Genomic DNA, 72,089 nt, shown 5'->3' on the forward strand with positions numbered 1-72,089 from the left:
GTAGTAGCTCAAACTGTATTGCACCTACCAACAATTTTATATGTATGAAAAGATTAGGAGGTATACTCCAGTATTAGTTGCTGCAAAAATTAGAATGACCAGAAACACATCGGGTGTACAGAATTCGATATCCTAAGCAAAAAAAGCAATTAAAATTGTTTGCAGAGAACATGCAACATGGCTGCGAAGTCAGAAATGTCCATTTAAACCATTAACGGATGTGTGTTATTAAGAATGGTATGCAGTTTAAAACCTCCAATGTATATATTTACTTAGAGGATGAATTGCATATTCAACAGATCGTCCGTGTTTACATTTAACTCAGTGGATAGCTGCGCTTGGAGACACAGATATTTCAAACATCCAAGTAAATATTACCTAATTGGACTCATTCAGTGATTTCTCACGCGTCATATAGACGATTAGTCTGAATAGCATCTAACCAGTTTTAGGTGGTAGAGAGATTGTCCAAGAGTTTTAGATTTTAAAAAAATGCACAGTTTACTTGAAAATACTGTAAAGCACCTATGATTAAAACTTACAGTTTCTTGCTTAGATTATTAATTTCCGAACACCCGTCTGTTCACAAAAAGCACCCGAAATGTCCATTGTATTTACGTCAATCGTAGCCACCATTTTAAAACGAATAACTCATCGTACACGTTCTTAAGAGTATGTTGGTAAATAACCACAATTTTACGTCTGTTTCGAGGTGGTGTGGTATATACGTAAGGACCAAATGATTATCCAACAGTCTTTAGTTTAGAAGTTCAACACAATCTCTTGAGGTGATAGTTCGGCGAGCATTAGAATTTTGAAATACTTAAATTTTGTCTTTCTTTTCTAAAGTTCTTTTAAAATATACACCATTGAGAAGGATCGGAATGCGTATAACTTCAAAATATTTCAAATGAATACAAAGATGAACATTTAGCCTACTCGTCTCCAGGTAAGATTTTAAAATTATAAATGTAGACATCCAAACTACTTTGTATGCCACACTGATTATATACTTACAAAGAAATTTCGGATGAGTATACGTAAACATTGACTATTTGTAGCAAAAACACACACAAAAAAGAAGAAACATTTAAAAACCCCCCAGAAATACACCATTTTGTAAGACGATTAAAGAGACGGACCCTAGTATTTAAACACTATAGGCATATTTTTCACTAGTAGCGCCGTTATGATAACTGAAATCAAACACCACTTATATTTTATTGTTTAGATAACCATTTCTGTACAACCGAAGTGTTTCTGGTCATCCTGGTGTTTCTAATACCACAAAATGCATTTTTCATAGTTTTAAAAACGCACGTGCGTCTAAGAAATAACAGTTATGGAGTCTATTTATAACGATATTTCACCATTTCAGCGTCACAGACTCTTGTTCCAATCTCTGGTAATGTTATCCCAATGTGTTAGAGGTTTGTAATTTAACCAAACTTAGTTTCCATTTTTGCCGAGTTGAAACTAGGGTCTGCGTCTTTAAATAAACCTGCCATTAAATTCCCTTGGTATGGGGTTAGTGGATGGGGACAATGACAGTAGCTGAATATGTCCCAGAAGATCCAGAGGAGCTGAACACGGAGTGTGGACGCACTCATATTTTGAATTAGAAGTTTGAAACAAACTACTTCTTAAATATAGCTAATATAATAATAATAATTATGATTAATTATGTCACAAAAGGACAATAATTTCAACACGAGGGTGGCACAAGGCAAGACGACAGTGCTGATGAGGATTGACTATTACATATATCTTGCGCTCGGTCACCCACGAATCACGTTGTGACCGCTGATCATAGACTCGCGTGTTCATTACTGTTTATCGGCTTCACCGGGAGATGATCCAGCGCTCCGCTAACCCGGGTCGACATAAAACGCGTTATGTCGCAGGTCCGCACTTCTTTGCGTAGGTAGGTCCCGACCCGGGAACGTTCCGTCCGATTATAGCTCTTTATCCAGGCCTCTCGGGTGCCGTTAAAGCCCGATCATGTCCCCGAAGCGTCCGTCGTCGCCGAGCATGAGAATGAGCTCATCTAGCAGCCACCTTCGGTTCTTGTCGTGTTATCCCGGCGGTGGAAACAAAATCATCATTTACTGCCATGCAATATTTCACTCTCGGTAATATGTACTGCAGTAAAAGGTGTTAGCTGTGAGCTGAGACCAGTGTTATTTCCTTAGAGGGAAAGTCTGTCCCAAAAAGGAAAATTCTTGTTCACTAACTAGTCTGCTTGGTACCATATTTGTGTAAATAATTTCATGTAATGATGAAAATGACAGAAATACACCCATTTAACACTATATATATATATATATATATATATATATATATATATATATATATATATATATATATATATATATATATACCAAATTTGTTTCTGTGGATGTCCTTCTCTTTATATTTTCTTCTGTCTCCGTCTTTCTCTCTGTCTGTCCGTGTGTTTGTCTGTCTGTCTGTCTCTCTGTCTCTGTCTCGTCCCCCCCCCCCCCCCCTTACTGAACAACATATTAGTATGTGCAATACCGTAGATGTGTCAATATATATGATGGAAATTGTTTTATTAATTTTTAAAATAATTATTTAAAACTCACATTCTAAAATACAAACAAATACATGTAGATACAGGATTCTAGAACACTGTCCTTTTTCAGTTTAAAATTGCTGTGTTATTTAAAACTTTTATTTCTTGAAAGTAATATACGGCCATGTGTTGGAAGCGTCTCAAAATAGTATGTTTCTTCTTTTTCTGTGGGAAAATCCCCCCTCCCCCAGAAATTGTTTATAAAAGTTCAGATCAACACATTTGTTTCCTTGCAAGTAAAAATATGGCTTATTTCGCTGAAACGTGTACGTACATTCGGTATTTTTAATTTATCAACTACAGAAGCAGGAACACAACTTTCTGGGCTATTGACATCATGATGGAAGCGGAAATTTATCTTGACGTTAGATACATCACGTGACAGTAACCCTCGGTTTCACCCTGTGATCCAAAACAGGTAGTCACGTGATTATTATTTTTTTCTTCTAAACAATTAACTTTCAAAATTACTGGTCGAAATATAGCTCATTGGTAGATCGTTCGAGTAAGGTTTGATGGGTTGTAGGATCAATCCCCTCAATTGTACCATGTTTTTTTCCCTGTCCGAACCAGTGTCCTATAACTCGTACGTAAACGACGGTGGTATATGCTGTCCTGTCTCAAATAACCATGGTTTAAAATGTGGTGCACTACACATTCTGTTCTCAAGTTTATTTTATGGTGATAATATAGAGCAGCGAGTTAGTTACTTAAGGGAAAGAAAGAAGGGGGAAAATAAGGAATGAAAGAAAGATGTTTGTTAAAATAAAAAATTAACATGTTTATAAAGCCATAAAATTACATCGATTTTGTTTTGTCGACGTGTTTGACACAGATTCGGTATACATTTGGCCTGATTTTGCGTTACGTAATTGCTGAACGGCGTACAGATCACTGATTTGTTCTGAGACGAAATTCCCCAAATCGTTTACCGACATGAATCGATCTCTATCCTCTTGTTCGTTCGGCAAACCTTTCTACTGCCCATTTAAATCGCATAGATAATAATATTGGGGGTGTTCATTAATAATACACTTTACATCCTATAAAAATAATCTTTACGAAACGACGGCTGTTGTTAATGAACTATTACAATACGCTAAAACGAACATAGTAAGCAAAGAAAAAAAAAGACTAATATAATTGCTGATTTCGGTCATGCTGATGTTACAAAATAGTTAAAATGAATACATTCCATACGTATATATAATCCATAATAGGCTACTATTGAAAACGTTTGAAATCCGAGACTCCATTGACTTCGCTTCCATTGATCGATGAAATACAAAACAAAAAGAGTTTAAGAGTTTGAATAGCGTATTTTCAATGTCTGTGTTTTCAAAGCCGCAAGCAGGAAGTCCGCCTATCGCTAATGATATATCCTAGCCACGATTTGAGAAATTATAGATTTTAGACACAGCGATGTCAAAATCATCACTCATTCACTGAGTTAATTCCTGATGTCAAGAATATTTTACGCTGGCATGCAAATCGGATAAGTTTCAACGAATTATATTGGTTACTAAATATCAATAACCTGAGTTCATCAGCTCTTTCGTTTGTAAAGACGTAAATTCTACGTCCCAGACCGACACCACTAAGGCCGTATTTAGGGAAGGTAGGGGAGGGCAGGGCCGTAACTAGGAGTTTTTGTTTGGGGGGGGGGGGGGGGGGAGACAACTGAGTAATTAATAGTCTAAAACTCCTTGAACGGTTAAGAAGAGAATTTTGTTTAAGTTTCTATAAATTTTTTCCGGATAGCTACGGCCCGGGAAGGGGACAAGGGGGCTGTTGCCACACCTAAAATACGATAAATGCCATTTGTTTTCTTTAAAAGACTTCTTTTTTAAGGAATACTTTTCTGTTAATTATATTGGGGCCTATTGCAACATTTGTAGTACATATATAATTTTACTAAGTCCTATTTTCTGCACATTTGCCTGTTTGGCTTTTGCTGTTTTGTATTTTTGTATACTGCTGTTACCATATATAATTATTATTGTTTGTAAAATATTTGTATATGTACGTGTATATGTATATGTGTGTATGCCAATACACAAATACAAATAAAGAATAAAAAGGCCTATTTTCGTGCTTAAATTCTATTTTTACGTCTCGTTATTTATTTTTCTTCATACCCAATCACCTATACGTGTGGCCAACATTACCTAATCCAAAATTGTGAAATCTTATCTATAAAGGAGCAAACGTTTATGTTTCCGGTCAGTTGAAGAGTTCTGAATGGTAAAAAATTTTGATGATATAGTTGAATGTACTTCTGAAAACTCAATAACATCAAAACTGTGGAGCACTATTGGAAGAAAGAACTGTACGTTTCAGCATTAGGTACTGTACAGTCACTGTGGGCCTTTGAAAAGTGAACAATAAGTATACTTGCAACTGTATGTAGGGTTATAGTGAATGAAAACCTATCTACACAGGAAATATATACACACACATATATAAATGAATTAATGGAATATGTTAAATTGTTGGTATGTGTTGGTGGTCAATATATAACGTTTAATCAGCGGGTGTTGGATGTCAAATAGGTGCTAATTGCGACGTGGCCTATAGAATGAAAAAAGAGCATCACATTGGTTACTCTCTCAGATTAGCAGCAAGTGATATTTTATATCACAAAAAGAAGACATTATATCTTTGAAACGATACTTTTGTAGCACCATTTGGAATATATATATTCAATATAATAACTTCTACTTTTTTAAAGCTTAAATGTTTATCAATTCGCTTAGAAAAAGACTTCAAGAAAAGTATAGACTGCCAAAAATATGAACGAAACCAAAAATGCTGTTTACGATCTTTTTTCCGGTCCGTTGAATTGGCGTTTCAACACCAAAACCGAATATAGCCGACACGGCATACCTTCCCCATCAAAAAGAGCTTAAAGTAATGGCTTCTTTCAAAAGAAACTTCATCATAAAAACATTATTTATGTTGTGAACGGCAAAAGACGTCATCGGATCTTTTTCGCTCGAATAAATGATATGTTCATAAAATGCCCCCTTTTGCCGACCCTTGTCTGTTACTAGCCATATAATATAAAGTAAAATATTCACAAGAGTGCCAGAGGTTAACGTAAACACTGATTTCACATGGTTATTTTTCTTGTTTTTTCGTCTGTTTCCGCTACATGCGTAATTTATCCAAGAAGAATAAGTACATTTCCATTCTCACCGTGTCAAAGCCGACCACAAAAAACCTCACAATTTATGGTGGAAAATGTGATAGCTTGGTTGACATGACAGAAGACAATGATTTATGATTTTCAATAACCGTGAAAGAAAGTCTATGACTTGTTACACAACACGTCATATATTATTCAGTAAGTTAACCGGCTACAGTATATTTCATAGCCAAAGAGCATAAATGATTAAATATTGCTTAGAGAAAAAAAAAAATATATATAACAGGCCCTTCTCCCACAAAAAAAAGAAGCCCAAACAGCAACAACAAAACATCGTCATCTTCATCATCATCAACAATATCATCAACAACAACCAGGAGCGGACCCAGGAAATATTTCGGGGTGGGGAGGGGGGACAATGGGCAAAGAGGCACATAGACTGACTCCTGAAAAGGGCACCTTAATAAACGTTTGGCATTCGTGAAATGTTAATTGTAAACAAATTGTTAAAAGGGCCACTTTTTTCTTCTTGTTTAGGGGGGGGGGGGGGGAGAGCAGGTCATCCGGTGTATCCGCCACAGAACAACAACAACATATAAACACAAACATATATGCCTCAGTTTTTAGAACTAGTCCATTTTCCTGTATAATTGGTTATGATTACATTATTAAAAACGAAAACATTCTGCTAATTTGGATAACGAAAAGGAGGTAGCCTTCGACCAACCAATCCCCCACGCATCATACCCACACTCTGTTGGTGAAATCACACACCAACTAGTCTTTCACGATTGCTAAATCAAATGTCAACATATGTTCTGTCTTGCCTGAGAGAGTGCTTGTAATGAATACCTTCGTGCATATAAAATACCTCTTGCATAATATGTACATCTGTTGTCCCACACGAATGCACTACACGTCACAATTATCGATATGCGTAACTATTACACCTAATAACTTGCTAGCTGCTACAATGATATGTACAGTGAATTGCTTCAGTGCATTGATATATAGTTAAATGAACAGCGGGTTTCCTCTCTCAATATTTGTGTGGTCCTTAACCATATGTCTGACGTCATATAACCGTAAATAAAATGTGTTGAGTGTGTCGTTAAATAAAACATTTCCTTCCTTCCAAAATACATATCGACTATTGGGTGTCAAACAAAGGTGTATATATATGAATATAATTATTTACACCATGAATAGTAATTATATAATTATTAAAACAAATACCCTTCTCTTTGCTACTGATTAAACAAAGTTCTTAGGAATTATTTTTATGCAAAAGAAATATTGAATGAATGTTTAACGAGATTCGGCACAAAAATATATATCGACTATTGGGTGTCAAACAAAGGTAACAGTATATAAATATGATTAGTTACATCATGAATAGAAATTATATACATGTGTAATTATGTTCATTTAAAACAAATACCCTTTCCTTTTGCTATTCATTAAACATGTTCTGAGGATTTTAAAAATATATATTAAAGAAATATTCCTTCTTCATTTAAAATAAATACCCTTTCCGTTTGATACTGATTAAACAAACTTTTGAGGAATTTATATATATATATATATATATATATATATATATATATATATGCCACACTGACTTTAGGTTACCTAGAACAAATATTACAAACTAAAATTACACATATATTTGGATCAGACTTTCAGCTATATTTCAAGAAGAACTGGAAACGTTTTCTAGATGATTGTTTCATACTGTGGCCTTTGTCCAAAAACTGTTTGGAATTATTTCACGAGTTACTTAACACACTGAATAATAACATAAACTTTACTATGGAAACAGACGCAAAGAAAATTCCTTTTCTAGACACTTTAGTAATCAAGTGTGGACGCACAATAGAAACTGATATATTTTACAAACCAACTGATAGCAAACAGTACCTTTCTTTCTCATCCTGTCATCCGAGTCATACGAGAAGAAGTATACCATATAACCTAACACGGCGTATCTGTATGATTGTGTCAAATATACAAACACGTGACCAACGTCTCCGGGAACTCAACATGTATCTTAAAACTCGAGGATATCCAAAACAGCTAATATCAGATAGTATCGAAAAGGCGGTAGTATTAGATAGAAAATATCTTTTAAAACCAAAACAAATCGTTTCAGCGAAAAGGCCGCTCGCATTTGTATCCACCCATAACCCGCAGAACCCCGATATATATAAAACGATATTGTCAGAATTGCGCATTTTAAAACAAAATGAAAACATGTCATCCATACTAGACTCTATTTCAATTATAAATAGTAAGAGACAAAGCAAAAACTTGAAACAGATACTGACAAAAGCACGATTTGAATCTACAACAGTAGAACATAAATGCAGTCAAAAAGTGTAACCGAAGTAACTGTGGTACATGCCAAGATATTTTAGAAGGCACACATATAGAATTCAACCACAAAGGTTTATTTTGGGTACACATGGATATGGATTGTTCGGTTAACAATGTTATTTATGTAATCACATGCCAAGGTTGCAAAGAACAATACATTGGTCATACCACTCAGCTGAGAGCCAGAGTACGCGTACACAAACAGCAAATAAAACAACCCGAAACAAGATGCATACCCTTGAGTTCACATTTAAATACATATGCGGCACAAAAAGACATTAAATTCACCATTTTCCCATTTTATCACATAGATACCAATGATGAAATGAAAAGAAAGACAAAGGAAATTTACTTTATTAGAAAGTTTTGTCCAATTCTTAATGCTCTTCGTTAGATAAAAGCAACAATGATGTAATTAAATCAATCCCCTTCTACTGCATTAACGTCATAATATGTATGACGTCATATTTAGCAGTTATTTAGCAGTTCCTTTCTGAAGATAAAATTGAAACATGTAAAAGGATAGTTATTTCTTAAAATTGTTTTTTAAATACATATATACTGTACAGTTGTTTTCTTTTATCATATATATATATATATATATATATATATGTATGTATCTATGTATGTATATGTGTATATGTATACGTATACGTATACGTATACGTATACGTATACGTATACGTGTGTGTGTGTGTGTGTGTGTGTGTGTGTGTATTCCTTCTTCGTTCAAAACAAATAACCTGTTCTTTTGATATTGATTAAACAAAGTTTTGAGGAAAATGTTGCTTTATATTAAAGAAATATTCCTTCTTCGTTTAAAACAAATACGCTTTCCTTTTGATATTATATATATATATTTTTTTTTAAGTACTCCTTCGTTTAAAATGAATACCCTTTCGTTTTGCTTAAACAAGGTGCTGGGGTTTCGTTGAACACTATCTGCTCGCGTACCACATGCTGCTACAGCTAATGTAGAGTTAGGAAACGCTGGAGATATAAATTATGATGTGTTTGGCGATCGAGTACAGCGGAACCCAGCCCGGCTTCGTCACTTTACACTTGTGAAGGAATCACAGCGGCTCGCTCACTTTGATCTTGTGTGTTTTTTATGGTGTATCGAGTTTTGTTTTATTTACATCCCGTTTCCCTCTCTCCCTACAACCACAGATGTTGATGCATTCGCGAAACAAATCGTCATAGACTGGTTCCAACTATGTATGACATGATGACGTTTCTGAGATAACAAAAACAAAACAGATACTATGGTGTGAGTAGTGAATCCAGGGTCGTATTCTGAGAAGGGTGCTTAGGTTGAAGACTTGGTTCCTTGCAATCGTATTTTCTGATTTTCGAGAGAACGTCTAACCAAAATATAAAGTGTTTTCAAAAAAATTCAGAAATGTATTTAGACCGGCCATCGGACTACAGGCTGGTATGTACAGGGTTCGCAGCCCAGTACCGGTTCGAATCCAGAGCGACTTCTTAAGGGCTCAAGGGGTAGGTGTAAGGCCACTACACCCTCTTCTCTCTCACAAACCACTAACCAACTAACAACTAACCCACTGTCCTGGACAAACAACCCAGATAGCTGAGATGTGTGCCCAGGATAGCGTGCTTGAACCTTAATTGGATATAAGCACGGAAATAAGTTAAAAGGAAAGGAAAGAAATGTATGAATTATAGAGAAGTAGGACTTTGGGGGTTTCCTCTGCATTTGCCACTGGGTAGAAGAATCATGAGAAGAAAAACCAATTAGTTGTCAGATGATGATGGTAATGGTAATGATCACTTATTATCTTTTAATATCCAACAGCGGAGTTTACATTACGCTGCGCTTGGAATGAAATTCCACTGCTTGTGCAGTTTGTCTACGACAAAGCGTAATGCAGAAGTACTAGTATTACAGAGGAAACCCGCTATCGCTAATGTTTCTTAAATGCAATCTTTTGGACACTGGACAGCACATACCGTGGTCTTTGATATGCCAATCGTACAACACGTGTAACATCTACATAATCTGACTTTACAAGGCGGTCACCAATAGAGGCCAACGTTTCTTCATATGGAGATAATGATCGATGTTTTATTTTTGTCACCTCAGATATTTACTAAAACAAATAATGTTATAAACAAACAATAAAACAATCTGTAGGCATTTATTTAACCGTTCCAAATTTAGGACGTCAATCGTTTTCATACAATGTGCTTAACAAAACTGTATTTTATATTATTCATGCAATGTATCGTTTTTAAAAAAGCAGGCTGTAAGTGTCCTGGTATTGGCAATCCTCTGATAGTTGACAGAGAATGAATGAATGAATGAATGAATGAATGAATGAAGGACACCCCGGCACAATACCCCTGACAGCGATTCGTGGAAACAATCACAACCGTGCCACAATACCCTTTCGTTTTGTGCGGAGATACGATTTTGATCACGGTGTCTCTCAGATTATGTAATAAAGTTTAAAGAAACACATGAAGTGTGTGTAACCACAAAAGTGGAACAGCTGGGGCAATTACCCCAACAATGCCAGGCTCTTTAAAAACATGGACGCACGTAAAACACTTAACAATGATTAAACAATCAACAACAAAACACAAGGCCATTTAAAAGTATTTTAGCTGATCGATAAGAGCTGGTCTTGTGAAAACAAACCGTTAACACGTTGTTCCGGGTCCCTAAAGAGCCTTCTTCGGTGTCTTTCACAATATTTGTGGTGAAACCCAACTCACAAATTATCTGATAAGTTGCTCGGGAACACATTTTGTGTATTTATCTAAACGTGTAAGATTTCCAAGTCGTGAGAACTCGGATCGCGGGTGATGATAAAAGTGTTACAGTCGAGAAGTGACGAAAGAGGAAGAATGCAATTTGTGTTTTCTTTATGCAGCATCAACTGCTTTTAAGGAGTGAGCTTTTATTCCAAGGTGTTTAAAGTTTCGTCGCCTGTTATAATCATACGTTGAAAGACAAGAAGAGTTGCTTGTTGTTTGTGTTGTTGTTGTTGTTGTTGTTGTTAGTGTTATGGGGGTTGTGATAGTCATATTAATTTCTTATTGTTAACTGCAAATATTTATGTGGGAGGAAGGGTACAGCTAGTTAAAATTAGCCTCGTTCAAAGTTACAAAAACCTGTTAAGAGATCAGATAAACTTAACAGAAGAAAGAAAAGACAAACAAACAAACAAACAATCAAAACAACAACACCCCACCCTCAAACCCCCAACGAAAACAAAAACAACAACAACGAAAACAAAAACAAAACCCCCCAAACAAACAAACAAATAAACAATCAAACACGAAAGATAACAGACAAAAAAATAAAAACAAAAAAACAACAACAACTAATGAGTAATAACAATCAAAAAACCTGTTATATATGATTGTGATTTTTGGTTATTATTTTGTTATTAACATTTTATTATAATTTTATTCATCCATTTGTCCTTCCCTCCCTACTCCACCATCCATTAAACTATCCATCCATCATAGACGACAGATATATACAAGCATACATACCTTTCATCAACATGCAGTTTACGTCATAGAAACATTCATATCATTTTTACCATTTCGCCATCCATCAACCAAAAAACCTAAATCTATCCATCCACCCATCCACAAAATTCATCCATCCATCCATCCCCCCACCCACGCACCAACCGGAAATTACATACATTATATACATGCTTGCATTCTCTTAACATGCAGATCTACATGCTATGGTTTACTTCGTAATAACCTTTAAACATCATTTCTGAACATCATTTTGTAAAGTGTTGAGGGATATTCTGAAAAAAAGGGCATGAAAAATGTTAACAGATAAATATGAAAGAAAGATCATTAGTTACAAGCCATATATATCATCTTTAAACCACATGATTTTCGTCACGACGCCATATTTCTTCTGTAAATCCTGTAAACTTTGAAAGAAACCCGTACACCGCAGTGCGTTATGCGTGGTGTACGCTTCTGATCTCGCGCCATTAGATGGTACTCCGGTCTTTATGGATGCAGTGCCGTGACGATATCTTATCTGTGTTTTGTTCACACGAATCGCTCACACTTAAAAAAGATTTCCTTTGATTTATTTCGTATTCTAGTACATTATAGTTCCTGTGTTTTATGGTTATAGCACTGTGACGGAGCATCAAACGCCTGTGTTTGTTGAAAGTAGTTCTTGTTTTGAGAGGCGAATTACCGCCATGCATATTACAACCCAAAACATTATGAAATGTTATACTCTTTTCCGTCGCTCGATATGTCTCATAGTTATCGGAATTCTCCGGAACGAACCGTGGGTTTATGATACTCCTCGGCAGAGACCGACAATAAAAATAATTCTGCTGAACCGAACTCAGTGGCTATTTAAGCCATCGATCGTAAGGCTGGGAGGTACTGGGTTCGCCTCCCTGTACCGGCTCTTACCGAAAACGAGTTTTAACGGCTCCATGGGGAGGTGTAAGGCCACTACACCAACTTATATCTTTAATCGCTAATAGCTGCTCTATGCAGACAGTTCAGATAGCTGAGGTGTGTGCCAAGGTCAGCGTATTTAAACGTAATTAGACAAAAACCCTGAAATGAAATGTTAAACGGAGATGAAAGACACAATTTAATTTCTGGCCAAATCTGAGGTTGTTGCACGAAAAGAATGCGCCTGAATCGAAATTAAATTTAGGCACGTTAATAGAGTAGGCCTACCCATACCAGGACCATACGTAAACAAGAAGAACAAGTACATCGACATCAACAACAACAGCAACAACAACGACGACAAAATAGGACATAGTCATGTAGGGTATTGTCGAGCGAGACAAAAAGGTCAGTTTTAAACTAAAAAGCTCACTGTTTTCGGTTGTTTTGTTTTCGTGTTGTTGTTGTTGTTGTTGTTTTTTGTGTGTTTTTTGTGTTTGTGGGTTTTTTTGTTTTTTCGGGGGGGGGGTGTAAAATTTTTTTTTTTTAAATTTAAGGTTAATTGTATCTCTTCAACCCTTCCGCTAGCTACAGCCGTACCTACCCATGTACACAGACGTGCCAGCCGTCACAGGTTCAAACCGCATCAGTGGACTCAAACCCGGTACAAATATTCCAGAACCACCCAGTAATCCACGACATTTATCAGACACTTGTATATTTTGGTATTAATATTGTTGTTTTATTATCTCATGCGTGTTGCATGTAAAAACGCAATTGCCGAACCCACTTTTTTTTTTGTGTGTGTGTGTTTTTTGCCAATCCCAATCAGTGCCCCACGACTGATACATCAAACGCCATTTTTGGTTTGAGTTGACCTGTCTGATGAAAAGTTAATATAAAAAATCCTTACTACTAATATAAAAATGTAGCGAGTTTCCTCTGAAGACTACGTGTCAGAATTACAACATGTTTCAATTTCAGAAGTCGATGATTAATAATAGCCAATGTGCTCTAGTGATGTCATTAAACAAAATGAATTTAACTTTTAATTAAAAAATCAGCTGACTGTATTGCAACCTCTCCTTGTCTTTGTTAACCGGCCTCGATGGTGTCGTGATTAAGCCATCGGACATAAGGCTGGTAGGTACAGTGTTCGCAGCTCGGTACTGGCTCCCACACAGAGTGAGTTTTAACGACATCCCATATTCTCTCCACTAACAACTAACCCACTGTCTTGGACAAACAGCCCATATAGCTGAAGTGTGTGCCCAGGATAGCGCTCTTGAATATTAATTGAATTTAAGCACGAAAATAAGTTGAAATGAAATGTCTTTGTTACAGTAATTCATGTTTACTTCCGTATTTTTTATTACACATATTTTAATGCCAAAAACCCCAAGTGAATTGAGCTGAAGTTCTCCAGTTTGCTAGAAATTCTCCATAATACATACAATACTGGCGACAATATTCAGTTATATATTTACAATCTTATATGAGAAAGAATGGACAAGTGTAGAATGAAGGCGGAAAAACACGTACTTAGTTATCTATACACTTTTTATTAAAACACATGATTCGCCTGTGAACAGAAATATTTGTATGTACTTGTCGTAGATTATGACTTCTAAAATTTCACAAAGAAAACTGATTTAAAGAAATTACATACACAAGAGTACACAGACCATTTATACAAATAAATCCCTATAACGAACACAGATGGGATACTTGACATAATGCAACAGGGCCTAGAATAACTACAGAATTGGGGTACAGAAGTGATATAGGGACTTCTCCAACAAGACTAAAAAGAAACATTTAAAAATCGCTTTATTTTGTTTTGTTTTGTTTGAATTTTGTTTTTGTTTGGTTTGTTTGTACTTTGTGGGTTTTTTTGGTGGATTTTTGGTTATTATTATTTTTTATATATATATATATATTTTTTGTTTTGTTTTGTTTTGTTTGTTGTTTTGTTTTGTTTTGTTTGTTTGTTTTATTTTATTTTGTTTCTTTATTTCTTTGTTTGGGATTTTCATTTTATTTTAATTAATTGTTTTGAAGGGAGAGCAACTGCGCCCCTTACCGCCCTCGCTAGGTATGAACCAATATAATAAACTGACATATCGAAAACAAACAAATACATAAGAATGTTATATAGCTAGTTTACCTAGTCACACCAGTCCGATCGATAGTTTGCGTTAGTTTAAAGGTTGAGCGCACTGCTGTACGAAACGTTCGGCAAACGGAGCCATGCTTATGACGGAAGGGGAATTTACTCCTGATTGATCACAGCGTTCTTTCAATGCGTCAAGGCAACATGTTACCGAGGCAGGTGGTAATAACGCACACAAGATAAGGAAATATCGTTCTTCTTCGTGTATTATTTTGGAGCAGCTTGCACTATTTACATACAGTAACATACACTATCGTGTGTCACGAGCGTAGGAAGGTGCCAAAAAGTGTGTGTGTGTGTGTGTGGTGGTGGGGCACTTTTATATTTACACACTTTTACACTATTATAAAGCAAATATAAAGCAAAATATCTGAAAAGTGGGGGACACATGCCCCTTTGCCCCCCCCCCCCGTTTCCTACGCCAGTGTGTGTATTTAGCTTGGCGACAAGACATTGTATTCTTAAAGGGACATTCCTTAATTTGCTGCAATGTTTAAGATGTTATCGACTAACAGAGACGTTTTTAGCAATTGTAATTACATACCAAATATACTTTTTTTCTGCATAAAATATTAGTGGCTGTATATTAAACGTGTTTCTGATCGTTGTAATATTTGTACTAGGTTATATTTCATTTTTGTTTCCTAAAATATTTATTTTTTGTATGTATGAAATTATTTGAAGACAAAATCCAGTTTCAGCTTCTTACAAATATTATGACGACCACAAACACATTGAATATACAGACACTGATATTCTAAACAAGAAAATATATTTAATCGTAGAAGTATTTTATTAGTCGGAAACATGTTACAATGCAGCAAACTCAGGAATGTCCCTTTAATGTACTCTGTTTAAGAGGAATCGTATCAAGAGTTTCTTGAGTTATCTTTATTAATGTTTTTTTTTTTTTTTTTTTTGGGGGGGGGGGGGGTGCATTTAAAATTTTATCCCAGTTTATAAAATACATATTTTCACTCTATTTAATATACTCACTGTAACAAACTGAATTTATAAAGATTCTGAACCGTAATGATAATAATAATGCCGACTCTTAAACTTATTTTTTTGTTAAAAAAAAGATCATCGGTGGCGTAGTGATTAAGCCATCAGACTGGTAGATACTGGGTTCGCTTCTAGGTACCGGCTCCCACCCAGAACAGTTAGTTTATAGCTTCACTGGGGAGTGGGCGGGACGTAGCACAGTGGTAAAGTGTTCGCTTGATGCGCGGTCGGTGTGGGGTCGATGCATCACGACTGGTATATCAAAGGCCGTGGTATGTGTTATCCTGTCTGTGTGATGCTGCTAATCGAAAAGAGTAGCCCATGAAGTGGCGACAGCGGGTTTTTTCTCTCAATATCTGTATTGTCCTTAACCATATGTCCGACGCCATATAACCGTAAATAAAATGTGTTGAGAGTGTCGTTAAATAAAACATTTCCTTCCTTCACTGGGGAGAAGTAAGGCCACTACACCAATGTCTCTCTCACTAACCACTAACCCCCTGTCCTGGACAAACATCCCAGACAGCCGAGGTATGTGCTTAGAACAGCGTGCTTGAACCTTAATTGAATATAAACACGAAACAAAATCTTCGTTGTGTGTGTGTGTGTGTGTGCGTGTGTGTGTTTGTACACGTGTTGGTGCTTTCATGTGTATGTGTACATTATGTATTCTTGTATCATTTATTTTTCAAAATACATCTATAAATCCAGGCATTTGGTGTGGGTGTTGGTAATGCTTCACATATTTCCATCAGAGAATAGCACGCCTGTCGTGGAACACAATCTGAAATCACCACTGCGGATATTTTTTTACTTGCTTCCATGAGAAACTTGTTCATACACGCCTGTCATGGATACAACATCTGCCGTCGCCAGAGATTCCTATCTACTTAGGAAAACATTAAGAGGACGCTTTGTTTTTAAATTGTGAGTCATTCGGATGACAAACAACTGTTGTTCTAAAACCTGGAGCATGTGTCCACCAGCGATGGCGTATGACCCGTCTAGCAGATCCCTCGCTCCAAGAGACGTGCCCAATAAGATGGATATCCTAGCTCAACGTCGACTTTATTTGTTTTGGTTTTGTCTACGCGAAGATGTACTGTTACATATCTGCACTTTTGGATCTAAACACTGACGTTACTCGCCATAAATTGCAAGTCTTTTCTTGCTAAATCTGTGAACCCCGACAATTTATGCCAGAATCCCGAGTTGTATCTGTTATCTCGTGTCATCTCTATGCATGGTTGGTTCCAAATATTTTTCTGAGTTTCTTTTCCGGGGAAATGGACATGCTTAGCAAAGTAAACGACCTTTGTTTTAGCGACGTGGAAGTGCAGAAAAATTATTGTCAACAGCTGTTAGTGATGTCAAAAGATATATAAATACGTTCTTTTTCTTCTTGTCGAAGAAAAAAAGAAAGAAGTAAACCCGTAACGGTACTTCATATGATGGGCGGGAAAACGGATGTTTTGCTTTCCAGTGTGATAATAACAGCTATAACTCTCACATCCCCTCTCATAATGCAACAATAAAAGATGGGAGAAAATGTGTCAGAATTATCATATATGTTTGACATCAAATAGCGGCTGATGTATACCAAGCCTGGAATCACTATAACGGAAGTAAGAAACAGAAATCCTTAGCACAGTAATATAGGGTCTTCTCCAAATACAAAAAAAAAGAGCATTTTTAAACTAAGAAGAAAATGCCAGAAAAGTTCCATTTTAAAGCATAATTGCCCCTTAAAAACAACCCAAGATTTTTTAAGCGATATGTTGCAAAATTATACACGCATTATTAATATGATGTGCAATTATTTCGATCCTTTTTGACGTAAACCTAAAGACAAATATTGAACTCCTCGAACATAACCATAACATGTCCAAAATCCGAATTGTGCTTCGAGGGAACCAAGAAGCATCTTGCCCTACAAAGTGCCATATTTATGCATCTTGGTTCACTGTATCAAGCGCATTGACTTCCAACATCTTAAAAAGGTGGGGGCGGGACGTAGTCCAGTGGTAAAGCGCTAGCTTGATGCGCGGTCGGTCTAGGATCGATCCTTGTCGGTGAGCCAATTGGGATATTTCCAGTCAATGCACCACGACTGGTATATCAAAGGCCGTAGTATGTGCTATCCTGTCTGTGAGATGGTTCATATAAAAGATTCCTTGCTACTAATGGAAAAATGTAGCGGGTTTGCTTTCTAAGACTATACGTTAAAATCACCAAATGTTTGAAATCCAATAGCCGATAATTCATAAATTAATTTTCTCTAGCTGTGTCATTAAAAAAAACTTTAAAAAAAAAGATGATTACAAGACTTCATGGAAGATGTTTGGTATGAATCACTTTATGACACTTTCGATTCGCAATTGCATGCTGTATTCTTCGTCTTGAGTTTCACAAACAGTTGCGCTTCTTGCTTCACAGCATCGAGCGTACAGACATTAAGTATCTTAACAGTTTTACGGTAAGACTTGCATGAATCATTTTATGACACTCTCAATCCGCAACTGCATCTTGTATTTTGACGTCTAGACAAGCTAAAAAATTCAAGAGAAAGAAAAAAAAAAAAAAAAAAAAAAAAAAAAAAACCAACAAGAAATAAAAACACACAAACAGAAAAGTATATACATAAAACTAACTAATGTCTGACTGATACGAGCAAGACACATCAAGTTCTGATTTTTAAGTGTCCCCCGGCATGCCGAGGAAGCACCGAGCCGGCATTAAAATGGACGATTGGTAACATTTGTAGCGCGGCACTGCCACAAGACCGTGTCGGCCAATACAAGACTGGGTCTCGGCGGCTCCCCGTGCTGATGGATGGCGGTATTCTGTCAGAAGTACATGCAATATCGCCGCCATCCATCAAACCACTCGTGCAAAAACCGCCACAACCCAACCAGTTGCTTTGATGTCTACTTCTTTACGCTGGACGAGTTCAAGTTTTATGCTCCAAAAACGCGCTTTCGAGCGCTACAGATGCGAGCTAGCTACGTTAGTAACGGTAGCGGCGGGGGCGGTTGTTGCGGAAAAAGATTCGCAACACACAGGGCAAGGGTGGTAATACTGGCCTACGGTTTAAAGAGGCAATCTCGAAATACTTTATTATTATTCGATAATTTAGACGAGATCATCCACATCAATTTTGGTTTACCGTTGCACGCTAATTTCTTCTAATTTCTATAGCCATAGTAGCTAATCTACGTTATTAAAAGTGTATTATCAACATGATTCAACATAACTCAGTTAATATATTTAAAAAACCCCACAAACATACAAAGAACATGTGTAATAACAATGTGTCATGCCTTCACAAAAGCTACGGCACATTTGATTGTTTAAAAATGACATTGACTTTCCTATGTGTTAAAGTTGGTCGGACTACAAACCTTTGTATTTTTAAAATATATGTGGACATATATGATGCCAAAGGATGATATTCATAGATCTCAGTTGAAGTTACCCAAATAACTGTAGTCTTCTACCTAAATATCGAGTAATGGGAGTGCGAAGAGCTAAGACTAAGGGAAGACGATGTCGCTATATGTTATAGTTAACTCAGGGACGCTTTTGCACTGTTTGGTGTTACGTGGTGCCAAAAACACAACAGACACGTGTGCTGTATTAAGGCAGATAGCAATAACCGCTGAAAGTGGTAACACTCAATTGTTGTTTTTTTAAACTGTAGTATGTGTGTACCGGTATATATTTTGCAATAACATCGGCATATATATACGATACATTTTTCAGGACAAATATTAAAAAACCTCATTTGTGACAGATACATTGAATTCTTTGAAGGTTTTCTGGTGCTTGTTTCTATAAATGTGATTGGGTTCTGTAATGTTTGTATTATTTTATGCTACACATATAGTGGTCAAGTAAAAAAAAAAAAAAAAAAAAAAAAAAAAATAGGCAACCAGATTGCGTCCCTCTTTACGCAGTTCACTTCACCTCCACCCCCTTGGCTCTGCTCCTGGTTCGTTGATGAGGTAAAATTGATCTCTCCAAGGTGAGTTCGAGGACACGCCGTCTTTTGTTCTTGTCTAGAATTCTCCTTCTTGCATAGCTTCACCCGCCATATAATTCCCTTCCCGTCCCGACCTCCACCCCCTTGGCTCTGCTCCTGGTTTGTTGATGAGGTAGAATTGATCTCTGTAAGGTGAGTTCGAGGACATGCCGTCTTTTGTTCTTGTCTCAGGTTCTCTGTCTTGCATAGCTTCACCCGCCATATAATTCCCTTCCCGTCCCGGCCTCCATCATGTCATACAGCCTTGTTACACTCGCGGTGATGAGTTATTGCCCGTTTCCACTTGGTGAAGAGAAGTAACAACTCACAGAAATGATACCTTTCATTGTTCCTGTTCTTGGTATACTGGCCAAAGACTGTTAATGCCTACAACCGATGGGACATTGGTAAACCTGTGTTTTGAGACCCAACCTTTTCCATACCAATCCCCCAGGGCACAGTAGGAGAAAAGAGTAGATATTATACTTAACTCCAAAAGAAACGCGAATACGTAGATTGGAGGTTTTGAGTGCACTCATTGAAATACGTCCCAAAGTTCTTAAAATAATCGTTTCTATGAAAAACTTAAACAATTCGTAAAGATGAGATTTCATGTTATTGACATGTTAAAAATCGAGGTCGCATTGTCATTTGAAATGTCAAGGCCATGGCGCTTCTTCAATGGCGTCACATGCCACTCAAACATGTCAACTAATAGCGGGTGTGTCCGCCATTGCTGGCCATGACCGCCGCACACCTCCTACCCATGGAGAGGAAGAGGTTCCTGATGAAGGCCCTGGGCACGTTGTTGTAGGTGTCCACGACGGCCTGGCGGAGCTGCTGCTGTGTCACCACGGGAGCAGGGCGTTGGTTCATCATGCGCTGAACCTCGTCCCACAAGTGCTCGATGGGGTTCAGATCCGGGCTTAAAGCTGGCCAGTCCATTGTGATGATGTTGTGCTGTGCCAGGAATGCCTGGGTGGCCCCGTGCCGTGTGTGGCCTGACGTTGTCGTGCTGGTAAAACCATCTGACGGTGACCCGCGAAAAAAGGCACCACCACAGGCGTGAGCACTTCGTCGATGTAGCGCTGTGCTGTGACGCCCCTGCCGCGTCCTCGGCCGTTGTTGTCGAAGATGACAGGTTGTACACGACGTCCCCAGGATATGGCACCCCACAGCATGACGGAAGGCCCTCCCCAACGGTCCCTCTCCATAACACACGCATCTGTGAAGCGCTCACCTCGACGCCTCCACACCCTCATACGACCGTCGGCCCTATCTAAGCAGTAGCGGCTTTCGTCGGAGAAGACGATGTTCTGCCACTGTCGGTTCCGCCACTGTCGATGCAGAACAGCCCAGTTGTGTCGTGCAAGGCGGTGTCGCTGTGTGAGACGTTGTCCAATGTACGGTCGACGACAGTTCAGATGGATGGCGATCAGACGACGTCGTACCGTGGTGTAGGAAACGGGGCGGTTGTGGGTTCCCACTGTCTGCCGGGCTGTTGTGGTGGCTGGTACGAAACCGATCACGCATGTGAGTTCGGACGATGTAACGGTCCTGGCGCTGTGACGTCACTCTGGGACGGCCGCTACGTGGACGGTCGACGACGTTGTTGTTCTGTAGAAATCGGTCTATGAGACGGTAGATTGTCGAGACATGGACACCGAAAGCACGTGCAACCTGCCTGGCATCCATTCCGGCCTCCAAATTCCCCAAAGCTCTATGTCTGGAATCAGCGTTAAGTCGTGGCATCGTTGTATCGCTACTCGTAAAATGAGTTGAACATTGCTGTCTGGCGTTTCTTTTATACCCAGGCCTGGTAGTGTTTCACGTGCAATTCGCATCTTTCATGATCCACCCGTTTTGCATTCCAGATCGATTTTGGTCGTCAATTTCAGCACGTGCGTGACGTCACACTGTACTCGTTTTTTTCATGCGTTATGTGGAATTGGATACGCTGACAAGATGGCTATTGGTCAACTTAATCGATTTGTACATAGTTTATTCAAATGTGGGTTTTTTAATATTTTAAAATTTTCGCGTTTCTTTTGGAGTTAAGTATATTATTTAAATTTAAAAAATATTATTTAGACTGCCCATCAAAAAGTTGTGCGTCAACTAATATTTATATTAAAATTTATATTATATGTTTTTGGGCAGACACAAAAACTAAACCCCACCCTATTATAAACTAATTTGAAATTGTCCCATAAGGTAACTACCCTTCTGTCCCATGCCCAGCCACTGGTCTGAATCTGGTTTGGATATAGCCATGTTGATAAAATTACTCGGTCTTTGTAAACCCTCGTATTTTTAAAGTTTTAGGTACTGGGTTCGCATCCCAATACCGGAACCACAACAGAGCGGGCACGCAGCTCAGTGGGAAGTCTAAGTTACTGCAGGTTATTTTGGATCAAATCAATTCCCATATCAGATAGTTAACATTTTAAAATAAAACTGATATAAGCAGCGTATCATCAACACACATATGCAGTGCACCAGTAATAAAACGTTTTCTACGTCACATTTAATCTGCCTGCAAGAAAAATGAGGGATACATAGCATTTAAGCGATTTAATTAATGTTTTTTTTTATTATTAGCAACTCAATTTTGCTGAAAATCGCAGTTCCACTTTAGGGGTGCATTGCACTGCTTTCAACCTCTACTGTACACTGCATAAGAACTGTATACTAAATATAAGTGTATTCATTTATTGTCAATAGATAATACTACCAATCAGAGCCGCAGCTGGTTTTACTCCGTAAATATTTGATAGTGCATCTCGAACTTTGACACGGAACGCTCCAATTGGTACAAAGCAACCTGTATCAACGTATCTCTCGCTAAACACTAACCTGCATAGACAGACAGATGGGAAGACAGACAGAAAAACTGAGAGACAAACGGATGATAAAACAAAAATGTGTAAGATAAATATCAAGAAAGAAAGGAGGAATAAAAGACAGCAGGAGAAAGAAGGCGAAGAGCGACTAAGAGAAAAAAAAGAATGCGTTTGTTTGTTTTGTTTAACGACACCACTAGAACACATTGATGTCAAACATATGGTCATTTTGACACCGTCATAGAGAGGAAACCCGCTACATTTTTCCATTAGTAGCAAGGGATCTTTTATATGCACCATCCCACAGACAGGGTAGCACATACCACGGCATTTGATATACTAGTCGTGGTGCACTGGCTGGAACGAGAAATAGCCCAATGGGCCCACCGATGAGGATCGACCCTAGACCTACCGCGCACCAGGCGAGCAAAAAAAAAAAAAAAAAAAAAAAAATACATGTATAAAGAATAGAAAAAAGAGATAAAAGGAATCGTGGACAGAAGACACCAAGAGACTAAACCTTTTACCGACAGAGTGCAAAATAAACGTCATAACCAAACCATGCCATGTCAATTGTTACCTGGCCATTGTCAAAAAAGAGCTGAGGATTCCTGAAATGCCTGGCCGGTCCTGTGTGAATGACTGTAGAAACACGACAGAAATTCGTCATTCGACATTCGCGCCCTCTATGACATGGCAAGGGGACGCAAATCCGCTACAATACCTTCACGTTTGAAGACGACTGGACCGTCAACGCAGGTGACAGTGTCAGGATTCCAGGCTGTTTGAAAGACATTTTTCAGATTTTCTGTATACTGTTTTGTCAGCAGGAATAGATGCAAGTGTAGGCAAACACTCCCATTGACAGACCTACCAATATGCAATTGTAATATTATATGCAAATTATTAATTATATATAAAATAACTATAGCGCAAAAGATACCTCGCCGTTTGAAAGACATTTTTCAGATTTTCTTTGTAACCGTTTTGTCAGAAGGAATAGTTAAGGTTAGTTTTATTTATAGAGCACATCGATTTATTAATTATAGGCTAGTGGATGTCAAACATTTGGTAATTTTGACATATAGTCTTAGAGAGGAAACCCGCTACATTTTTCCATTAGTAGCACGAGATCTTTTATATGCACCATCCCACATACAGGCTAGCCTTTGATATACCAGTCGTGGTGCACTGGCTGGAACGAGAAATAGCCCAACGGGGATCGATTCCCCCCTCAGTCGGCGGAATAGATAGATACAAGTGTAGGTAAACACTCCCATTGACAGACCTACTGAAATCCAAAAGTAATAAGGAATAATTATTTATACGTAAAATAACTATAGCGCAGTCTGTTATTTCACTTATTTGAAATAAAATTCTTGCTGGAGTGTCACTGAGGTAGCATATCCTAGTTTGTAAACACTATAGTTTATTTTACACTATTAGAGCCGTTTTTAGTAATTGAAATCAAACATGACTTACATTTTCTTGTTTAGACTGTCCATTCCTCAACATCCGACGTGTTTCTGGTCATCTCACATTTGTTTAGACTGTCCATTCCTCAACATCCGACGTGTTTCTGGTCACCTCACATTTGTTTTTACTCCAGAAAATAGCATCTCAGGGTTTAATTTGTATAGTGTTTGTAATAACATGAAATCCATTTTTCACAAATCAAAAAACGCACGTACCTCTGAGAAGTAACGGTTATGGAGACGAACTCTAGTTTACATTTAGAGCCCTTTTTCTGTTTTAGCTTTACAGACTTTTTTTTTTTACTTTGTTGTAGCTTTGTCCAAAAGTGTTACAGGTTGGTAGATCAACCAAACATATTAGTGTCCATTTTCACGGGTTGAAACTAGGGTTTGCGCCTTTAATCATTCATTCATTTACACTTATTTATATAAAAAGATAAAGTCAGTTATATACAGTGAAACCCCTCAACACCGGACCCCCTCAACACCGGACGTTTTCCGCGGTCCCGTGACTTACACATCTTTTAACACTATATTTTACCCCTCTAAACCGGAAACCCCTCTAAACTAAACACCGGACAAACAATTCGGTCCCAATGTGTCAACTTAGTGTAAATCCTACCCCTTAAAACCGGACGATCAAACCGATACCAATCAATATGGCGCCCACCTGTCTGTGAACACCGATGGCTAGTGCAATATGCGCATGCTCGAGATCGCTGTTATCAGTGTAATCACCGCTGCATACAGTACAGGTACCGCTCAGCAGGTAAGATTAGCAACTTGACAATAAACAATTAAAGGACTGATCGCAAGCTTTGGTATGGAGTTAACTACTGTAAACACATTGATTGTGTTGTAATTATGGTTAACATTAGCGGAGTTCGGGTTTGGGTTGGATGTCTTTATTAAGTTACGAGTGTGTTTTAAGATCTTAAATGTGATCCTTCACAAACATGTCTCATGATTTGCTTCAAAGATTGACTAGCACGCGAACTCGTCACTGCCGACGTGGACACTGACATCTTGACCAGCTTCGACGATGACGTGCCGATTGAAGACTGCACAAACGAGTGGGAGAGAGAACTAGTGGCCAACTTCCGTGGGGACGAAATACCCAATGACGGAAGCGACAACGAATCCGAACAAGATGTATCTGTTCCGGGAAACGATCTCAGCTATCCTGACGTGTTGAACATGCTTCAGATTTTAAAGGACTTTGCAATACAGAAAGATGAACGTTTCCTATTGCATGTACAGGAATTAGAAAGTTTAACGCAGGCAACCATTGTTAAACACAGATGTGAAAGACAACAGACATCGATGGATACGTTTCTCAACGTAGGCTGATTTATCGATTGATTGTCAATTTGTGGTCTTTTTAATGTATTTTTATTCAATAATACTCCCATGGATGTTTTTATTTTTCTAAATGCTCATAAATGCACCATTTTTCAACATATTCTTGTTGTTCTTGTTTTAAAACACTTTAACACTTTCCCTATTTTATGGAGAACGGAAGGTATTTCCGTCCAGGCAGACCCCCTAAAACCGGACACCTCTAAAAACCGGACATTTTACTTGGTCCCATGGATGTCCGGTATTGAGGGGTCTCACTGTATAAATAAAAAAAAATGGCGACAGACTTCGTTTCACAGAGTTTTAGAACATCAATAAGATGAATTTACTGAGACTGTTAATATGTTTTGTATTTTACATTAATAAATGAGGTTATATTATGGCGATTTGATATTACAGCTGTAACTTTCCGATGCATTTTTAAATTTATAAATACATGTATAACTATTTCATTATACATTTATAACTCTTTAATTATATATATGTATATATATATATATATATATATATATATATATATATATATATTATGTTATGCATATCAGGACCGTACCCTCGGGGGTATAAAAAATAGTGCCCCCTCCTAGGAGTTTGACCAGGGTACGGCCCTGCATATAGTAGCATCAAAAGTTTTAAGAGTTCAGACATAACCATACTGTATATATGAAAAATGCATTCCTTATTGACCGAGTTTTATAGTGTGCTCCCTTAAAACTTTAGTCCTAGCCATTCTTGTTTAGACGCTCCAATAAACCACTGGTACTATTTTTAAATGTGTGCTGAGTGAAAGATGTGTTTTGTAGAAAACAGACCAAGTGCCATCAGAACTGGACGTAAACTCAGCCCAACACCGGTGCCTGTTAGACATTCCGCTGCTCAGACTATTTGATATATAATTAATCAATGACACAGACCAGTGGATCGCTCTACTTTTGTAGGCGGCAAACGCTGGCCGGGAAAAGTATACATACAGGAACCGAACACATATACAAATCGTTTTTGATGAAATGTTTCAAAAACAAGTAGCAAACATACGTAGGAAGTAGATGGTGTTGATAAACTACTCTTGCAAACGACCTGATGGAAACGAAAGGGCTAATCTGGGCGACCGCCTAGTTTGGTACATGAAGCTGTTCCAAATTTGATCATATAGAGGGGAAAGGTGTGGGGGGGGGGGGGGGGGGGGGGTGGGTGGGGGGGGTACCGCAATTATGTTGTCTGGTAGGTCTGCCGCATCTATTCCCTATACATATGTTTTAAACAACAAATTTATTTTGTGGATGGGGGCTATATAAAAAAATTAAAACACCTCCACAGTGTAATCAGTTTTGGAGATACAGGTTGCATACCACCATTAATTACTCCATGCAGTTCAATACAATTTCTATGTTATAAGAAATTCTATGAAAAAATACACCAATATCGAGAGGGTCATGTAACAATTAGATTTTGGGAGTATTCTCCCATGACAACTACCTTGCAAAAATCAAGTTATGTCGACCACGAACATGTTTAGTAGCCACTCCATGCCAGAACACTGCCTCATGTTGCTGTTATACCACTTGCACAATTAACAGTTAGTAGTAAATATAACATAACTTCAAAGCAATGGGTTATTTTAATGCTACAGAGATCAACCTACTTATAACCATCAAAGACAAATTTCAAAAGTTATCGATTGAGGGCACCTGTATGATGGGGTGTTATGAACATATGTGACCGAAATATATGCCAAATGGCTGTTCTAGATGCCTGTAATTACGGTTGTTGCAGTTTTTAAATGATAATAAATGCGGTCATACTAAAAATAATAGGTAGAATTAACAAAGCCTGTTTATGTCTTACACACGTGTAACTACAAACATTTACAATGCTTCAATACATGCATTTAAGAAAAACAGGCTTCGTAAATTCGGTCCGGTATCTTCGAGATATGGTGATGGATAGGGGGCAACATTTTTGTCGGCTTTCCAATTCCAGACAACTGGCCGGAATTTAACAGCTATTCCTTGAAACACATATTTTGTTCGCCATTCAATGGATAGAGAGCAACCCACATTACAACAAACACACACACGACGCACGCGCGCACGCTGGGGCGTGCGCGCACACACACAACACACACACACACACACACACACACACACACAGACCGAGGTTCAGCACATCATTGTGTAATACCCACCACAACAGAATAAAATTTAATAACTTGCAACTATTCTCAAAAGATATCTGGATGATAAATATCACCCCCTCTCACCATCCCTTCCAAAAACAACATAAATATAATTAAATTTCTATCAAAACCACCATTATATATATATAGAGATAGATATATATATACATATATATATATATACATATACATATATACATATTTTTAAATCATCGTACCTCCCAGACATGACATTAAAATACTTTAACTCCACTCCACGAGATACCATTTTCAGAACATCCCTAACAAATTAAACTAGGATTCGTTCCTAGCACGTGCAAATGGGAAGACAAATTGCTGCGGTCTGTAACGGCCAAGTGAAGGATGTGTAGACGATTGGACTGATTTACGGTCTGTCTGTCAGTCGGTCCATACCTGGGCGCGCTGGGCCGGCGTGTGTGAAGTCCGCCAGCGTGCGTGAAGTCTTCCAGCGTGCGTGAAGTCGGCCAGGTGCGAATCGCCAGGTGATACTGTCAAGTGGCCGCTACTTTACCCGTTTCTTTTGAAGTCGCAGTAGCACTTCACCACTTTCCGCCATTCAGCTAATAAACGATCTTCTCCAGTTGTAGGAGCTCTTAAACACCAATAACACGTCATTAGATCAACGATGTAGGTATACAGTAAACAGTGTCTTTGTCCAAACAAAAACAGGCATCTGTGGCATAGTGGTGAAAGCATTGGACATAAAGTTGGTAGGTAAATGAAAAGAAAGAAAGAAATGTTTTATTTAACGACGCACTCAACACATTTTTATTTTACGGTTATATGGCGTCACACATATGGTTAAGGACCAATCTGATTAAAATTAGCTCTACTGGGTCTACCCTGGTAGATCTAACAGCATTGCGTAGACTCCCATGTCCAGGTGATATTTCATCTATAAATAACAATTCAAATATCGACCAATTACACTTCGCCGTTTATAGCGTTATTCGGGAGCATACAAATTCTAAAAATATCGGGCGAGACTATTTATGTAGTAGGCGAACTTGTTGGTCTATTTCAACATTACAAAAACAGGGAGGAAAGTGCAGTAATAAACTCTGGATTGTATAATAGTATAAACAGATTTTATGGCTATACCATCACGGTTTTTATTTTCGTCTTGAAACGAATTTTATATAAAATGTTATATTGAAATTAGTTTCCGGCATACTTCGTAATTCACCCGAATCATTTCGTATACCCTCGCCATAATCCCGAATGTTTTTAAATTCTTTTTAAATCACTGGCATGATTTTGCAAGTACGGTTTTGATTGGTCGAATGAAAGGTCAACTGGACATGAGCTCCAACGGGCTGCTGTTAGATCCACATGTAATAGTGGAGCTAATTTTAATTAGATTGGTTAAGGACCACACAGATTTTGAGAGGAAATCCGCTGTCGCCACTACATGGGCTACTCCTTCCGATTAGCAGCAAGGGATCTTTTATTTGCGCTTCCCACAGGCAGGATAGCACAAATCATGGTCTTGTTGAAACAGTTATGGATCACTGGTCGGTGCAAGTGGTTTACACCTACCCACTGAGCCTTGCGGAACACTCACTCGGGCTTTGGAGTCGGTATCTGGATTAAAAATCCCATGCCTCGACTGGGATCCGAACCCAGTACCTACCAGCCTGTAGACCGATGGCCTAACCACTAAGCCACCGAGGCCGGTCGGTAGGTAATGAGTTCGCATCTTGTTACCGGATCCAATCCAGAGTGAGTTTAAGAACAGATTGGACATATATAAGGCAAGTACACCGACTGCTTTATCACTAAGTATCAAAAGTATACAATGAACCCACTGTCGTAGACACACAGCTCAGATAGCTGAGATGTGTGGTGAACAGGACAGCGTGCTTGGAAACATTACCAAGCTTATGGGAAGGGCACAGGAAATGCATTTTCCAACCGTAATTTCACTTACTACATAATTTCGTTCTAAATATATAACGGGTTAACACTGTAAACTGTTTTAAGCATGAAACAAATGATATTCGAGTATGGACTAAAACACTTGGGGTCTTTGGGCTAGTAAGGAGTAAGGGGATCCGAACTATCTAGAGGTAAGCAGCAGTAATTTTTAACTGTCCTTGCACTTGGAGAACAAAATTTTATATAACAGGAATAAAGTCAATCCTAAAGTGACAAGTTGCTTCTTACGGGCATAGTGGGACCTAGTCAGTATAAAGAAACCTAGTATGCTCGACATCCACAGCCAAATATTCCAAAATCCGTATAAAAAAATAAGAAAACGGACAAACCTACAGGCACAATATAGAGAAAGACAAATCAGTTCACTATTGCTAACACATTTTCCCAATCATTGGAGAAACGCTACCAGACTGAGACTATCTTACCGTACATGTCCGATTTATTAAAGGGACCATCCTGCGTTTGCTGCCATTGTAATGTGTATACGACATACGGAGCCTTTTTAATGACTAAAATTACTTATTAAATATATTTTCTGGTTTAGAATATCACTGTCAGTATAAACAAGGTGTTTATTGAAGTCCTAATGTTTGTAGTAACCCAAACCCGACTTCCAATAATTTCGTACGTACGAAATAATATAGTATTATTACAAAGTAAAATGAACAGCGATTGCTGCAAACAGAAGCACACAACCGCAAACACACTGGATATACAGACACTGGTACACGTATTCTAAACAAGAAAATGTATTTAATATGTAGTTTTAGTTTCTAAAAAGACTAAGTCGGAAACATCTTACAATGGTTGCAAACTTAGGATTGTTCCTTTAACGTCAACAACGCGTATTCATTTATGTTTTAATACTCTTAACAAGACCACCCTTAACAGATGAAAAACAGTTCACTTCGGCCCTGGTTCATCCCATTGATGTGCTATATTTATTTTGCCAAGAAAAAAAAGAAAAAAGTTAAAATATATCAAACTCAGCACCTGGAACTCTCGCAGTGTAGGGCAGACCCGCTGGGTTGTGTCTGTCGTGAGCCTGCGCCGAGCTCTGTAAACTTTGCGGATCTTTGTGGGGGTTTCTGCAACTCTGTAGACCACGTGGCGATATTTTTTCGGTTGCGATTTATCAGCAGTAAAATGTGGTAAGGTAAACATTATACCGCCCTGTACAGGTATTGGCATTTAATGGTGAATTATCGACGTGTGTTGGCGTCTGGGGCACTCTCTTTACGCGCGTGATTGATGCGCAATTCACTCGCCAGCGGAAGCTCAAAGCGTTAAGACTGACACATTTCGTAAACGACTGTCATCAACCGGTGTTGTGTCAGAGACGTTCACCTCCGAATACTGACGATTTACACATCTTTCAGCGCCGTCTGGATTGTGTTTTCGTGTCGCCCTCGTAGCCTGACTCTTGCAGAGTGACGTCCCCTCTGACTCGAACTGTTTTATTTTCGAAAGTCTGATGCAGGTTGAAAAAAAAAAAAATGAAAAAAGAAAGAAAAAAAAAATGTATGCAAGATGATCGGTGGTTTATTCACCCAAACGATCAATGGTGATTTTAGATAAGGACAAATCGGGCATCTGCCCGAGAACCCACATTTTAATAGACCAAATATTTGCAAATAGTACGAATATCTTTTTAATTTTTGTATTAGTTTCAAATCCCTAATTAGGTCAACGGCTCGTACACGGTGCCCTAAAGACTGTAAGGTCTGCCCTTTCATATTGCTAAGTATTCGTCTTCATTAATAATTGTATTCGAAGACAGATATAAAACGTTTACAAATTATGAACGCAAAACAGTGCATGTTTGAAAATAAATTTGCAAGTTAAGAACAAGAACCAGCGTTGCGTCATAGCTGTGACGTACGTATCGCTGATGATGCAAGTTAGTTGTTGGCCTAACTTTCACCATGGGAACTATTCTTACACACCTATAAGATATAAATATGTAATGTTAAAGTTACCAATAAATATAAAGTTGAAAATATTAATCTGTTTAAATATTTTTAAAACAATGATACAACGTGAAATGGCAAACAGAGTTTTAAAAACCATGAGTTATGACGTCAATCGTTGTAAAACATGAGTTATGACGTCACGCATATGTAGAAATCGTCTAGCCCTCAGGTCGGACAGATTTATCTAGCCCTAGGGTCAGACAGATTTTTCTTGCACCGTGCAAAAGCTGGATAACCCTGTCCACTGGGCAATAATTAATCATATACGACAGGCATATCAAAGGCCGTGGTATGTGCTGTTCTTTCTGTGGGAAAGTGCATACAAAAGATCTCTTGCTGCTAATGGAAGAATGTATTGTAGCAGGTTTCCTATAAGGTACCAAATGTTTGACATCCAATAGCCGATGATTAGTAGATATATGTGCTCTAGTGGTTTCGTTAAACAAAACAAACAAACAAAATGTATTAGGTGCGACAAATGCTGTCAGTGCAATGGTCAGGTCCACTAACAAACTATGGGGGCTTTTAACTCAGTTATAGTTTAAATATACTAACGGAAAGAAATAAAGCAACACACTAGCGTAGTAATGTCTGTATTTCACACAAACTTGTAAATTATGTACTGTAACTACCAATAGTTTCGAACTGACTATCGGTAACACAATCAACTTATAACACTATTGAATAAAAGGTTTTGATTGCTGTCACTATTTGCTGTAACTATTTGTAAGAGCATTTATTTCTTTTAATCGGTTTATTATCGACAATGAATGGTAGTGCAGAACATATTTTCCCCAAATGCTCTTCTGCTTATGAACGACTGGTACACTACTTGTCAGACTTTACAAGGGTAGAATTACGGCGCAAGCTCCACAACTGCGAGACGACCAGTCCCTTCGAGGAATTCAGTTTCTTCTGTTTAATCATGCACAACGAACATGCTGCAATCGAATTTAACTATTCCATTTTTTCCTCAGTCTTGACGCCTGCTTGGCTTTATCCAATGAATTCTCCCCCCTCCGGGGCTGCGTGGGGTCACCGGCTGCCCCAACCCCTGGGGATTGACCAGACACAAGACGTTCACGCCATTGCGATCATAAAACTTTCTGCAAGACTACACGCATCATTAGCAGTGTTTATCTTTCACAAGGCCTGCTTTTCCTATTAACAATATCGGGGTGGAGTAACGAATATTCTTCATACATATTCCCTCAAGATATTTCCATAGACGCCGAGGATTATTTTGTAAAGCCGTCTGCTATTGAGAGGTTTGTTGTCGATATTTGGTACACAACAGAGTCGGGCTTTTCTGTATTTATAATCTGCTGGGAGCCAAAATTCAAATGAAAGACGTGTTTAATGTTTTAACGCTTAAAGGTTGCGATACGCCAAAACAAACTTGTTTTAGGTCATGGGAGAACGTGTTCTGGGAGTATGCGAAGGACCTAAAATGAATTAAACTTTGGTTGTGTTTTGATTGTTGTGGTTTACTCCTACTGCTATAGATCATTTGCTCACAGTGGCGTACCCAAGGAAGCTTGGGTGGGAGTGCGTTGTTTGTTAAAGGTGACCTTCAAAGACTAATTTATTTAAGGTGTGTGTGTATATATATATATATATATATATATATATATATAGAGAGAGAGAGAGAGAGAGAGAGAGAGAGAGAGAGAGAGAGAGAGAGAGAGAGGTGAATATACCTTATGCACCCATCCCAAGTCTACCCACTGGTCTGAAGAACAAGTAAAAAATTATTACCCCCATTTCTGGAGTTGGAAATACCCGAAAATCAATGGCAAATAATAGAAAAAAATGAAATATAACACAAACATTTTAATTCTACATCTGCATATCATGCATATCGTGTGACGCAATATATGCATACATACTAGCTCGCATGCTCACACGCTAATCTTTTATGAAGGATACAAACGGTGGCTTTCGGGTCAAAGTATATAGCTTTAGAGTGTAAAGAATGTACCTAAACGATCTTGCATGTTGATGTTCTGGTTGGAACAGGTAAACCCCAGTGTCTACTAATGGGAATCTATGTTTTAATCTCTCAATCTCCCTGCTACTGACTGAAATATCTAGCATTGTGTATCATGTATTAGAATCACAATTACAGGCTCCTGTGTTTGTTTAGCTTCCATAGTCGATAATTCAATATTACAAAAGAACGTCCAACTTAGGGTATTCACCATAACCTGTACACAACGAAGCCAAGACATCGAAAGTGTTTGTGTTTTTCATGTGGTATGAACAACATCCTTACGTTGTCAAAACGAAACGGCTGTTTAATGACAAGCTGGAAATCTGTACTACAACAAATTTAAGTTTTCAATTCTCGCGAGAACACCGGGCTTCCCAGCCCGCGCCAGTGATGGAGTTAATTTGCATGATAAATAGCTCGAGTCGAGTCAATTTTCCACGGGCTGCACGCGCCCTACGAGCTGACAAAATGGCTCCTTGAGGAATTGGCCTTGGACGGCGATTCATTACAGATGCCAGCGTCATTCTTTTTGGGCTTCTTGGATGGAAGCAGCGACACTAGGGGACGTAATCTGCCATGGATATCTCAGATTATTGTTGTCAAGCGTGGATTTATTAAGGATTGTCTGGATGCGCGTCCTCCACTGTTATGGCATAATTAGCCCAGGGTTTGAAACAAAAAAAGCAGATGGGCTTCGTATGGAGCAAGAATAACGGTCGTTGTGTTGCTCGTCTTGTTAGAGAGGTTTAGCAAAACAAAACCACCACCATTACTGTTACGGATAATCATAACGGGCCAAATTTTCAAAACATGTTTACGTCTTACACACGTACGTTCAATGCTTAAACACCTATCTTTAATAAAATCAGAATTCATAAATGTGACCCAATATGATTCTGTATTAGTACGAATCGTGTAGCAGACAGGCACGGTTAGTGACTTAAAAATGACGGCATTCTCAGAAGTGTTAATTATTATTATTATTTCAAAATTATATTAGCCACGAAATTTTATTACACCTAGCAAGCCTTTTAATCGTAAATAGCGGCAAATTGCTGTGACGTAAACAACTGTACTCAAAGTGGTGACCTATCACTATCCGTAACAGTAACGGTGTGATTGCGAAACCTCTATTATTACTATGTTTTCTGGCGTCGTCGTCGTCGTCTGCTGTATGTAATACAGTATCAAAATTGACCACCAGAATTAAGGCTGGTACTTGCTGATTTTTAATTCTAGAACAGGCTTCTATAAAGAGTAAGATTTAGTGACTCAGTGAGTAGATGTAATGCTACCACACCAACCATTAACATTTGTACAAAAACAGACAAACTAGATAGCCGAGATGAACCAAGGATATCATGCTGTGACATTAAATTGAAATCTGATACAAAATATAACCATTTTCTAACTTCAACTAGTGCTTAACGACCATCAAACGGCTTGGAATGTGTTGTTTTGTCTGTGAAAAAGTACATGTAAATAACTTCAGTTCTCTGTCTCTGTTTCTGTCTGTCTGTCTGTCGCTTTTCAACTCTCTCGGAAACCCGATAACATAACGTTTTTAGCCTACAATGACATGTAACCCCTATTAACTTCTTCCCTGTGCGGGAAGCCAAGACTACTAATATACGTACAATATCTGTCCATCCATTCTGAACAAAAGTTCAGAGCCTAATCCAAAAAGGACTCGATCCTCTGGAGAGGTATGCATGATGAAAAAAAGAAGAAGCAAAATTGGCAGATGGAACCCTCTTTTTTGCCTTTAACAAAATTGATTTAATCTAGTCTTATGCCATATTCGAATCCAGTGGCGTGTTCAAGGGAACAAGCTATTGCGATCATTTTGGTGTAAAACATTTTGAATCCATCGCGTGCATTAGTGATGGTTTTTCCCACCTAAACACATTACATATTTCTGTATTTACGGTCAAGAATCGCTATCGATACAATCTGGTTTTGGAGTACTGAAAACTAAAATGACAGTAATCCTCTCGTTAACGGAGGTAATCCAATAAAATACACTTGTTTCATTTGTACAAGCTATAATTTGTCACATGGCGACCGCCGCATGTTCTTTCGTTTTCTCGTCTCACACAGAGATATGCTAATTTGCCACTTTTCGAGAACCCGCTAATTACCTTGCCAAACATTTCACCTAGATGCGTATGTGACAATCCATATTTTCCTGCTAATGGTGTCCTTCTCTCGTGTTTAACTCTCTAACGCCTTGCTTCTGTTGCCATTGTGTGTGCCAGACACGTGTTTAGCAATCAGTCTCATTTCGCATAAAATGGCTAGCTTACTTCCGGCGGAGGCCATCTTTAATGTCGTCTGTCGTTTGTTTTGCAATCGCTCGACAAGCATCTGTCACGTTCTGTAAGCTGATTCCGGTTTAGGACCGTTAAAGCAAGGACCACAGCCATTTTACAGCAGCTTTACAGGAGAGATAACACTCATATCACTTTCTGTCATCCTCTCACTTAAACACTGTTACACCATTGGCATTGTTTCCGAAATGGCGACGTGTTTGTCCTTAATCCACAGAAATCATGAATAACATTTCACTCTTGTCTTTCATTAAAAATATCCATTTGCAATTGTGGTTTCTTAACAATAAAATCGACTAGGATATGACTATCGATTAACAAACAATTGTTTTGTGGTTTGTCACACGATAGACGATGACATAGTAACATAAGCTTCGCGATGTGTAAAAAACCCAAAAACAAAATACCGCACGAATATCGATTATTCAGTGATCATGGAACTAATAAATACGTATGGATAGAATTAATGTAAAAAAACAAGAGAAATAGTACAATTCAAAAACATGATTTTTATCATTGTTAAATTTGGGTTATTGTCGCCATATATCTAAAATACATGAAGAATTAATGGGTAAATACTACTACTACTACTACTACTGCTGCTGCTGCTGCTGCCGCCGTTGCTGCTGCCGTTGCTACTGTTGTTGTTGCTACTACTACTACTACTACTACAAAATCAACAACAACTACTACTACTACCACTACAACAGCTACTATTACTACTTCCATTACTATAACCATTTTACTACCACTACCACTACGAAATCCACCACCACTACTACTAATGATGCTGCTGCAGCTGCTGATAATAATAATAATAATAATCCTACTACCACTACAACCACCACCGCTACTACTACAAGCTTATCGTAAACCGCTTTTTGTCATTGTCACCTTCAAAACCTCTCACAATACACACCATCATACAACTATTATTACGATATTGGTTCTGCATTTTGATCACATCTTTTATAACCGTAACGTAGAGATAACTTATTAAAATAAATCTCTCGAAGCCTGGAGACGGGGATGGCAATTACGTAACAAGTTTACTGATTTAAATCCAAACTGTTATAGACCATCGTTTCCCAGCTGACTCGAGCAGCCGGCTCATGGAGACTTGGAGCAATAATTGCGTCCATATTCTGTTTCATCCCTCGGGCAGCAGACGACAGCCAAATGGAAGGGCTTGCTGCTGGAGCGACACCTAGACAACTGTTTAGATCTCTGATGTGAAATGTCACGTGTTGTGTCACGAACCCGTGTCACCCATCTTTGGCAGACTGGTTCTGATGTGGGCAAAAGTACACGCTACATCTTCAGCGGGTCCTCTCAACGTTGAGGTGGCATTATATACCAAAGCAGACACTTCCGTGTCAGAGTTCAAAGTGTACTGAATATTATTTATTTGTACAATAAATTAGTGTACTTTTATTTAGTATACACCAGAAGGAAAGAAGGAAATGATTAGCAGCAAGGGATCTTTTATATGCACCATCCCACAGACAGGATAACACATACCACGACCTTTGATATACCAGTCGTGGTACACTGGGTGGAACGATTAATAGCCTAATAGGCCCACCGACAGCGCACCAAGCGAATGCTTTACCACTGGGCTACATCCCGCCCTACCTGGAGAAATTAGTATACACCAGAGGCTGAAACGGCTATAAGGTTCAATAAAAATGGAACTGCGATTTTTGTCTAAAAGTGAATGTAATGTTGCAGATTGGTAATAAATATAACACAGATTAAATGTAAGGTACCACACTTTTTTTTCGTGTACTAATGCCCGGCACAGACGAGCAGACTCAACGCAGACGGATGCGTCTCGTGTGCGCCTACCTGCGATGCGTTCCTGCGTTCCACTGACGATTTCTTTTATTAATTAATTTATGTATACTTTACTCTAGGAACCGGCCTCGGTGGCGTAGTGGTTAGGCCATCGGTCTACAGGCTGGTAGGTACTGGGTTCGGATCCCAGTTGAGGCATGGGATTTTTAATCCAGATACCGACTCCAAACCCTGAGTGAGTGCTCCGCAAGTCTTAATGGGTAGGTGTAAACCACTTGCACCGACCAGTGATCCATAACTAGTTCAACAAAGGCCATGGTTTGTGCTATCCTGCCTGTGGGAAGCGCAAATAAAAGATCCCTTGCTGCCTGTCGTAAAAAAGAGTAGCCTATGTGGCGACAGCGGGTTTCCTCTATAAAACAGTGTCAGAATGACCATATGTTTGACGTCCAATAGCCGATGATAAGATAAAAAATCAATGTGCTCTAGTGGCGTCGTTAAATAAAACAAACCTTTTTCTTTTTTTTACTCTAGGAAAAATAACAAAGATTAAATGTAATTTATTAATACATTTTAAAACATAATAAACTATTTAAAACAGTATGTACAATATACTATTACGATATAAATCTTTCTTATTTCACAATTGTTTGTTTTAATTATTATTATTAGGCATAGTACAATGAATGCAATGATTTATATTTTTTAATTTCATCTATTTAGAAATGTCGTTAATTACACATGCCTAGTCTTTTTCAAAGATGAGCAGTTGGAAATTATTTGTGTTGAAACATTTACATGTTAGTCATTTTTAATGGTCGGGTCTGTTTTCACAGTTCTGTTCATCACTGAAACCTTTAATTGTTAATTTCGTTATATGCTATTTTACACTAATATATGACATTGGCTTGGGTGTTTTTTTTCATAAATTGCAATACATTTCCTACAGTGGTATGCACGAAATACCGTGATTTTACCGAATCACTAGTTTCGCAATATGCTTTCGTAATATATGGCTATAAATACCCTAACTTCATAGAAAAGAATTTGGAATAACACTTCGTTTGACATGTCCAGAATGGCAGCCACCGCAGATAACATAGGCCTCAGATTACAGTTATCTTCCCATTTGGTTGTCCAAAATCCGGAAGTTTCACCGCGCAAGTAGTCTGCTGTTTGACTGTGATTATTTCATGGCAGACAGCTATGAAGTGGCAACTGTTTGACTGAAGTGACAGGGGATAGCATGTAGTTTGTAAACATGTGTAACTTGTTGACATTGAAGACTTGTTTGTGGTAATTCCGGCCCATGCAAAAGTAGTGCTTTTTGTGTAAAATGGGTGTACTCCGGCCTGGTTTAGAGGGTGTGTCTGTTTAAACCAATATGCTGGGAGAAAGAGCTGGACAACAGGGGTTGTCCTTTTCAGGGTATGTGTCCCCCATGCAGGCAAAGGTACATACAAAACTTCACGGGCCTGCTGATATTAATAAAAATGTTATAGCCACTAAGGCTATATAGAAACATATAGCGAAATTAATTGTGGTCTGAGGCCACATGAAAGGCATGTTACTGAATAGACAGATGATTGGTCAATATAAAAATGTGAACACAACACAGACGCAAGTAGGCGCACATGTGCGTTTTTAGACGGATGCGGCAGGAGACGGATGCGTTTGTGCGTCTAAAATCAAACATGTCTGATATTTGAAAAATCGACTCAGCGCTAAAAAACGCAACGCAGAGGGGGTCGCACACGATGCGTTTTTACTGCGTTCGTACGGATGCGTTTTTTAATGCAAGACGCATGCGTTAAAAAAACGCTCGTCTGCGCCGGGCACAACTAAGATTGTATCAACTAATACAATGGCTAGCTATCGTGTTCGAGCTTCAATTTTTACTATCAGTCAGGGACGTGTCGAGATCAGAACCTGGGTGGGTGAGGTTCGAATACGAACCCAGCGGACCCTATAAATAGTCTAATATTGCATTGTAAAAAATGTTTTAGCCTCAGCGGAGGAAGGGGTTTTGTTCGAACCCTCCCCAGACTGTTCACGTCAATACAACTAAACTACTATTAACTGGCCCCACGGACACCACCACCACCACCATCATAACGCCAGCAACAAAACAATCAGCGATTTTTAACAATATCTTCAGACAACCCTTTCATACGTCCATTTTGATATGACACTGCAGGCAATATTTTAATTTTAATAATTATCCTGTCCATCTAGTTGGATGAGGTCGTCTGCAACATTTACTAATACAGTCGTAACAAAGGGGTACACCTTCCGTTACAGTCCGTTCTTGACGGTCCACACACGCACACAAATACACACACACACACACACACACACACACACACACACACACACACACACACACACACAGAGAGAGAGAGAGAGAGAGAGAGAGAGAGAGAGAGAGAGAGAGAGAGAGAGAGAGAGAGAGAGAGACAGACAGACAGACAGACAGACAGACAGACAGACAGACAGAGAGAGAGAGAGAGAGAGAGAGAGAGAGACACAGACACAGACACAGACACAGACACAGACACAGACACACACACACACACACACACACACACACACGTATTTGTCATCTTCACACAGTCTATGTCCACGGTCTCTGAGGAATAATTGGAGTTTTTCTCTCTCGTCTGCACGGAACAATGGTTTGTGTTCGACATGTCACAGAGACTCGTTTTACACAATTTACACGTGCTATGCACGCGCTCTACTTGACTCCTGACATCCATGGAAACATTACCGTTCAAGTGGAATCCATTCAAGTAACAAGCTTTTCGCAAAGATAATTTAATATCGAAGATGTTTTTTTCTTCTTCTTCTCTTTTTTCCTCATTTCATATTGATAGATTGGATGATGTTTTTGCCTAAAACGTAAAAGACGACCGCCAGCCAATCATATGATGGGTGCGTACTGTTAGGGATGGATCACAAACAAATAGGCAATTCGACTAATTTCTTATGAATTTACACAGCCTCCAGTTCGTTTGGCAATTAATTTTATTTTGATGTTGCATTAATTTTGTTTCCTATGGCCAACATTGCATAATTATTATATAGATTTAAAATTTGTTATGAAAAAAAGGAGTAAACCCTAAGCTAAACGGATGTCTATTTGTTATGCATTTAGTATACCTGGTTGCACAGTAACTAAAATAGAGGCGCAAAAGATAATCTGCATTTTATGGCTTTTACGAGATAAGCCCTGAATATGCACTATAACACGTATTGTGTGCAGAAGTTTACAAACATATTTAAAGTTAAAGTCAGTTTTGTTTAACGACACCACTAGAGCACATTGTTTTATTAATCATCGGCTATTGGATGTCAAACATTTGGTAATTTTGACATATAGTCTTAGAGAGGAAACCCGCTACATTTTTTCATTAGTAGCAAATAATATTTTATATGCAACATCACACAGACAGGATAGCAAATACCACGGCCTTTTATACACCAGTTGTAGTGAACTGTCTGCAAAAAATAGCCCAATGGGCACACACATATATAAATTCTATCGCAATATATTAATTAATTGAAATAATTAGCCAACAGCCTATGGTTTCATCATAATATATTTGGGTACAAGTAATAAAATATATTAATTTCCATAAGACAAACCATGAAACAAAAAACAAGTTATCGTCTGCTTAAAAGCAGGTGCTTCTTTGCATTCACCTGTTTTAACAGGTAAAACAGATAGGATACGTCGTGCAATATAATAAAATATTGTTCGTGTCGTCCTTATTGTTCCACTCTGATAAAAAGAATCCTTTTGTTTTCCCCTCTGCTGTATGGACATAAAAGTTTAGTTTTACGACAGAGACGCCCCCAACCTGCATGCGACCGAATCCTCCTTCCTAGTTTAACACGTGATCACCCACCGGGCGGTCGTCATCGTTGCACGTGCGCGGAACGCTGTTGCGACACCTGGCGGCAGGCCGGATTCAAAGGACGAAGCACTCTCTCCCTGCGTGTGAAGAGGCCCAGCAACTGCAGTCCTCCATTGTGGGGGTGTTTTCTCGTCTGTAATTTTGCCTTCTGTGAGTTTCCGTTTTAAGAGTCGTGTGTAATTATTGGGTGTCATTTCAAGTGCTATAATGACTTAATGGACTCTCATCGGTGAATAACCCTCAATGTCGCGGGCTCCCTCCATCTTCTCACTGCACGAGCGAAGGGCGAAATGTCAGTAATTTCGTTATCTGCGGGTATGATTTTTTTTGTTGCATTCAGACAGCCACGAATTAAGAGTATGTATTATATATGCCGAACACACAAAAGCCCTGCAGTTCTACTTCGAACGCAGTGGTAAATAACAATGTCAGTGACGTTACGAATAACGAAATGGCGTGTTTTGTGCCTAGTTTTGTTGAGAATGTTATTATTCAATGAAAAGCAAGTAAGGAAAAAATAATAATCAGAAAACCACAAAAATAGACCCGACCTATTTTTTTTTTATGTCTGGTCGGCCACTTTTCTCAAAATAGGCAATGAAAATGTTTTATGTGCGTGTCTCTATTTTTCAAATTTTGTTTTTCGTTCTGCTTTTATTTTTTGTTTCTAAATAACCTTTTTCAAACTTTACACAGGATTTGTTTTTCTTTCTGATTTTACTTTTAATTTCCAACGAATAAAGACATACATACAGTTAAGGCCTTGTCAGCTGTCATACATATAGGATAGACAAAGTTTGCCGATTCTAATTAAAGGTATTCGTATATGACCCCTTATTTCAGCTACCAAAATAACATTCACTGTCATGCACGTATATTGTACAAACATCCAATGTTTAATTTATAACAAAAACAAATAGAAAACAAACAGTCCATAAAAACAAACGACACCACTAATGTCCACTGATTATCGTTAGTAATGACTCGTCGGCTACTGGATGTCAAACGTACTAATTCCTGACTCAGTCTGCAAAGGGAACCTGCAGCATTACCCATTAAGAAAAAGGAATCGTTTATATGCACTTCCCCACAAACAGGACAGCACATAATACTGCCTTCAATATACCAGTCATGGGGCAGTGGTTGTCACGGGAAAAGCCCAATGTGTCTGCGAGGGGAATCTATCGTACATCTCGAGCATATCAGAGGAGCGATCTATCGATTGAGCTACCCCTTCCCTTCCTCAGTATAAACCGGCCTCGGTGGCGTCGTGGCAGGCCATCGGTCTACAGGCTGGTAGGTATGGGTTCGGATCCCAGTCGAGGCATGGGATTTTTAATCCAGATACCGACTCCAAACCCTGAGAGTGCTCCGCAAGGCTCAATGGGTAGGTGTAAACCACTTGCACCGACCAGTGATCCATAACTGGTTCAACAAAGGCCATGGTTTGTGCTATCCTGCCTGTGGGAAGCGCAGATAAAAGATCCCTTGCTGCCAATCGGAAGAGTAGCCCATGTAATGGCGACAGCGGGTTTCCTCTCAAAATCTGTGTGGTCCTTAACCATATGTCTGACGCCATATAACCGTAAATAAAATGTGTTGAGTGCGTCGTTAAATAAAACACTTCTTTCTTTCTTTTTTTTTCCTCAGTATAAACAGATTGATAAAATAAATAAATAAATAAATAAAAATAATAAAAATAAAGTAAATACAAGAATTCCGCGGAATTAAATGTCTCGCCTACCATAAACGTTTTTCAGTGCACTGTGATGAACATCCATAAATGCGACTATAAACAAAGTTTCATTTATTTATGTCTTATAGGATGTAAAAGACTGACCTAAACGCGAAACTTTAACGTTAAACTTTAAAGCCGTAGCGTCCGCAACGTTGTAGCGATGAGAAGCGTCACCGCCAACGTAGACGAGCAGCGTTAACGCCAACGCAACACCAGTTTAAACTTTATGCTACAAGCCTCCATTATTACGAAATAGTGTCGGCTGTATACACAATTTATTCCCAGATTCATTATATAGATTATAATAACGAATAGTTGGTTAATTACCGTACCAAATTTATGCTTCGATGTAGAAAGGCAGATCATATGTTCGTACCATTTTACGAAGACGAAACAAAACGCAAAAGTTGACGCCGCCATCGAAAAAGTAATACGTACATCTTGGGTTTTTTTCTTCGTAAAGGCGTGACCAAAAAAGAGAAGTCACCCAGCACCCACCCAGACTCGACAAAAACTGTTACAGAATACCAACTCTTTGTCCTCGTTCTGGCTTGTATCCATGGTATTCACTGTCCTATAAGACTATGGACGGTTTGTCTATGTGCTACTTTTCACATGGGTTTGACCAGGAGACTGTTTCTTTTCATGACTATGTGTTTAGACTTCCAGAATGTCAAAGCGGGATTAGAAAAACAATTGCTCGCTAACACTCCCGATCACGACTCTGTCATCTACCTACGGAAAACGAGAACTTTGACATTTACTTTAAAACAAGAAAGTCGGTCTTTTTCATACAGGCTATTGAAATAATTCAGTCTGCCGCGGTTCTGGTGTGGATTTTACTTTTAATTTAGTCTTACCTCCGCACTAACACTTTGATGTACGAACGGTGAATTCGAGACACCGGTAAAAATAACGTCATTCAAGTAGAGACCTATCTTAATCTATTAGACATTTTATGTTTTAGTTCTATTTTTGTATTAATAGATTTACGGGTGCCAAACGTTCTGTCATAAATGAACTTAATCTTAATGAGACATACAATGCGGAGGGACGTGGCCCAGTGATAAAGCGCCCACGTGATGCGCGGTCAGTGAAGGGTCGAGCCTCTTCGGTGGGCCAACTGGGTTTATTTCTCGTTCCAGCTAGTGCTCCAGAACTCGTGTAACAAAGACAGTGGTATATACTATCCTGTCTATAGGATGCTGCATATAACATATTCCTTGCTGCTAATTGGAAAGGGTAGATCATTGTTTGGTAGCGGGTTTCTTCTATCATTATCTGTGTTGTCCATAACCATATGCCCAGCGCTAGATAACCGAAATTAAAATGTGTTGAGTGTGCGTCATACATCTCTTGCTTCGTTTTTAGCATACAAATATTACATTGGATATTACTAGTATATCAGTATGTTTACACCAAGGATTCTTAGTACATGGATTTTTACGTGGCTTAAAACAACATCAACCAAAACAAAATCAAATGAAAGCTAATCTGCTTATGTTTGCATTAATATAATTCTGCGTAGAATGGGTCTCTCTCTGAAATATATTAAAGTATGCTGAAAAATAAAGGTAGTACCTACTGAAATAAATATCTTTTAACACCAAATATATTACTAATGGATAGAGAGGCACCCATATCGGCATAAGTCAGCCATTGTCCGTCAAATTCGATTGCACTGCGGACTGATATAAATGTGCTGAAAAGAGGGCGAATAGGTCTGTTTGACTGTGATACAGTCGAATTTGACGGACAACGGACAACGTGTACGGATGCAAAATAATCACCCCCAACTAAAAACAAAACAAAAAACAACCCAAAACCAGCAGCAACCCCAAACAAACAAAAGCACACATGTGATCGCGGCTTTAAAGTTGTGCTAACTTTCAATGTTTAAAACTGAAACGTGCGTGTGTGTGTTCGTGCACGTGCGTGCCTGTGTGTTAATATTAAACCATGCAGTGTTTCTAGTTAATTAACATTTTTAAAAATCAAATCAAATTAAATTAAAAATTCAAAAACAACACAGCTGGCGAGGAACAATGGACCTATGCAAAATGCGATTCGGTAATAATAATGCTGTTGTTGTATCTCTCTTAATCTGTGCAACTACCGCACGATTGTTAACAACTGTCATTTCATCAAATACAGACCAAATAAAGTAAACATCAAGAATGTCCGATTTATTGAAAGTCACATTTCAGTATCTTATCTAGTTTTCACAAACAAATGTCATTTTAATAACCCGAAACACCGACGTCGCACCAGCACGTACTGCGACCAATCACGGGTCGCCGGTTCAGTAACTGCGGAACTGTCGCGTAGTTCCGGATTAGAAGTAACGTCTGCTATCGCGCTGAGACAGGTAAATACGATTATGCATGGGGCGTTGGTTTAATGAAGTTAAGATAGAGCACAGATTGAAGAGAACGTCTCTAGGTTGTCGGTGTTTCAGTCACGTATTTACTAAGTGTTATTATTGTCATTAAGAAACACAGGCGAGGGTTTGTAATAGAGACTTTAAAACGTTATTTTAAATGAGAATAATGTTGAGACAAAAAAGAGATACACGTGTCAGGGTATAATGTAGACACTTGCTTAATTGTCCCTTTTTGGTGATTTGGGAAAAAATAACGTTTCAAATGGACAAAAATGGATTCATAAGAATATGACCAATATCAATACATTGGCCTAAGTAGTGTTCCAGTTTTATGCGCACCATGTATCTTCATTATATACTTGTACCTGTCAAAATTCTAAAACATTATTTATTTTAATATTAAATCGGTATAAGTACATTAGTTTCTCAATGTCTCTTTCATTGGTATTCCTAACATTTAGTACAGGTGTTTTTGCAAACGTGTTAAAGTCCAAAATTGAGGGAAATAGAAATAGCCAATATATGACGTTGCTTGTATGCTATACTGTATTCAAGCATATATGCTTATGAGCAAGCAAATAGACAGGTAGTCGTGAAGATGGATGTATGGAAGCAATAACGGAGAGAGAGAGAGAGAGAGAGAGAGAGAGAGAGAGAGAGAGAGAGAGAGAGAGAGAGAGAGAGAGAGAGAGAGAGAGAGAGAGAGAGAGAGAGAGAGAGAGAGATTGATTGATTTACTTCGAGTCTTATGTATATATAACTTTTTAACCAAAATTTGTATATAGCTTTTCTTTATCCGTGAACAACAAGTTGTTAAATGAAATTCTGTTGAAGTCGATATAAAACTGAAGTACAATACGCCAAAAAACATTATTAAGACACTGACTTGAAAGTCAGAACCGTTACGAGATTTCCATAATTACTGGAACTACAAGACAAAAGACAGACATGAGAATAAAACAAGGGGAAATCACCGCGGTCTGGGTAATGTGAAAAACCCGGTTAAATAGTCTGAAATCAGTCTTCAACACATCCTATCAGCTGTCCATCCGAAATCCTACAGCCGGATTATGTCACTTTAAATGCGCTTTTCATTCGATCGTCCGCCTGCCGTTACGTCCCACCGTTCTTCCATCCATCACGGATTCCCTGCCTCTTGTTTCATCGTGTCCCATCCATGAGTTAATAGCTATCCATTACTCAATTTAATACAAGTTTCCCAATGTCCAATTTTGTTCAAAATTGGATAAAGGTGATTGCATTGTTAGTCGGCAGGGCACGTTAGATGGATGACAATTACGGCAAAACGTAATAGAGACACTGATACGTTTGCTCGCGATGATTTACAAACGCGGTTATCGATCAGTCCGAGGGATTCGAGACTATTTCCTGACGCACGCAGGGGGCCCAGTCGACGATAAATGACGGCCTGTCTTGATGCGGCACACGTGTTGGAGATTGATGGAACTTGCAATCCCACCACCACCCACCCACCCACCCCTCCTTCCACATAAACACTGTAATTAATTGTAAGAAAAGGTCACGTGGTAGAAGGAAGATTTTACAGAACTACTTTTAGACAAAAAAAAAAAGGTTCGTACCATGGTAAAAGTTAAATATATGAAACGAGAACTGTGCCAACAAATAGAAGAACATTTCTTTGCTTAACGACACACCGGCCTCAGTGATGTCGTGGTTAAACCATCGGACATAAGGCTGGTAGGTAGAGGGTTCGTAGCTCGGTACCGGCTCCTAACCAGAGCGAGTTTTCACTAACCCACTGTCCTGGACATACATCTCAGATAGCTGAGGTGTGTACCCAATACAGCGTGCTTGAACCTTAATTGGGTATAAGCACGAAAAGCAGCTCAAATGAATGCTTAACGACACCTCAATACAATTTAAACTACGGTTATTTTAAACTACAGTTATTTTTAACTACAGTTATTTTAAACTACGGTTATTTGGTGTCTAACGTATAGTTAAATCGACTCTTGATCAAGACAATGCTATACTGACGTAAGACAAGGGATGAAATAAATACTAACTGTAAGTAGTGACAGCAACCGAAACTCTCATGAATAATGTCAGGAAACTACCCATGTTACTGGCAGTCATTCCCACAGTAGTCATTCAAACACACGTTTCATCTTTGTATTCTCCACACATATTACTAGTACTAAATAAATACTAGTAGATAATAATACATGAGTGGCCGTTAGATACCATTTAAAATGTATCTAACGAGCAAAAGCGAGTTGGATACGTCTTTAAACAACGAGTTTTAAGATAAATGTATATAACGGACACGGATGTGTTATTCTATTTCTTAACCCGTGAAAATGGACACTAAGTTTAGCTAATTTACAAACCTGTAACTCATTTGGATAAAGTTACAATAGAGTGGAAGAAGAGTGTGTGGAAAAATAGACTAGAACTCGAATCATAAACTGCTACTTCTCAGACGCAACGGCGTTTTTAAAAATATGAAAAATGCAATTTTTCTTACTACAAACACCAGGATGACCAGAAACACTTCGGTTGTACGGAAATGGATAATGTAAAGAATAAAATATAAGTAATGTTTGATTTCAGGGATCGTATGCTGCAGTGTTTAAAACAAACTAGGGTATGTCCCTTTAAATACACGCGATAATACTTAAGAGAGCGAAAGTGAGGGTTGTGAATTAAGCCTCTTTATCACCCAGCTACAGCCCGCCCCGTGCAGGTTATGGGACAATGTCTTCAATAGATAGAGGCAGAAATTTGTTTTGTTTAACGACACCACTAGAGCTCATTGATTAATTAATCATCGGCAACTGGATGTCAAACATTTGAAATTTTTTGACATGAAGTCTTAGATGACCACACACACACACATACACAGACACACACACACACACACCACACCACACACACACACACACACACACACACACACACCACACATACACACACAGACACACACACACACACATACACACACACAATGTACACGCACACACAAGCTGACGATGTACATATACCAGGGTCACTAATTATTTACTAATGTTTGGTTAGAAACTCAGCAGATCACGGAATGTGCCCCCAGATCATTAAAGGAATGCTTAAGCAAAGCTTTTGGACTGGTAGGCATATTGAAAGATATACAATGCACATTATTAATTCTGAAACGTAGTCATCAGAGGAAACCGGCTACATTTTCCCTAAAGCAGCAAGAGATCTTTTATATGCACTTTCCCACAGACAGGAAAGCACATACCACGGCAGTTGTGGTGCACTGGTTGCAACGAGAACAATCCCAATCAGGTGAATTGATCCACCGAGGTGGTTCGATCCTGCGACGTAAACACTTCAAGCGAGCACATAACCGACTGAGCTAAATCCAGAACCCTAAATAGATGGAGGCAGTGGGTTCCCCTGAGGTGCTTTGGCCATAGGATTGAAAACAAAAAGAAAGAAATGTTTTATTTAACGACGCACTCAACGCATTTTATTTACGGTTATATGGCGTCAAACATATGGTTAAGGACCACACATATATTGAGAGAGGAAACCTGCTGTCACTGCGTCATGGACTACTCTTTTCGATTAGCAGCAAGGGATCGTTTATATGCACCATCCCATAGACAGGGTAGTACATACCACGGCCTTTGATATACCAGTTGTGGTACACTGGCTGGAACGAGAAATAGCCCAATGGGCCCACCGACGGGCATCGATCCCACACCGACCGCGCATCGAGCGAGCGCTGTACCAATGGGTTACATCCCGTAACGTCACAGGATTGAAAACTCTTGGTGCACTTGGACCCATTATCTTTTTTATTATATATACTACTCAAAAGAATTTAAGGGTCAGACGATATTTTCGACATTATTTTCTGAATGTCAGTTATATTAGCTAGACCATAATGTCACGCATGGTATTGTTCCATTTTGACGAAAGTGGGTCTAAGCAACCCATAAATGAATTAAAATCCACTGTCATTGACACTGTCGACTAATTCTAATGGCGAAAACATGCTTACATTTGCACGTAAATTAGGGCGAAAGCGAAAGGTCTGCTAAGTGCCCATAACTTGCTTTTTCACAAAGCGCTTCATTTGCACGCTTTGCATGTGTATTCCATGTTCCCAATGCTGAATTTCCGTATAATTGGAGCTTGCGTTCGTGTACGGTGCACACTCCAAATTCGACAATGGTACGACGTCAACTGACTATCGAAGATCGAAGAAGGGCTATTGCTTGGCTTCAGGATGGCAATACGCAAAGAAATGTTGCTCTGAGACTTGGTGTCAGTCAGTGTCGTTGGCCGACTGTGGCAACGGTACCAAGCAACGAATTCTGTTCGAAATCGTCCACGTTCGGGAAGACCCCGAAGCACTACAAATAGAGAGGACCGCTACATCACCAATATGACTCTACGTCAACGCACAACCACTGCACGCCAATTACGTGACAATCTGCGGACTGCGACTGGAACTCGAGTGTCTGATCAAACCATACGCAATCGTCTGAGAGCCAATAATCTACGCTGCCGTCGCCAGGCTGTTCGATCACCACTCCTACCACGTCACAGAACGGCCAGACGTCACTGGTGCACGCTTCATCTGCGGTGGCAACGTGTTCAGTGGGGTCGAGTGATGTTCACTGATGAGTCCAGGTTTAGTCTCCAGTTCAACGACGGTCGGGTTCGTGTCTACAGACGTCCTGGGGAGCGCTTCGCTGACGTTAACGTTAGACAACGTCACCGGTTCGGTGGTGGCAGCGTCATGGTGTGGGGCGGCATCTCTATCCACCACAGGACCCCCCTCTATGTGGTGGATGGCAATCTGAATTGAGTCCGCTATCTGAATGAGATTATCCGGCCGTTGGTTCTCCCAGGCCTTCAGCAGATTGGCGGCGGGGCAGTTCTGCAGGATGACAATGCCAGACCCCACCGCGCCAGGGTGGTAACGGACCTTCTCAGACAACAAGGTATTGCCAGGATGGATTGGCCAGCATATTCGCCTGACTTGGCCCCAATAGAGGACGCCTGGGACGAATTAGGCAGGAGAGTTCGGGATAACCATGCCCCTCCGGCCAACCTTCATGATCTGGGTCAACTTCTTATGGCAGAGTGGCAGGCCATTCCCCAAGAGTTCTTCAGACGTCTGATCAACAGCATGAGGCAACGATGTGTCGAGTGTATTCGCGCCAGGGGTGGATTCACACACTATTAAACGAATGTTCTAATGTGTAAATCCATGTTTGACAACCTTCAACTTTTACAGCATGTCATGTGACTTTCTTGTATACAGTGACGTTTATTTTTTTTTTTTTGTAAATATGGAACAATAAATAAAAAAATTGGTGTAGTTTACATCATCAATCTAATACACTCTGAAACTTATTTGGTTATAAATTTTTGACCTTTAAATTCGTTTGAGTAGTGTATATTTTAATTATGTTATCCGTCTCAACCAGTATATCTTAGGTCATAGCATGTACTGTATGTCTGCTAGAAATTGCTTATAAAACTCCCTTACTGGTACTGGTATCTAACATCCAGTAAATCAAGGTGCTGTAGTGGTTCGTTGAGCAAAGCAAATTTTAAATTGATTCAATGGATCCGTTTAAAGGTCCATCTCAATCAGTCCGACCAATGGCTGTGACACGTGCTATTCCGACTGCGGGAAGCTGTATTTGAAGAACCATCTATTGGTACTAAAAGAACATCCCATTAAATGATGCTAAAATAGAAGTCTCTTTCCCAGATTCTAATAACAAGTAACCTATTTTCCATACCAAGAATAGCAACCTATTTGCTTATACCAAAAATAGAAGACTATTTCCTAATAACAAAAGTTGTAGCCTATTTGCTGATACGGACACAAGAAAAAAAATCAATCGAAAAGGGAGTGGCAGTAATGTGTTCGAAACAGAACCATACAATTGAATGAAATCATCTTTGACATTCACTTGCACTGAAAACATCACAGTAGAAACATCATCCACTGGAAAAGGTTCTGATATCTTGAATTTTTTTTTTTTTTTTGCCTTTCAATTTGTAATAATACTAAATAACAATAATAAAGACTAGACAGTTAAATTAGCTATTGTAGATATACAGTCAAACATGTGATAAACAGACAGGCCCCAGAAATGTAACCTCTTAAGACATTAGCTTAATATCTAGGTGAGTGTGAACTTTATTATCCACATAATTCGACATAACCGAGTTAATAAAAAGCATACAAAGCACACGTGTAATACTTTGCATGTGAAATATGACGTCATTTCGTCGTCTCATTCAAGTTTTGGTTGAAACATTTTGAGACGGCCCTTGTTATTCATAAAAAATTTACAATAATACGGATAATAAAGAAATTATTACACTCGCGAGTCGCGTGTGTGTGGTACTGATTTTACGAAACTCGCTCTGGCAATACAAAAATCCTGATACTCGTTTCGAAAATCATTACGACATGCATGCTCGTATAATAATCTCTATATATTTTATGTGTCGAGTATAACAAGACGGCATCTTAACCGCCAGTGCACCCAGGCTGATATATCAAAGGCCGTGGTATGTGCTATCCTTTTAGTGCATATAAAATATCCTTTGCTATTAATAGAAAAACGTTAGTGTGTTTCCTAAGACTATATGGCAGAATTATCAAATGTTTGACATCCAGTAGCCGATGGTTCATAAATAAACGTGCTCTAATGGTGTCGTTAAACAAAACAAACTTTTATCCATAAGTCAGACTGCAAAACATATATGCTTGAAAGCATACTAATTACTAGGGTGGTCTCTTAAAACAAGTGGCTGCCTTTTACAGGTGCTTCCATAAAACAGGTTTGGTTGCAACTTATTCTCTTGTCTTTTTTTTTTCATCACGAATGTTGACTTACGTATCTTTTCACGCAGAACAATGGAAACGTCGAATCAAAGGCTGGAGAAAATAGGAGGACATCAATAAAGAGTCCTCCAGACAAAACCTTAGATCGGCGGCCACATCACAGCAGCTTCTCTTAATTACACGAAGGTAGCTCACGCAAGCAGCCAATCAATTTCCGTCTTTCATGTAGTAGCTGAGATCCTTTTTCTTTTAATGGCTTCTGCACGCAGTCCTCGGCCATAGTGAAAGGAAGGATGTATTAGCTTCAGATGATGAATAGTTAAAATTTGACTTACCATTTAATTTGTTAATCAACGGCGTCGAGTATGAATGAATATGATGCACGCACGCACGTGTGTCCATACGTCCATCCATTCCTACCTATCTACCAAACACACGTGAATTAATACATATACGCACGAACGCACGCACGCACACATACATATATACACATACACAAATACATGCATAGATAGATACATACATACATACATACATACATACATACATACATACATACATACATACAATAGATATTCATACATCAATACATACTAGCCAGTGCCAGGTCTGCCCACTGTTTCATGCACGTAAGCGAGATCGACCGCGTAGATTGTAGGACCCATGCATATGGTTTAGTTAAAGAACTTCCTTTTTATGGAAGCTTCGATAGCTCAGAGCGTATCGTGGTTAGTCTTGCAATTTGCGGGCGATTCGATGCCACAGGTTCGAGTCCCAGCAACGGCATGGGACAATTTGTGAGGCCAGAAAGGATTTAATTATCCCCTGCGCCAGTGCGTGAATATCTATGTATGTAACAATCAACCTCGACATATATACTCTTCAAAAAAAGAAACGCAAAAGGGTACAAATGGGTTATAACTCCGATTTTATGTTTCCTACCGGTTCATGCTTTGTGAATATAAGGTCATTGCATGTCCCAAACACATTCCCACGGTTACATTCGATAAAACGCAGCTACTGTACAATAAAGTTCCAAAATGTGAATATTCGCAAAAACGCAGCCACGTGCAAACCATGTCACCACTGCACGTGCGTTGTCTGCACGTGCAACATGAACACCGACAGTATAAAAGTGCAGGGTGTTCGCTTGCCTGGCCTCTGTATCTGGCCGACAGTTGACAATCCAGGACATGCCACGTCTCGGTGAACCGCAGAGAAACAATGCCATCGGCCGACTAGACGCAGGCGAATCCAGAACGGCCGTTGCCAGGGCATTCCATGTGTCCCCAAGCACCATCTCCAGACTGTGGGACCGTTACCAGCAACATGGATCAACACGTGACCTCCCTAGATCCGGTCGACCACGGGTCACTACCCCCGGGCAGGACCGCTACATCCGGGTACGCCACCTTCGGGAACGATTGACTACTGCCACCTCCACAGCCGCAGCAATACCAGGTTTGCGCAGGATATCCGACCAGACCGTACGGAACCGCCTTTTTGAGGTAGGAATTCGTGCCAGACGTCCAGTTCGAGGTGTCATCTTAACACCACAACACCGTCGACTCCGACTGCAGTGGTGCCAGATTCATCGACAATGGCCTCAACTGCGATGGAGACAGGTGTGGTTCAGTGACGAGTCCCGATTTCTGCTCCGACGTCATGATGGAAGATGTCGCGTGTATAGGCGTCGTGGTGAACGTTATGCGGCAAACTGCGTGCAGGAAGTGGACAGATTCGGCGGGGGTAGTGTCATGGTGTGGGCAGCCATCTCACACACTGGCAGAACTGACCTGGTCCACGTGCAGGGCAACCTGAATGCACAGGGCTACATTGACCAGATCCTCCGGCCACACATCGTTCCAGTTATGGCCAACGCCAACGCAGTGTTCCAACATGACAACGCCAGGCCTCACACAGCACGTCTCACAACGGCTTTCCTACAGAACAACAACATTAATGTCCTTCCTTGGCCATCGATATCACCGGATTTGAACCCAATTGAGCATCTATGGGACGAGTTGGACCGACGCCTCCGACAGCGACAACCACAGCCCCAGACCCTGCCCGAGCTGGCAGCAGCCTTGCAGGCCGAGTGGGCCACCATCCCCCGGGACGTCATCCGTACTCTGGTTGCTTCAATGGGCAGGCGGTGCCAGGCAGTTGTCAACACACGCGGAGGCCACACCCGGTATTGACTCCAGATGACCTTGACCTTGGTGGTGTGTCCTATCACTTACTCACAATGGACTAGAGTGAATTGTGAACAATCCTGCAACATTTGGTAATTATCGGACTCACCATTCAATAATTAAATCAATTCTCCAAATGTTACGACAATGTGGTTTTGCGTTTCTTCTTTTGAAGAGTATATATACAATATATAGATACATACATACTGCCAAGTCTGCTTTGGATTTGCGTCATGCCAGGGTTGGTGTGCAGTATACTAATTTTAAACATAGTATTAACGACTTGGCAAGTTGAGTGGAACGGTGCGATTACGAACAAGCTGCATTCTGTCAAGCCAGTCCTGAGAGTGGCAGTGCAGGAAGGATGAAATAGTCTTGTGTCTTGCTCGCATCTATTCATTTATCTTGAGGAAGGATATTCCACCTCGATGTAAGCACTGTCAGTGTACTCTGACGGTACACCACATTTTGGTGGAGTGCAATCATCTGAAGGAAACTAGAAAATATATATCTGGACGAAGAAATGTGATGGAATCATGTCAATTCCCCCATGAACGTTTGTTGCAATTTCTTCATGATACTGAATTTTATTCTAAATTTTAATTTTATCAGTATTGTTTTGCACAGTTCTTTACACCGTTTTAATTTACCTCTTGAATTTTTATAGTGATATTGTTCATCACTTCATTTTTGCATTTACCATAGTTTGACACCCAACAGCCGATGTATTTTTCTTGCTGGGGTGTCGTTAAACATATGTTCATTAATTAATTAATTCATTCATTCATTCATTTATTCATTCATTCAAGGGCGTTAAAGGGGCTCTGAAATGTGTTTTTTCAAACTTATTTTAAAATGCATTCATCGCTGATATACAACTTCCATTTAAATCCCCTGCGCGTGCTGTAACTTCCTCTTTGAAAATGGCCAATACAGCACAAATCCCCTTGTTTTCTTCGGGATACAATTAAAATTTTGAGTATAAGTCAGTATCTGTCTGTGATATTTGTATTTCTGCACAGTTCTTTACGCTGTGTTTTTGTTTCAATCTTGAATTTTTATATTGATGTTGATCATCACTTTATTTGTTTGCATTACCGTGGTTTGACACCCAATAGCCGATGTATTTTTCGTGCTGGGGTGTCGTTAAACATTCATTCATTCCATTTAAATAGTTGCATTTAGCCCCCCCCCCCCCCTAAATAAAAAGAAGCTTGATCCGCGCCTGTATATATCCACACATACATTATCATAACGTTTCACTCTCACATTGGTTACATGGACAGATGCTTTTTTTCTAATTCATCGCCCACAAGATAAAACACTAAATTGTCTCTAAACCTCATCTCTGAGAAACTTTATTTTGTCTAATTCATCGCCCATAAGATAAAACACTAAATTGTCTCTAAACCTCATCTCTGAGAAACTTTATTTTGTCTAATTCATCGCCCATAGGATAAAACACTAAATTGTCTCTAAACCTCATCTCTGAGAAACTTTATTTTGTCTAATTCATCGCCCATAAGATAAAACACTAAATTGTCTCTAAACCTCATCTCTGAGAAACTTTATTTTGTCTAATTCATCGCCCATAAGATAAAACACTAAATTGTCTCTAAACCTCATCTCTGAGAAACTTTATTTTGTCTAATTCATCGCCCATAGGATAAAACACTAAATTGTCTCTAAACCTCATCTCTGAGAAACTTTATTTTGTCTAATTCATCGCCCATAGGATAAAACACTAAATTGTCTCTAAACCTCATCTCTGAGAAACTTTATTTTGTCTAATTCATCGCCCATAAGATAAAACACTAAATTGTCTCTAAACCTCATCTCTGAGAAACTTTATTTTGTCTAATTCATCGCCCATAGGATAAAACACTAAATTAAAGGGGCAGGACGTAGCCCAGTGGTAAAGCGCTCACCTCTAGGATCGATCCCGTCGGTGGGCCATTGAGCTGTTTCTCGTTTTAGCCAGTGCACCACAACTGGTGTACCAAAGGCTATCCTGTCTATGGAATGGTGCATATAGAAGATCTACTATTACTAATAGAAAAATGCGCCAAGTTTCTTGTATATGTCAGAATTACCAAATGTCTGACATCCAGTAGCCGATGATTAATAAATCAATGTGCTCTAGTGGTGTCGTTAAACAAAACAAACTAACTTTATTTTTAAAATGTCCTAAGAGCGTGCTCATGAACATTACCCCCCCCCCCCCCCCCCCCCCCCCCCCCCCCCCCCCCACACACATATCTCTCTTGAGAGCTCGGCTTATTTGCCTTCGATTAACTTAAAGTTACCCGTTTTATAATTTTGTGACCTCCCCACTCCCCTTTTTACAAAATCCTGGATCCACCCCTGTGTTATTTATCCATGTCTTACTTACACTATTAACGAAATGTACAGATATAATGATGAACTACCTTAACAAACGAAACGTGTAATCCGAACGCAAAAAGGAATTTCCGGTGCATTTCCTTCCTCCCTAACAAAAGAGCGACAAAACGTGCCTGAAAATCGATCCCAAATTCTACCCGAGATTCGGGCCGGACGGGGAGACCGTTTATGACACTTAGCGTTGTTCGACATATCCACGTGTACTTCGAGATAATGGGAGGGGTGAAGGAAGGCTTGTCGATCTCATCAATGTGCGATGGTGTTGCCAGTTCTCGGTCGTGTCGGTTTCACGTAATCCCGCCACAAGGTGTCCGTAGCACGCGCTGTGCACGTGGATGGAATTCTCGCAGTCGTGTTTAGATATCAGATGGTTAAAGAATTGTTGTGTAAAAATGTCGCTGGTAAAATGTTTGCATTGCCTGTTGATTATTTCTTAAGGTACTGTATAGCACGTTAATATATATACTGCATTTACAATTAAATACTGCAAGCAGCACCTTGATTGATAAAAAAGTAATAATATCGTTTCCTTGACTTTGCTATAATCATTATTTGAAACCCCACTCCCCCCAAAAAACCCCCAAACAAAACCCAATCAAACAAACAAAAAACCCACAAAAAAACAACACCATCGCCACCACAAATAACAACAGCATCAGTAGCATGTTTTTCTTTGTAAACATAAAGCATCAGGAAAACCAGGATAGATACACATTTAAATACTAAGAAGGTAGTTTGGCTATTAATATGTATTTGCTTAACGACACCACAGCAACACATTGATTAAGTAATCATCGGCTACTGGATGTCAAACATTTGGTCATTATGACTCGTAGTCGTATTTTTTTTTCTAATGCAGCAAGGGATCTTTTATATGAACTTTCCTACAGACAGGAAAACACATACCACGGCCTTTGTTCAGTTGTGATGCACTGGCTGGAACGACAAAAAAACCCAATCAGCTGAATGTTTCCACTGAAGTGGTTCGATCCTACGGCGCAAGCACCTCAGGTGAACACTCAACCGACTGAGCTAAATCCCGTCCCATAATGCTCATAGAGGGGGAATAGTATATATCAGGTAATTAATTTTAAAAAAAATTAAGTCTCACGTTTAGAAGTAGTTTAGCGAAAAACATATGCAAAGCACAACTTTGTAAAATTGTAAATGGCTGGGAAAATCAATCTCAATAGCTTAAAAATTAATACACGTTTTACTTATCATGATTATGTATTTATTGTCGTCTGGTTTTTTTATAACAAAAAATATGTTTTAAAATTGTATTTATTATCTGATTATATTTCTAAATATCGGAGCGAAAATGATCGATACTTTACACAGCTTGCAGTCTGGTTCTGTGAAACCTTTGTCTCCGTTTTCCAGCGACTTTACTTCATTACCAGTCAGTGACCTGTAAATATGACAAAATATGAATCCATGACAAACACCGCCATTATCGTCTGCCTCTGACAATAACAAAACAGCAGAAATCTCGTGACCAGCGTTCATGCGCCATAAATCACGTGATGCCTGGAGAATTACGTTGTCCATTTGTTTTGCTACGCACGTGCTGCGCTCTCGTGCCGACGGAAATCCCCGAGGGATGGCGATCTCAAAGGGGTCGTCTTGAAACAGAAGTCTGTCTGATAAACTGTTCAGATGAAGTGGATATTTTATTCCTTGTGTGTCATGCTTGGAAAAGCGGACTTGTTTTTATCACGCACATCTTAATAAAATATGATTGAAAATATTGCTGTCTATAACGTGTATAGACTCGACTTTAATACCGATTGTTTTAAAGGTACACGGTCCTATAAAAACTATTGCATCAGATTGAATCTGACCGTTTCCATGGTTATAATATTCATGTCTGTATATACAAAGCCATGACGTGTTCAGGAGACCGTGCGCTCGCGAACAATTTGAAAGATACCATCATCTTCATTGACACTTGGGGCGGGACGTAGCCTAGTGGTAAAGCGCTCGCTTGAGGCGCGGTCGGTTTAGGATCGATCTCCGTCGGTGGCCCCATTCGGCTATTTCTTGTTCCATCCAGTGCTCCACAACTGGTGTAACAAAGGCAGTGGTATGTACTATTTTGTCTGTGGGATGGTGCATATAAAAATCCCTTGCTGCTAATCAAAAAGAGTAGCCCATGAAGTGGCTACAGCAGGTTTCCTCTCACAATATCTGTGTAGCCTTTAACCATATGTCTGAAGCCACATAACCGTAAATAAAATGCGTTGAGTGCGTCGTTAAATAAAACATTTCTTTATTTCATTGACACTCCTGAACATGCCTACGAAGGGATCTTAGTTATCATCATGTGACCGTTTGGTCGCCAGAGTTTTAAAGATTCTAAGTTTCCGTAAGCATCTTTCAGAAACAAATCCTAACGAATCGTCAACGTGTGTGACAATTCATGACACTTCTAATGATCACGAATATATGTATCTACTGGTTTTCAGATAAGATTTGAAACTTGCGGACTGCGGAGAGCCAGTCGAATATCTAGGTACATATACACTCAGAAATAAAAACTCACGTGACTAGATATGTCAAAATTACTGTTTCAGAAACTACGTTTTTAAACACAAATACCATTCTTATTGTAAAACAGCTAGAGTGTATTTACAACCCATTTCCGCCTTAGATTTAAATATTAATGCAATTAATATTAGTGATATCAGAATACAGTAATGAAATGGTAGCTTTATATCCCAGGTAACTTTACTTCAATAATAATAATAATAATAATAACAACAACAACAACAACAACAAGAGAAAAACAACAACAACAACAACAACAACAACAACAGCAACAACAACAAGTAAACAACAACACCAATAACAGCAACAACAACAACTGTAACACCACCACCACCACCAACAACAACAATAATAATAATTAAAAGAACTGTATTCTTTTTAAAATGAAATAGGCTCCAGTTTAAAAAAAAACAAGATTGCAATAAATTATTGGAGATATCAAAATATAGATAAAAAATATCAAGAGAGATAAAAACATAATAATAGATTAAAAAAAAATCTCCCGACTACCTCCCCCATGCCCCCCTCCCCAGAACCCCCTCCCCCCCCCCCCCCCCCACACACACACATCTCCATAAAAAAAACCCACAACCTTCACGCGTTCCGCGTATACTAGGATGCAGGCTCTGTCACACAAGCGGCATTGGAAACCGACTAGATCCCCGAGGAAGGCCTGTAATGGGAAATTTTATCCTGTTCGGTGATTATGACGAAAATAAATGCTCAAGGGGGTATTGTTTAAAATCCGGGGTTAGACGTCTGCGCCTGGGAAGGAACGATAACCGCGGAACGATGATCTCCTGTCAGAAAATCGCTATAATCATCATTCATCCTGACTCATAACAAATCAGATCCCAGAATGCAATGATTGATGACATCGAAACTTTTTTTTTTTCAAATGTTACGAAGACAGAAATTTAGTTTCGTATAAATCTCTGTTTGGAATTGAACAACTTAATAAAAATGTGGATATTACACTGTCGACTTTATTTAGGAAATCGTAATTTAGATAGTCATAAATTTATCCATAAAGAAAATCCAATTGAACAGTCTGTATTTATGTGTTTTTCCCCATGTATATTTGACATATATTATATAATCATTTATATAAAGCCAATATCAATACATTAATTTTTTTTAGTATAATATTATATATTTATTATTTGCAGAAAATAACAATTTAATTTTGGTTTATTTTATATTAGCAACCATATATACCTAGAACACGACCATTAATATATATATGCAAATAATAGCACGCTATTCCCACCTCTATACGTAAAGTACTAAATTAGCCCTCTATTTGAAAATACCTGTAAATAACAAACTTAAAGATTCAGGCGCAGATCAAGGTGTGCGCATCAATCTAAAACTTCGAAGCCAACCTAAAACTTCGAAATGCCACGAAACTCCAGTATTTAATGGACAGATAGACAGACAGACAGACAGACAGATATATAATTTATTAATGCATAAATATACATTGTAATTGATTTTTTGTCTTCTGTTTAGTGAGAGTTATGTAATATCTTAATAAGCTGTGTGTTTCTGGGGAAGATTAAAACAATGTGCATCTGCATGCTAGTGTACTTCACAATATTATAGCCCGTTTAGGTGCCATTTTAATAGTTCCATGCACTCCATGAAATTGTACCGGCCTCGGTGGCAGGCCATCGGTCTACAGGCTGGTAGGTACTGGGTTCGGATCCCAGTCGAGGCATGGGATTTTTAATCCCGATACCGACTCCAAACTCTGAGTGAGTGCTCCGCAAGGCTCAATGGGTAGGTGTAAACCACTTACACCGACCAGTGATCCATAACTGGTTCAAGAAAGGCCATGGTTTGTGCTATCCTGCCTGTGGGAAGCGCAAATAAAAGATCCCTTGCTGCCAATCGGAAGAGTAGCCCATGTAGTGGCGACAGCGGGTTTCCTCTCAAAATCTGTGTGGTCCGTAACCATATGTCTGACGCCATATAACCGTAAAATAAAATGTGTTGAGTGCGTCGTTAAATAAAACACTTCTTTCTTTCTTTCTTTCCATGAAATTGTCTGCTGCTGACTGATAATGCAATTATTGTATTTCTTATAACCAGGAACCATGAAGTAGGAGGTGGCGGGGAGCGTGTGCCCCCCCCCCCCCCCCACCTCCCGCCACACATACTTGAGGCCCATATCATTTGTTAAAAATATATACTTAATTACCCCCAACTATATCGTTCCTACAGGCTTGCATCATAATGTCAAGAATATGATTTATTTTATTTCAGCTGAAACGTTGTGTTTGTTTAATGCATTTCTGAACGCATAAAAATGTTTCTGTATTAGATGCGTTATGTTTTTGTATATTTGCGCTATTTTCTTCATAACGCACAATCGCTACAATAATATTTTGTCACCCATTAGTCTCGGACAGGCACACTCCAAACGGTAGAACAGGCAATAATTTAAATATCCTTCATGTTTACGAGTTTTAGCCCCTTTACACTGTCACGCGTGAAATTGCGAGATTTTGAATGACCGGAAACACGCCTCTTACATCAGCGACAAATGGCTCGTCTGCTCGCCGTTCATGCGCAAACTATGCGTGAAGACGCAATGAAAGCACCGTGATAATGAAGCATTGCCTCATTCATTGTCTTTATCAATGAGCGTTTTATGACCTCAACCCAAGTGAGGTAACACACACGCAGGAAGCGAACGTTCAGACATAGATGGTAGAAGATCCTTCAGAGATGTACGTATCTTTGGAAATGCACCTGCCTCAAAGACGGAATGGTAATATTTAGTATTGGATTCGTATTCCAAGTAGTAGTAATCCTAACCTAGACTGAATATTGTTTTTCTATATACGTCCGTCCGTATACACCCACCAAACCCATATGTCCGCTAGTATACGTCAATCTTCTACTCATCGATCCATCGATCCATTCATCCACTGATCGATCGATCGATCCATTCATCCATCCACCCATACATACATCTGTACACCTATCGATTCATTCATCCATCCGTGAATGACGTCAGACAGCAACCATAACCACCAGAGCTGAAGGACTTGAATTGCGTGTCCCCAAAACAGCGTGCTTATATTTCAGTTGGGGATCCTTTTAGGTAAATGGGCGTTCTGTGGATATGTACTACAGACATTCTGGGCTACAGTATGGAATATGACCGATCAGAATGTTTCTTATCTCTTCAGAACCAGAGCCCAACGACTGTTATACTAAAAGCCATGGTATGTGTTATCCTGTCTGAGGGAACATGCATATAAACGACTCCCTGTAGGTAATAAGAGTAACTGTTCAAGCGACAGCTGGTTTCTTCTTCAACCAACTGACTTCTGTCGTGGACATATGTCACGGGAACATTAAGTATTAGCTCGAAAACAAGCTACACCGCTGCCATTCGATTGGTGTGTCTGTGTATATGCGAAATAAGATGAGTAAAGTGCTGTGCTCTACATACAAATATACTTTAAATATGTATCTCTGACCAGCCATCCTCTTTTTTTCATGGGGTGGATCCGAAGATACGTTCTAATTGCATTCCGAAGGGTGTATACTACCAAATCAAATCCCATAGACGACAAAAGTAACATATGGGCTAAAAATCCTACCTGCATCGTATCAATCGACATAATACTACCACCTCTCTTGGGGGTCAAGCTGCTTATTTCAGAGATAACGGGTAGCGTCTATGACTACCCTAGTTAAGCACAAAATTCGAGTACTTTTTTTTACAGGGCCCCCATACATATGTCAAGCACAAGGCTACTTGACACAGTGGTACTAGATGAAATAAAATTGTATACATTTTGTGCCCAGATGAAACTAATTTTTTTTTACAACCAACACACTCACATTTATCACCAGTCACAGGACTTGTGGTGTTAACTTCTCTATCAAATGTTCGAACTTTGACCCAGCCGGAAATTATTTGGTTTAGTACTACCTGAAACATTACTAAAAAAATGTGTCGGGGACTTGACTCTTTACACATCCTGATTAGTGTTTTTAGCCTTACAACCCCCCTTCCCCACAAACATAAAAAATGAAGAAGGAAAAACCTAAATGTCACTAACTCCGTATGGTTTATTCATCAGAAGTTTTAAAATAATATATTTTGAAGCCAGATGATATAGGCAACAGCAATAAAACATAACAAAAAAGAGACATCTTGTCTTTGAACCGATCCCATTCAGAAAACTCGTCAGTCTGTTTTTTTTTAGTTTGCAGCTGTCGCCAGATATCACAAATGTGCAGCTTTGCTTAGCTGTAAACTGCTGACGTAAAACTGGAATGGACATAACGGAAACACATTGTCTCAAAAGAGAAACGGCTGCAAACATACATCACAGTAAAGAGGAGTTTGACTGCTATTGCATCCGGTTGTCACCGTGGTTAGTATATATCACGATAACAAGCAGTTTGATTGGATAATTCATTGGACTGTCATCATAATGATTTGTCTCAAAATACGTTGATGTTGTAAAGCTAGAATTGCCAAACTTTATGTTGTAAAGCTAGAATTGCCAAACTTTATGTTACAAGTGCTCCACGACTGATATATAAAACACTTTGGTGTGTGATTTCCCGTCTCAGAAAGAGTATAAATTATAAAAAAATTCACTGTCTCTGTTCGACAGTCTTGACCTCAATGGTAAGAAATGGGCTATTTCTCGTTGCAACCAATGCACTACGACTGGTATATCATAGGCCATGATATGTACTATTCTGTCTATGGAATGATGCATATAAAAGATTCCTTACTACTAATTGGAAAATGTAGTGGGTTTCGTCCCTAAGAGTATATGTCAAAATTACCAAATGGTTGACATCCAATAGCCGATGATTAATAAAGCAATGTTCTCTAGTGGTGTCGTTAAACAAAACAAACTTAACTTGAATTGTAAGGCATCTGCACTGGCTTCTCTCTCATTAACCACTAACTATTAATACTGAAACCTCGCCGTTTAAAGGGAGCTACCGCTCTTGCTTCCCATCACCCCACTAAGTCTAGTACGATGAGAGTAATTTGTAGCTCCCCTTAGCATGTGCATTTATATGATATCAATATGAAAATATCTTAAATGGCTCTTCGTAATCTACGTTAGGAGAGCAATTAACCACTCCCTCAGTTTTTCACGGCGAGGGATTAACCTCTATTCTAGAAAGAAAAAAAAATCCACTGCCCTTTCCTCGAAAGAATTGTAGCTTCGGTTGATTACGGTAAATTACCGTAAAGGTTATGTTTAGCACACGTAAGCTTTGCAACTGTTTAATATATATATATTATATATATATATATATATATATATATATATATATATATATATATATATATCTGTATGTATATATACTTGTACAAAAATTACTAATATTTCAGGACATCTCGGATGTATTTCCAAAGGTTTGTTTTGTTTAACGATACCACTAGAGAACATTGTTTTATTAGTCATCGACTTTTGGATGTCAAACATTTGGTAATTCAGATATAGTCTTAGGGAGGAAACCCGCTACATTTCCCCATTAGTAGCAAGGGATCTTTTATATGCATCATCCCACAGGCAGGTTAACATATACCACGACCTTTGATAACAGTTGTGATGGAACGAGAAATACCAACCGACGCGGATCGATCCTAGACCGACCGCGCATCACTCGAACGCTTTACCATTGGGCTACGTTTCGCCCTTGATTTCCAGAGAGAATCGAGGCAATAAAGTTAGCTCCCATAGTTTTGACTTAAAGGTAGAGTAAACTCAAACAAGAGCTTTATGTGTTGGGGTGATGGGATGCCGGGAATTAGGGCGGTTCGACCTTAGGTTCTGTGTAGGGCCGGCCTCCCCTCCCTCCCGACCCTCACCTGGTCACACCAATGTTTAAAATATGATTGGCAGCCCCTTTCCTCTTAACCTCCCATGGGCTTAATGAATATTATTTAAGAATTATTATTAATTTTAGACCAGCCCATCTAAATTTGCGCCGAAATTATATTATATTAATAATGTATATAGGTTAGGAATGTTAATATTTTTCTTTAAGGGCGCAGCCAAAACCTATTAACCCCAATTTTCCCCTTTTTATACTTTTGGCGTTAATATTCAAAATTTCAAAATTGACCCTATTTGTTAGGTTATCCCTGTCCCGAGTCAGACCCCAGATCCTATCGGAGGCCGGACTCGGGATAGGCGTGTTCGAAACCCTAGTGGTATATGGACACGTTAAACCAGTTACTAAGCTAAGCTGTAAAACAACATAAATGACTTGATAGTATAATAAACTATTTAACTAAATATATTTCAATTTGCATCAATAGAACGTGAGTGCTCCGCAAGGCTCAGTGGGTAGGTGTAAACCACTTGCACCGACCAGTGATCCATAACTGGTTTAACAAAGGCCATGGTTTGTGCTATCCTGCCTGTGGGAAGCGCAAATAAAAGATCCCTTGCTGCTAATCAGAAAGAGTAGCCCATGTAGTGGCGACAGCGGGTTTCCTCTCAAAATCTGTGTGGTCCTTAACCATATGTCTGACGCCATATAACCGTAAAAATTAAATGTGTTGAGTGCGTCGTTAAATAAAACATTTCTTTACATTTCTTTCAATAGAACGAAATGGAGTTATAGTATTTTTCTTCTTTTTTTAAATCCAAAGATAAAAAAGCCTATTATTAGGCCTATTGGTTGCTACGTTCGAGCAAAAACGACCACTCACGATACCCAAGTGATAATTTTCTTTTCTCTGGGACTACGTAATTGGTCAGTTTTGTGATTTTAGATGGGAAAATGTACTTAATCAAGGGTTTTACAGAATTACTTACAGTAATAAAGCAGGACGGCTGATCGATTACGATTAGAGGGGTGTCGGTATGGTTAACACAACAATACCCTGTGATCTTAAAGCAGCACACCCTAGTTCCATCCAGCGAAAATAAATTATAATTTGGTTAATCTACAAACCTGTAACACACTTAGATCACGTTTTTATCAAATGGAGTGAAAAAGAAGGTTTTATATCGATAAATACCATGGGAATCCCCATGTCCCAATTGCTTGAAATAATGTTGAAAGTTAGTATTCTGATGTCACCGGTAGATGTCGCTCGAAGCACAACAATGCCTACGTCACGACAAATTTCACAGACTTGAGGTGCGTTTCTTTCACCTCTCCTGGACATGTTCCAACTGTTCTGTCCTGGTTGTATCCCCTCTCCAGATATCGTAAGACTTAGCAAAATTATTGGTTTTAAGGGTTTGTAACGTTTTGTATTGAGACACTTACTTGCCTGAACTTTATTGTTACTCACAAATGAACAACAACAAATCGGATGTTGATTGCGCGAACCGTGCACGAGAAAACAAACCGAACCAAAATGATAACGGTCACGTGGTATACCAACGTCTGTGACATTGAAATGGAAATATCCCCTCTAAAAATAGATTAGACCTTGTCTGCTCAACGGCTTTTTCTCAGAGGCCCGTGACATTTTATGAAATACGAAAAATACATTTTGTGATATTACAAAAACCAGGATTACCAGGATTACCAAAAACCACTTCAGGTGAATGGAAATGTATATTCTAAATAATAAACGGTAAGTAAAGTGCAATTTTATTTGTGAAAAAATGGGTTTAATAGCGAAAAACAACGCCGTAATGGTTAACAACTAGCCGTAACTAGGATGTGTCCCTTTAATAAAAGAGGCACGTCTTTTTGATGTGTCTAGACACAGTGTCTGGGGACCGTCTAAATAATATACACATGCCAATCAGGAACCACAGGTACAGGCCATGGAAAGAAAAAAACTATTAACTAAGAAAACACTCCGATTATTATTTTAGTACGTGGGTTAATTTATGTAGAAAACATAATACAGTTATTTCAACACTCTGACAATGGTGTTTTATTTTGTATTAAAAATAATATATAATTGCTGCTGGCTTACTGGGATGACTATTATTACAGAATATTGCGATGCATCCGCAAAAATCAGGTTATGTTTTGTTTCTTCAGTTCGAAGACTAATTCCTGACGTGACACGTTAGGTATTACGTAACCACCAGCTCGCCAGAGGGCGTATTCATTGGGATGATACAAAATGGCTGCGCCCGTTATATGTAATAGCCGTCATATTTAACCGTTTTATTAATTAACTATACACTTATACTTGTTGTTATTAAGCAATAATGTGCAATATATATCGTTGAATATGCATACCAGGTCAAATACCTTAATTGTCCCTTCCTTTAATGTTCTAACTTGCCTAATCAAGACACAGGTGTTTTTCATCCAACACTGAGTTTTGAATTAGCATTTTTCTCAAATCGTCATCATTTACGTTAGTAGCTTACGAGTTACAAAGACCTGTTATAAATGTACATAGGCGTACAGGATCCATTTTATCGAATCTGGATAACAACATTTTATTCATATTAGTATTACTGACAAACAGCTATACAGAGTTGCAAACGAATCACTACGCATTTTATATGGATTACAACTAATATTGTGATTAGAATTATAAATATACATAGTGAATAGGTTTTAGTCCAAGTCGTTTAGCTCGAACATCTCTATCGTTTTTGCAGGAATTTGAGGATTTGCTTCACCACTGTGGGGTGGGTGGATGTTAAACATATGGTCATTTTGACACAGTCATAGAGAGGAAACCCGCTACATTTTTCCATTAGTAGCAAGGGATCTTTTATATGCACAATCCCACAGACAGGACAGCACATACTACGGCCTTTGATATACCAGTCGTGGTGCACTCGCTGTGACGAGCAATAGTCCAATGGGCCCACCGACGGGGATCGATCCCAGACCATCCGCGCATCAGGCAAGCGCTTTACCACTGGGCTACATGTAGTGGCGACAGCGGGTTTCCTCTCAAAATCTGTGTGGTCCTTAACCATATGTCAGACGCCATATAACCGTAAATAAAATGTGTTGAGTGCGTCGTTAAATAAAACATTTCTTTCTTTCTTTCTTTTTACCACTGGGCTACGTCACGCCCCCTTGATTAATACAGCCCTTCGTATATTACTACACTGAACAACACAAGATTCGAGAATAGTTTAATACATTTTTTGTTTTGCATTATAAAATTAATAAATATAATGTGAAAATATGTCATAAGACAAAAACTAACGGGATTCAATGTGAATAATTTAAAATACATTTTTAGAAAACTAAATGAATATTGGCGTTTCTTTTGTTGTTCACTATATAGTTACGTTAAAAAAAAAAAAAAAAAAAAAAAAAAATATATATATACTCTTCAAAAGAAGAAACGCAAAACCACATTGTCGTAACATTTGGAGAATTGATTTAATTATTGAATGGTGAGTCCGATAATTACCAAATGTTGCAGGATTGTTCACAATTCACTCTAGTCCATTGTGAGTAAGTGATAGGACACACCACCAAGGTCAAGGTCATCTGGAGTCAATACCGGGTGTGGCCTCCGCGTGTGTTGACAACTGCCTGGCACCGCCTGTCCATTGAAGCAACCAGAGTACGGATGACGTCCCGGGGGATGGTGGCCCACTCGGCCTGCAAGGCTGCTGCCAGCTCGGGCAGGGCCTGGGGCTGTGGTTGTCGCTGTCGGGGGCGTCGGTCCAACTTGTCCCATAGATGCTCAATTGGGTTCAAATCCGGTGATATCGATGGCCAAGGAAGGACATTAATGTTGTTGTTCTGTAGGAAAGCCGTTGTGAGACGTGCTGTGTGAGGCCTGGCGTTGTCATGTTGGAACACTGCGTTGGCGTTGGCCATAACTGGAACGATGTGTGGCCGGAGGATCTGGTGAATGTAGCCCTGTGCATTCAGGTTGCCCTGCACGTGGACCAGGTCAGTTCTGCCAGTGTGTGAGATGGCTGCCCACACCATGACACTACCCCCGCCGAATCTGTCCACTTCCTGCACGCAGTTTGCCGCATAACATTCACCACGACGCCTATACACGCGACATCTTCCATCATGACGTCGGAGCAGAAATCGGGACTCGTCACTGAACCACACCTGTCTCCATCGCAGTTGAGGCCATTGTCGATGAATCTGGCACCACTGCAGTCGGAGTCGACGGTGTTGTGGTGTTAAGATGACACCTCGAACTGGACGGCTGGCACGAATTCCTACCTCACGTAGGCGGTTCCGTACGGTCTGGTCGGATATCCTGCGCAAACCTGGTATTGCTGCGGCTGTGGAGGTGGCAGTAGTCAATCGTTCCCGAAGGTGGCGTACCCGGATGTAGCGGTCCTGCCCGGGGGTAGTGACCCGTGGTCGACCGGATCTAGGGAGGTCACGTGTTGATCCATGTTGCTGGTAACGGTCCCACAGTCTGGAGATGGTGCTTGGGGACACATGGAATGCCCTGGCAACGGCCGTTCTGGATTCGCCTGCGTCTAGTCGGCCGATGGCATTGTTTCTCTGCGGTTCACCGAGACGTGGCATGTCCTGGATTGTCAACTGTCGGCCAGATACAGAGGCCAGGCAAGCGAACACCCTGCACTTTTATACTGTCGGTGTTCATGTTGCACGTGCAGACAACGCACGTGCAGTGGTGACATGGTTTGCACGTGGCTGCGTTTTTGCGAATATTCACATTTTGGAACTTTATTGTACAGTAGCTGCGTTTTATCGAATGTAACCGTGGGAATGTGTTTGGGACATGCAATGACCTTATATTCACAAAGCATGAACCGGTAGGAAACATAAAATCGGAGTTATAACCTATTTGTACCCTTTTGCGTTTCTTTTTTTGAAGAGTATATATATATATATATATATACATATATATACTACTCAAAAGAATTTAAGGGTCAGACGATATTTTCGACATTATTTTTATGAATGTCAATTATATTAGTTATATCTACTCAAAAGAATTTAAGGGTCAGACGATATTTTCGACATTATTTTCTGAATGTCAGTTATATTAGCTAGACCATAATGTCACGCATGGTATTGTTCCATTTTGACGAAAGTGGGTCTAAGCATCCGATAAATGAATTAAAATCCACTGTCATTGACACTGTCGACTAGTTCTAATGGCGAAAACATGCTTACATTTGCACGTAAATTAGGGCGAAAGCGAAAGGTCTGCTAAGTGCCCATAACTTGCTTTTCCACAAACCGCTTCATTTGCACGCTTTGCATGTGTATTCCATGTTCCCAATGCTGAATTTCCGTATAATTGAAACTTGCGTTCGTGTACGGTGCACACTCCAAATTCGACAATGATACGACGTCAACTGACTATCGAAGATCGAGGAAGGGCTATTGCTTGGCTTCAGGATGGCAATACGCAAAGAAATGTTGCTCTGAGACTTGGTGTCAGTCAGAGTGTCGTTGGCCGACTGTGGCAACGGTACCAAGCAACGAATTCTGTTCGAAATCGTCCACGTTCGGGAAGACCCCGAAGCACTACAAATAGAGAGGACCGCTACATCACCAATATGGCTCCACGTCAACGCACAACCACTGCACGCCGATTACGTGACAATCTGCGGATTGCGACTGGAACTCGAGTGTCTGATCAAACCATACGCAATCGTCTGAGAGCCAATAATCTACGCTGCCGTCGCCAGGCTGTTCGACCACCACTCCTACCACGTCACAGAACGGCCAGACGTCACTGGTGCACACTTCATCTGCGGTGGCAACGTGTTCAGTGGGGTCGAGTGATGTTCACTGATGAGTCCAGGTTTAGTCTCCAGTTCAACGACGGTCGGGTTCGTGTCTACAGACGTCCTGGGGAGCGCTTCGCTGACGTTAACGTTAGACAACGTCACCGGTTCGGTGGTGGCAGCGTCATGGTGTGGGGCGGCATCTCTATCCACCACAGGACCCCCCTCTATGTGGTGGATGGCAATCTGAATGGAATCCGCTATCTGAATGAGATTATCCGGCCGTTGGTTCTCCCAGGCCTTCAGCAGATTGGCGGCGGGGCAGTTCTGCAGGATGACAATGCCAGACCCCACCGCGCCAGGGTGGTAACGGACTTTCTCAGACAACAAGGTATCGCCAGGATGGATTGGCCAGCATATTCGCCTGACTTGGCCCCAATAGAGGACGCCTGGGACGAATTAGGCAGGAGAGTTCGGGATAACCATGCCCCTCCGGCCAACCTTCATGATCTGGGTCAACTTCTTATGGCAGAATGGCAGGCCATTCCCCAAGAGTTCTTCAGACGTCTGATCAACAGCATGAGGCAACGATGTGTCGAGTGTATTCGCGCCAGGGGTGGATTCACACACTATTAAACGAATGTTCTAATGTGTAAAATCCATGTTTGACAACCTTCAACTTTGACAGCATGTCATGTGACTTTCTTGTATACAGTGACGTTTATTTGTGGTTTTTTGTAAATATGGAACAATAAATTAAATTTTTGGTGTAGTTTA

The sequence above is a fragment of the Gigantopelta aegis genome, chromosome 3 (assembly GCF_016097555.1).
Source record: "Gigantopelta aegis isolate Gae_Host chromosome 3, Gae_host_genome, whole genome shotgun sequence".
NCBI lineage: Eukaryota > Metazoa > Mollusca > Gastropoda > Neomphalida > Peltospiridae > Gigantopelta > Gigantopelta aegis.